The sequence below is a fragment of the Papio anubis genome, chromosome 5 (assembly GCF_008728515.1).
Source record: "Papio anubis isolate 15944 chromosome 5, Panubis1.0, whole genome shotgun sequence".
Lineage (NCBI taxonomy): Eukaryota > Metazoa > Chordata > Mammalia > Primates > Cercopithecidae > Papio > Papio anubis.
Window position 1 is genome coordinate 119,368,341 of NC_044980.1, and position 56,189 is coordinate 119,424,529.

A 56,189-nucleotide genomic window follows, 5' to 3' on the forward strand; every position below is an offset into this window, starting at 1 on the left:
AATGCATGCCATAGGTGGGTAATGTCAAGCAATATTCCCCCACCGAATCCTTTGCTTGGTCAGGAGACACCCTGTATCTACTGCAAAGGCTTCTGTTTTCTCCTCTGTTCTGTATTTTCCCAAATTCCTACCCTGGTATGTACTCTTTTTTCTAATTACAAAATAATCATTAACTTCTAAAAAGCCATGTACAACTAGTTGACATAAAAATCCATCTAACCCATCTTTTAGTAAATATGACTATGTTGTAACAATTTTATTTTGATTTTAAAAAAAGGAGTCTCTTGATTTAATCAGGGCCTTGGGGTCATAGGGGGATTAGTCACTGTCACAGTCATGGTGATGCCTTTATTCAGGGAAAACTTTAATATTCTTTGTCTTCTTCAAAAACAGCTGCCGGAAAACTTCAAATTAAGGAATGTTCATCTAAAACACCTTTACTGAAACTTGATTCCTTGGGCCAGAGGAAGGTCTTTACTGTAGTTGATAGTACTAGTGGGAAAAAATGAACAGAATTAATGATAGTACATACATAACAGAAGATTTTCATGCCCACTTTTAAAATGTAGCAGATCTGTATATTTTAAAAAGGTAAGATCTCCAAGTTATAACTTTTTAAGACAAACCTTTAAGATAAAAGACAATGTTAGTATTGGTCTCATTTTATTTAAAAGAAAAAAGAGAGAAACATAAAAATCTGGACAGACAAATATCATACATGGTTTTTTGTTGGTTGGTTTTTTGGTTTGTTTGGTTTTGTTTTGTTTTGAGACAGGGTCTCACTCTGTCGCCCAGACTGGAGTGCAATGACATGATCTCGGCTCACTGCAACCTCTGCCTCCCAGGCTCAAGCCATTCTCCTGCCTCAGCTTCCTGATTAGCTGGGATTATAAGCACCCGCCATCACGCCCAGCTAATTTTTGTATTTTTAGTAAAGACGGGGTTTCACCATGTTGGCCAGGCTGGTCTTGAACTCCTGACCTCAAATGATCCACATGCCTGGGCCTCCCGAACTGCTTGGATTACAGGCATGAGCCACTGCAGGTATGGATCACCTGAGGTCAGGAGTTCAAGACCAGCCTGGCCAACATGGTGAAACCTGGTCTCTACTAAAAATGCAAAAATTAGCTAGGCGTGGTGGTGCATGCCTGCAATCACAGCTAGTTGGGAGGCTGAGGCAGGAGAATCGCTGGAATCTGGGAGGCAGAGCTGAGGCTGCAGTGAGCTGAGATCAGGCCACTGCACTCCAGCCTGGGTGACAGAGCAAGTCTCCATCTCAAAAAAAAAAAAAAAGTGTGCCATCAAAAGTGCAAGAAACAGCCCAGCATGGTGGCTCACGCCTGTAATCCCAGCACTTTGAGAGGCCAAGGCAGGCAGATCACCTGAGGTCAGGAGTTCGACAACAGCCTGGCCAACATGGTGAAACCCCATCTCTACTAAAAATACAAAAATTAGCCGGGTGCTGTGGCTCACGCCTGTAATCTCAGCACACTGGGAGGCCGAGGCGGGTGGATCACCTGAGGTCGGGAGTTCGAGACCAGCCTGGCCAACACAGAGAAATCCCATCTCTACTAAAAATACAGAAACCACGCACGAGACCATTTCATTGTTGGGTGCTGGGCACTAACTGAAGCTAGATAAGAAAGCTAGAAAAATAGTACCAAATAGATACTCGGAGGAGACAGCTGTGGCATGCTGGAAAAATCAAATCAAATGGCACTGCACAAAGACAGCACAGACAGTAGAAGAGTGTAAAAGCACATTCCCAAAGGCTTTAAGCCCAAACCTATCTTCCCAAAGCCATTTCTTACCAAGTAGACCTTCTCATGTAGTGTTTCCAGGCATCACTGCCAGACTCCCTGCCACCACCAGTGTGCTTTTCTCCTCCTAGAGAAATAAAAAATATCATTTGAGCAGTTTCTGTGTGGGCTCATAGTTGGTATCATTGAAAAGAAGATACCCAAAGGACACCAGAACAACCTGATTATTCACTTTACATTTAGCCCACCATATCTCCCCTGCAAACAAATAAATCAAAGACAGACACCAAGAGACCAAAACAAACAGAAAAAAAGGAATTAAGAGGGAAAATAAAATATAAGGAATTAAGAGGAAATGGAAATATATCAGAAACAAACCGTAAACAACAACAAAAAAATCCCATTTGCCAGGCATGGTGGCGCATGCCTGTAACCCCATTGCGCCTGGCCCACACATGTTATTCATGGTTTTTCTTTTGAGCAGCGCGCAAGAATATGGGAGCTGTAACTGTCTTCTTTATCTCACTCAATAACTTGTATTAAATTATCAGGAAAAACACAGATATTCCCGTTTGATCGAAATACATTAAGAAAATATAATAATTTTGAAATAAAAGCTTCTCTATTAACTAGCCACCTGGTCTTTCTCATGAAAGGAAAAGAATCTCCATTAAATGGGTTCCAGAAAAATCACAGCTGAATGTTTGCCCTTCTAGTTCTCAAATGCACAAGCAAAGTAAAAAGAGACATAACTGACTTCAAAGAATGGGAAGCTGGTAAAAAGCCTGCACACGTTTGAAATAAAACAAGCCACAGCTAACAGCGCCTCTGAAATTCCTGGCAGGAACAGAGTCACAGAGGCTGTAAGGAACCAAGGCTGAGCACCTGCCTGAGGTTCCAGAGCTAGTGACAGCAGTAAATGGGACTGGGATGGTATCTCTTTGTTCCTCACCCAGTGCTCTTTCTATAAGATAACACCCCATGGGTCTTCCCCAACGAACTCTTTTATTGCACTTGAATAAAAGCTATTTCTACCCAAGGTGGGCAGGGAGGGAGTAGGGGGAGAACAAATAAAAGTAGAAGAATCAGGAGGCTGAGGCAGGAGAATGGCGTGAACCCAGGAGGTGGAGCATGCAGTGAGCCGAGATCGCACCACTGCACTCCAGCCCTGGGGGACAGAGCAAGACTCCGTCTCAAAAAAAAAAAAAGTAGAAGAAATAAGTCCTAGTCAAAATCTCCCAAAAGACTCCCTATCCAGCTACGCACATGCTGGGTGAATGAACTAATCCACTTTCAAGGACCATGCTCACTGTTCTGAGAGCTGGTACCCCACTACCCTCTGCTTGCTAGCCAGGCCTGCAGGGCCCTCCCTGCCTCTGTTTTCTACTGCTTCTTCAGTCTGCAAGAGTCCTGAGTGCATCCAAGAAGAAAATGAAAAGAACAGCTTCTTCTTCTTTCTCCTACTAGTTGACTCCCACCTACTCCTGGACAGAAACCTCTATCATAATAGAGGGTCAATACATAATGTCTGAAGTTGTCAGGAGGTAGCAGTGAAAGCATACTATTTAGAAAAGCTGACATCAATTCAAAGGTAAATTTGCTTTTTTCTTTTAGTAAAAAGAATCTCAGCCAGGTACAGTGGCTCACAGCTGTATTCTCAGCACTTTGGGAGGCCAAGGCAGGTGGATCACAAGGTCAGGAGTTCAAGACCAGCCTGGCCAACATGGTGAAACCCCATCTCTACTTAAAAAAAAAACAAAAATTAGCCAGGCATGGTGGCGTGCACCTGTAATCCCAGCTACTCAGGAGGCTGAGGTGGGAGAATTGCTTGAACTGGGGAGGTGGAGGTTGTAGCAAGCAAGATTGCACCACTGCACTCCAGCATGGGCAACAGAGCAAGACTCCATCTCAAAAAAAAAAAAAAAAAGAGAATCTCAATGTAGCCTCTGGGAAAGGAGGAGAAGAAAAGTGTGGGCAAAACTCCTTTTTCCATTATAATACTTCTTCAAAACTTTTATTTATTTAGAGACAGGGTCAAACTCACTCTGTCACCCAAGTTGAAGTGCAGTGGTGGGATCATGGTTTATTGCAGCCTCAAACTCTTGGGCTTAAGTGAGCCTTGAACCTCAGACTCACGAGAAGCTGGGAATACAGGTGTGTGCCACCATACCTGGCTAGTTTTTTTTATTTTTTGTAGAGACAGGGTCCTACTATGTTGCCCAGGTTCATCTCAAACTCTTGGGCTTAAACAATTACAGGCATGAGCTACCACGCCCAGCCTAAAACTTTTTTTTTTTCTTTTTTTGGGAAGACAGGGTCTCACTCTGTCATCCAGGCATGAGTGCAATGGCACCATCTTGGCTCACTGCAAGCTCCACCTCCCAGACTCAAGAGATCCTCCCACCTCAGCCTCCCAAGTAGCTGGGACTACAGGCACATACCACTATGCCTAATTTTTGTATTTTTTGTAGAGACGAGTTTTTGCCATGTTGCGCAGGTTGGTCTTGAACTTCTAAGCTCAAGCGATCTGCCCGCCTCTGCCTCCCAAAGTGCGGGGATTCCAGGCATAAGCCAGTGTGAGTGGCCACCAGAACTTTAAAAATTAACTATAAAAGCTTAACTGAAGAATACTCAATTGACTGGGTACGGTGGCTCATGCCTGTAATCCCAACACTTTGGGAAGCCAAGGCAGGTGAATGGCTTGAGCCCAGGAGTTTGAGACCAGCCTGGGTAACAATAGTGAGGGCCTATTTCTAAAAAAAAAAAAAATTTTAATTAGCTGGGTGTGGAGGCACATGCCTGTAATCTCAGCTATTCATGAGGCTGAGGCAAGAGGATTGCTTGAGCCTGGGAGGTGGAGGCTGCAGTGAGCTGTGATTGTGCCACTGCACTCTAGCCTGGGCAACAGAACAAGCCCCCAACTCAAAAAAAAAAAAGGAATAGTCAGTTTGAGAGAGCAGGCATGGGTTGGAAACAGGGAAAAGATAGACACTCATGCATTCAGGCAACCGCACAGTGCAGCGCAGGCATAAGGGGTGAACTGAAAACAGCAGTCTTTTGTCAGAGTCCGTGCATCAAATAGTAATTGTAGTATTTGGTCTAAAAATACAAAAGAATGCTACTAATGATATAAACTTTTACAAGTATTAATGAATGTTTGTTTTGCTTCTATATTTTTTTTAAAAAAGCAATTTATTTTACTTTGGATCATATTTAATAAATAATACTGAATATACAAGGGTTAGGGAGAGGTTTTTAGGAAAAACTACTACCCAGTTTCATCATTAATAATGCATGACTTATTAAGAGGAAACAGGAGCAGAGCCCAGTGAAAAGAAACAACTTAGTATTCTATCTAGTGAAAAAGAGTATGTTTAACATTTATATGCCTACTTTGCAAATAAAAACCAGACTATTTCATGTAAAATAGGGATTCTTAAGCTTTTTTGGGTCTGCAAACTTCTCCCCAGAAAACAAATGCCACCATTTCAGGGGTTCACACATTTCAGGTTAAGGGCCTCTCCTCTAACCTGATGCTGCCTCTGAGGAGATGACGCAGGACTCTATGCGATAACTTTGAATACAGAATGTAAGCTTTTTCAGGCCGGTTAGATCGTATTAGGTTATTTCAGAATATAAGGAGTGTTTCAGTCTCGTGGTCAACCTTTTCTAAAAGCTACTACTGGCTTTTCTTTGCTGCCCAACATGGAAAAGAAGAAATGATTCTCTACATACCAAAGGCACCTCCAATCTCAGCCCCACTTGTTGGAATGTTGACATTTACAATGCCACAGTCTGATCCTTTAGGTCTGTGTAAAAAGGGAGGCATGGTGAGAGCAATGAACAGGAAATTAAAAACAAACAAAAATAAATAAAAAATCTAAACCAAAGCTCAAAGGCTTTCAATACTGAAAAATTGATTTTCAACTACAATGGCTTAAGTCCACTCACCACATCAATCAGACTTATATAAATTTTCAAAATAGAGAAAGTTTTACCCAAGCCAGCGGAAGATTCTGCCCAGATCTTTGGTAAAGATGCTACTTGAAAGTCCCTGTTTTACTTCATTATTCCATGCAAAGACCTCTTCTTCATTCTAAAAGGAGAGACATTGGAAGCTGTTAGATGTTACAGTGTTCAGGTCAAACACTGACAAAACTCATTTCCTGAGATGCACCCGTATAATTTTAGTATACAAAAAAAAGGAAACCAAAGAGTCACGTTTACTAACTGTTTCTCTTATAATTCAGATCATTGATAATAAGTAAAACTTTTTGGGATTTTTTTCCCCTAATTATAATTTGAGAAACAAATATTAACACATTCTTCCTTTCATTCAAGCTACTACATATAATAGTTAATATCTATTGAGCTCTTATGTGTGTAACACACTGATCTAAGCACTTAACATGCATTTAGTTATTTAATCCTCATCCTATAACATAGGTTTCCTACTACCTCCCAATTTACAGATTGGGCAACTGAGGCCAAGAGAGGCTAATTTGCTCAAGAGTTCACACAGCCTCATAATGTACACAAACACATTACAAAACACAAAATTATATTCTCTAGTCCCCATATGTGAAACGATAGGCAATTTAAAGCAAGAAATAAAGAAATGCAATCATGTAATTGCAACAAGATGCAATTCTCACTATTCTTTAACTGTTAATAATGGTACATTCAAATCTTGATTCAATCTCTCTGCAGTCTCAAAATTACTCCTAAATATTTACTGGCAAGGCTAGGGCCTGTCTCAAGCTAGGGAATGAGATCTTCTAATTTATTCACCTGTGTTGGTTTTTTGGGGTTTTGTTTATTTGTTTTAGAGACAGGATCTCTTCCCACCTCAGCCTCCCGAGTAGCTAGGATTACAGGTACATACCACACCTGGCTAATTTTTTAATTTTTTGTAGAGACAAGGTCTCCCTGTGTTGCGTAGGCTGGTCTTGAGCACCTGGCCTCACGTGATCCTCCTAAAGCACTGAGATTACAAGCATGAGCCATTGTGCCCAGCTTCCTCACCTATTAAAACCTCTATAGTTTGAGATCAAGATATGAGAGCAGGGAAAACAAAACAAAACTCCGCAGCCTATCCTCTGATGGAGTTTATAACTATAGGTCTTTTGTTTGTTTTTTTTTTAAGACGGAGTCTCGCTCTGTTGCCCAGGCTGGAGTGCAATGGTGTGATCTTGGCTCACTGCAATCTCAGCCTCCCGGGTTTAAGTGATTCTCCTGCCTCAGCCTCTCAGGTAGCTGGCATTACAGATGACAGGCGCCCATCACTATGCCTGTTTTTTTTATTTTTTAGTAGAGATGGGGTTTCACCACATTGGCCAGGCTGGTCTCGAACTCCTGACCTCAGGTGATCCGCCTGCCTCACCCTCCCAAAGTGCTGGGATTACAGGCATGAGCCACCGTGCCCGGCCAACTTTAGATTACCTCCACATCTCATTTTGTCTGCTGACATGTTCATAGCACTCAGTCTGTCAAACCATCCAGTACCATGGTTCAGGAGAAGGTGACTCTATGGCCTACACAGCCCAGAATTAAGATGACACAAGAAATGATGACTACATACTCCATAAACTCCAACACTAGTGCATTACCCAATCTGGTTTCCCTGGCAGCTAGCTTGGCATGCTATAGAGTTTTAAAGTGTTTAATCTCATATTTTATCCTGAACCTTCATATATCTACTATTCAGATTACTTTCTAAAAACCTCTTAAAGGCTCATCAAGTGAAATTTAATCCACCATAATTTTCCTCTTATCATTTATTTCAACATTAGACTAGCGAACAGAAGGCATTTTTACCTTGAATTTAAAGACATAGAGAATCGGGGCAAAAGTCTCTGTGTGTGCAATGGACGCATCGTGGGCAAGACCTGTCACAATTGTCGGTTCTACATAATTTCCAGGGCGATCCATAACCTAATGCAAAGAAATGAAATAAAAAGAATGAAAGCATTTTGTTGTCTAGGATTTGGGGTCAGAGGATGCAATCTTTGCCCACACTTATAAAGAAAAAAATTAGCATCATTTATAGGTGAATTATTTCTCCAAAATAAATTCCAATCATGAAAGAAAATTCTCTCTTCCTGACAATGGTTCTAACTTAGTTGGTCAGAGAAAAATGGAAATAGAGAGTCAGGAAGGGATGGAGAGCCATGCCATGTGACACAACCAAGTTATGTTGAACAAACACTGTTGGAAGCAGTTATTTTCACTCAGCCTGGAGTGCAATGGCTTGATCTTGGCTCACTGCAACCTCTGTCTCCCCGGTTCAACCTATCTTCCCACCTCAGCCTCCCAAGTAACTGGGACTACAGGCACGCACCAGCATGCCCAGCTAAATTTTTTTTGTATTTTTAGTAGAGACCAGGTTTCACCATTTTGGCCAGGCTGCTCTTGAACTCCTGACCTCAAGTGATCTACCTGCCTCAGTCTCCCAGAGTGCTGGGATTACAGGAATGAGTCAACATGCCCGGCCACAAACAAATCTTTTTATTTAGGGGGGGCTTTGTTTTTGATTTTTTTTTTTTTAAGTTTGTTTTTTTGTTTTTGATTTGGTCTTGCTTTGTTGCCCAGGCTGCAGTGCAGTGATGTCATCACGACTCACTGCAGCCTCAAACTTGTGGGCTCAAGCAATCCTCTCACCTCAGCCTCCCAAGTAGCTAGCACTACACGTGCATGCCACCATACTCAGCTAATTTTTTTTTTAGAGACAGGGTCTCACTATATTGTCCAGGTGGGTCTTGAACTCCTGGCCTCAAGCAGTCCTCCCACCACAGCCTCCCAAAGTGCTGAGATTGCAGGTATGAGCCACTGCAATCTGTGTTAATTTCTTTTTTAATGCTTATGATATGCATTTTTTTATTCTGTGCCTTAACTGACTTTTAAAAATAACGAATAAATAGATTGTAACTGCTCTGAATACAAAGACTCCTACTGTACTATGAAAAGGAATTCTGCTTTCCATACAAATATTTAGGGACCCAATTCAAAAGCAACCATGACTCAGTTTCTTATACGTCCTTCCAGAAATGTCCCATGCATTTTCTGTTGTCTTTTTTTTTAAATATGGAATGTTTCACAAATTTGCATATCATCCTTGTGCATAGGCCATGCTAATCTTCTCTGTATCATTCCAATTTTAGTATATGTACTGCCAGAGCAAGCACTATTGTCATTCTTTAAAACATGTATTTCTGGCCGGGCACAGTGACTCGTGCCTGTAATCCCAGCACTTTGGGAGGCCAAGGCAGGTGGATCACAAACTCAGGAGTTCTAGACCAGCCTGGCCAACATGGTGAAACCCCTTCTCTACTAAAAATACAAAAATTAGCTAGGCATGGTAACGGGTGCCTGTGATCCCAGCTACTCGGGAGGCTGAGACAGGAGAATCACTTGAACCTGGGAGGTGGAGGTTGCAGTGAGCTAAGATCACGCCACTGCACCCCAGTCTGGGCAACAGAGCAAGACTCAGGAGCCTGAGGTGGGATGATTGCTTTAGCCCAGGAAGCAGAGGTTGCAGTGAGCTGAGATGGTGCACCACTGCACTCCAGCCTAGTCAGCAGAGCAAGACCCTGTCACAAAAACAAACAGAGCCAAGTGTAGTGGCTCATGCCTGTAATCCCAGCACCTTGGGAGGCCAAGATGGGTGGATCACTTGAGGCCAGTATCGTGCCACTGCACTCCATCCTGGGCAACAGAGTGAGACTCTGTCTCAAAAGCAGACAAACAAAAACATGTATATCCGTGTTTTATAATAATATATGAACAAAGACGGTAGAAGAGGATATCAAATGGGGTCACTTTCCCAATATGCCCAGAGCCCTGCTTGTGTCTCAAGGAAAAGGTTAAAAAGCTGTCACAACTGATCTCAGAGCATCCCTTACCTTGCCCCCATAGACCACTGTGCCACCTTCTTTCTTTGCTTCTTCCACTGCTCCAAGAAACATGCTCACTGCCTGCTTGGTGTGGAGTGGCCCATAGAGAACATTAGCTGGAGAGAGAAGAGGAAGGCTGGCTCACCATTTTGCCCTTTATGGCATCATTTTATTATTAGAACAGCTTTCTCAATGAACAGACTGATCCCTTCCTGTATGCTCTCAATTGAGAACATAAGTCAGCATCCTTTTTCCATAAAGAACCAGATGGTAAATATTTTATGCTTTGGAGGACATACGTGATCTCCATCCCAATACTCAACTCCATGATTGTAGTGCAAAAGCAGCCACAAATGACATGCAAATGAAAGGGTATGTCTATGTGCCAAGAAACTTTTTTTTTACAGAAACAGGCAGGGCCAAGTCTGTTTGCCAACCTCTAGCTTAAAGAATGGCTATCGGCCGGGCGCGGTGGCTCAAGCCTGTAATCCCAGCACTTTGGGAGGCCGAGACGGGTGGATCACGAGGTCAGGAGATCGAGACCATCCTGGCGAACACGGTGAAACCCCGTCTCTACTAAAAAATACAAAAAACTAGCCGGGCGAGATGGCGGGCGCCTGTAATCCCAGTTACTTGGGAGGCTGAGGCAGGAGAATGGCGTAAACCCCGGAGGCGGAGCTTGCAGTGAGCTGAGATCCGGCCACTGCACTCCAGCCCGGGCGACAGAGCGAGACTCCGTCTCAAAAAAAAAAAAAAAAAAAAAAAAAAGAATGGCTATCAATTCCTCAAAGTACTGCACTCAAAATATAGGGTCAGTTTACTCATTACGGTGTGACCATTCTCTAAGGAAACATCACAGTCTCAGTAGTTGGTGTGTAATTCAAGGGGGAAGAGAATGATGCCGTCCTATGTTATGGCTGCTGGAGACTAGAGCACTGACAGTGACCCAGCGACAGAGGAAGAAGGAAGATGTACGTAGTCCTCTATGAGGAGGAGGCATGTTAGCGGAGCCATCCCCACTCTGGGTGAAGAATGTTTCCAGCAGACAGCACAGCAGGACAGAGCCTGGCATGCCTGGAACACTGAAAGGATGTTGGAGAAGGTGGAGCTCTGGGAGCAAGAGGGAATGGACACAGAAAGGTTGGTGAGAAGGCAAGCAGGGCAGGAGGCAGAGAGCAGACCAGGAAGGATCGGGAGCCTGAAAAAAGAAGAAATCAAGAGGACTCTAGGTTTTAATCTAAAAGCAGGCCTGGTGCAATGGCTCACACCTGTAATCCTAGCACTTTGGGAGGCCGAGGCAGGCAGATTGCTTGAGGTCAGGAGTTTGAGACCAGCCTGGCCAACATGGCAAAACCCTGTCTCTACTAAAAATTACGAAAATCAGTCAGGCGTGGTGGAATGCACCTGTAATCCCAGCTATTCGGGAGGCTGAGGCAGGAGAATTGCTTGAACCCAGAAGGCGGAGGTTGCAGTGAGCCAAGATCAAGCCACTGCACTCCAGCCTGGGTAACAGAGTGAAACTGTGTCTCAAAAAAAAAAAAAAGAAAGAAAATCTAAAAGCAATGAGAAGTTACTGAGGAGTATTTTAAGCAGGAGAGTTAATTATCTGATTGCATTTTAAAAATCACTCTGTAGCAATGGATGCAGAAAGGTCAGTTAGGGGATTCTTGCAGCCTTCCACAAGAGGGTTGGTGTTGGCTTGGACAAGGGTAATAGTAATGAGAGAGAAGTGCACTAAATCTCATTCCACCTAAACAACCTCTCCCAGTCTCACCCACTAGCCCACACCAAGCACCCAGGGTCGACACCTAGGAGCAGACACAATACCCCAAATCCTAATAACCTGCTTCACGTGCCTTCAGGCCTCTCAGGAAACGGAAAGAAACTCCAAACCTCAGACCAGAAACACTTGTTAACAACAGCTCTCAAAAAAGGATCGCTTTGAAAACAGAAGGACATACTCACAGTCCCATGGGTTCCCAACTCGGATCTGTGCATAGGCCTTTTTAAGTCTGTTTACAACCTCATCATGGATACTTTCATGTACAAACTAAGCGAAAAAAGAGATATTCAAGGGCATAGTATGATAAATGTACACATTTTTAAACAATGAATAATTTTCTTGATAGTTACTGAAATACTGTAATCTCTAAAAATATAAGCAAGTCAAAGCATGTTTATTTTTTTAATTATATAATTTTTCATTTTAATATTAACTATATGAAGTTAAAAATTTCCTTTTAGGTAGATATTAGAATAAAAAAATCATAAGCCCTTTTTTTTTTTTTGAGACAGAGTCTCACTCTGTCACCCAGGCTGGAGGACAGTGGCGTGATCTCGGCTCACTGCAACCTCCACCTCCCGGGTTCAAGTGATTCTTATACCTCAACCTCCCAAGTTGCTGGAATTACAGGCACCCACCACCACACCTATCTAATTTTTTGTATTTTTAGTAGAGATGGGTTTTTGCCATGTTGGCCAGGCTGGTCTTGAACTCATGACCTCAGGTGATCCACCCACCTCGGTCTCCCAAAGTGCTGGGATAACAGGTGTGAGTCACTGCACCCAGTCCATAAGCCATGTCTTCATCAAGTTTCCAAGGATGTATTTGGCTAAGCTTCACAAATACATTAAAGAAGGCCTCAAGTACATCTGTCCCATACTATAACCCTAAGTCCCAGTGAATACAGAGCACAGTCATAACTGACCTCTGCTGGGTAACTACAAACACTTAGCCCCGGGCCTGAATTAGGTGAGGACAACCCTTGCGTTCTCTGGGTAGTTGTGAGGTCCATGCTATGCTGCAAGTGGCACAGCTGAACTTGCCAAACTATCTATGCTCTGGGTTAGTCTCCATGTGATGAATGAATTGACATTATGAGAACTAGTCTTGAAGCAGTCCATAGTATTGGAATTTTTATGTGTATATACTGCTAACTCTAAGGAAATCTATTTGGACAATGACTAATATTATCTATTAATATTTAAAACTAATATAAAGGACATCAATAAATATTTGCTCCAAAACACACGAAAAAAAAATTGGCTGAATAGAGGAATATTTGGCTTTCGTGTTATTTCATATTTTAACATGTAATGAAGGGTATAATCATTTGGAGTACATGGTTTTTTCTTAGCTTTAATATAATCTTTAATGCAATTTAATGTTTATGGTGAACACATTTAATAAACTTTAATGTTACAAATATAGTATCAGATTATTTGAGAATGTCAGGGGCCGGGCGCGGTGGCTCAAGCCTGTAATCCCAGCACTTTGGGAGGCCGAGACGGGCGGATCACAAGGTCAGGAGATCGAGACCATCCTGGCTAACACGGTGAAACCCCGTCTCTACTAAAAATACATAAAAAACTAGCCGGGCGCGGTGGCGGGCACCTGTAGTCCCAGCTGCTCGGGAGGCTGAGGCAGGAGAATGGCGTGAACCCAGGAGGCGGAGCTTGTAGTGAGCTGAGATCCGGCCACTGCACTCCATCCAGCGTGGGCCACAGAGCGAGACTCCGTCTCAAAAAAAAAAAAAAAAAAAAAAAGAGAATGTCAGCTATGTAAAAATAAAGATTTATTTTCATTTGTGCAAAACACCTAAAAAAACAAATATGAAAAGTGTGAGCGGCCGGGCGTGGTGGCTCACACCTGTAATCCCAGCACTTTGGGAGGCGAAGGCAGGCAAATCACCCAAGGTCAGGAGTTTGAGACCAGCCTGGCCAACATGGCAAAACCCCATCTCTGCTAAAAATACAAAAATTAGCCAGGCACGGTGGTGGGTGCCTATAGTCCCAGCTACTCGGTAGGCTGAGGTGGGAGAATCACTCGAACCTGGGAGGTGGAGGTTGAGGTGAGCTGAGATCACACCATTGCACTCCAGCCTGGCCAACACAGAGAGACTCCATCTCAAAAAAAAAGAAAAAAAAGAAAAAACAAGAAAAGTATAAGGTAAAGATAATTTTCATATCTTTCAGCTTATTCTAATTAATTTAGATTATGTCAGTCTTATAATTTGTTCACACTCATCATAAATGAGAACAAAAACCCAAAGCCAATTCCTTAATAATTCAACTGAATTATTCCTTTTTCATTACAAAAGGAAAACTCAACAATAATAAAAAAGGCTCAAGTCCAACAGAGCTTAAAAAGAATTTTTTTTAAATGGCAAATGCAGCCAAATTTTGTACCTAACTAAAATTTCCTCAGGGCCGGGCATGGTGGCTCCCACCTGTAATCCCAGCACTTTGGGAGGCCGAGGTGGGTGGATCACCTGAGGTCAGGAGTTCAAGAGCAGCCTGGCCAACATGGTGAAACCTCGTCTCTACTAAAAATACAAAAATTAGCCAGGCAGGGTGGCACATGCCTGTAGTCCCAGCTACTCAGGAGGCTGAGGCAGGAGAATCGCTTGAACCCAGCAGGTGGAGGTTGCAGTGAGCAAGATGACGCCACTACACTCTAACCTGAGCAACAGAGCAAGACTCCAACTCAAAAAATAAAAATAAATAAATAAAAATAAATTTTAAAAAGCAAAAAACTTGCTTATAGTATAGTCTTTTAGTACCATAAAGTCATGAAAATCAAAGTTGTAACACATACTAAACTGAAGTCCAGCTCAATCTAAGTATAGAGATTAAACTTCCTAAATCCCACACTGAAGCTAAACCACATCTCCTTATATACACTTCATATTAATCTGTCCTCTCTCTATATATACGTATGCAGGCTATATATGTATATAGAGAGATCACACATATACAGAGCCATTTGCTTTTCAATGAATCATATCATTTCAAGTCAAATCTAATTCTAGACTTGAGGCTAAAAATTAAAATGTTTATTGATTGATTGGTAGAGACAGAGTCTTGTCCTGTCGCCCAGGCTGGAGTACAGTGGTGCAAATCATGGCTCATTGCAGCCTCATTGAGCCCTTTCCTGGGCTCAATCAATCCTCTTGCCTCAGCCTCCCAAGTAGCTGGGACTACAAGCATGAGCCATCATGCCTTGCTAAATTTTTTTTAACTTTTTGTAGAGACAGGGAATCACTATGTTGCCCAGGCTGGTCTCGAACTACTGGGTTCAAGCAATACTGCTGCCTCAGCCTCTCAAAGAGTTAGAATTATATGTTTGAGATACTGCCCAGCCTAAAATGTTTAACACGGTTTACTACTTAAAATGTTTTTATAAAAGAGCAAGACTCTATTTTTAGCTATAGTTTAATAATTTTTTTTATTTTTATCCTGTTTTATTCTCTAAGTGACATTGAACTTCGTCCATATTGTTCTAGGAGTAGGACTGAAAATAGGTCTCATCTCCTAGTCCAACTCCAATCAATTGGTAGTAGAACCCCTACTAGCTTGGGGTGGGAAAAAGGCAAAGTCCCTGATTGATTAACAACATCTGCCATGAGCACAGAAAGAGAACTGCACCACATATTTGCCAGCCACATCTAGAGAGCACATCGTTCTAGCAGTATTGCTGACACCTCCCTAACAGCAGAACTCATTAAAAAGTAGTGTTTTAAAAGCAAGACAATCTCACGGGCCTATGCAGATATACTCACCAGTCGCCTCGCAGTGGTACACCTCTGGCCAGCAGTTCCCACCGCAGCGAAGAGAGCTGATGGAACAACTAAGCTGAGGTCTGCATCTTCAAAGGCTTAGGAAAGCACAAACACTTCCATCAGTGAACCAAAACAGGTAGACAAGGTATTTGTTAGCTAGTGTAAAACAATGTTGTTTTCTGGTTTTGGTTTTGTTTTTTTTGTTTGTTTGTTGGTTGGTTTGTTTTTTTTTTTTGAGACAGAGTTTTGCTCTTGTTGCCCAGGCTGGAGTGGCAACAAGATGGCGCAATCTTGGCTCACTGCAACCTTCGCCTCCCGGGTTCAAGAGATTCTGCCTCAGCCTCCCAAGTAGTTGGGATTACAAGGATGTACCACCACGCTTAGCTAATTTTTGTATTTTTAGTAGCAATGGAGTTTCACCATGTTGGTCAGGCCAGTCTCGAACTCCTCACCTCAAGTGATGCACCCACCTTGGCCTCCCAAAGTGCTGGGATTACAGGCATGAGCCACCATGCCCGGCAAAAGCTTTTATAAAGCGCAGTAAAAGAACATCAAAACTATTGTTGTAAAGTAAGCATATTAATGTCACAAAGACATATATACACATAACGGGGAAAGGCACACTCTTCTTCCAAGGAAGATTATGAGCTCTATGATCTTTGCCCAGATCATAGAAGGGTAAATTGAGGCTCTCGCCCGTCTGGCCTCTTCATCTTTTATTTCTCAGGGGTTTGTTTGTTCTTTTTTTATTTGAGATGGGGTCTCACTCTGTCACCCAGGCTGGAGTGTGGTGGCACTATAGCCTTGACCTCCTGGGCTCAAGCAATCCTCCCACCTCAGCCTCTCAGTGGCTAGGACTATAGGTGTGCACCACCACGCCCACGTAATTTTTGTATTTTTTGTACAGGTGGGGTTTCACCATGTTGCCCAGGCTGCTCTCAAATTCCTGGATCAAGTAATCTACCCACGTTGGCCTTCCAAAGTGCTGGGATTACAGATGTGAGTCACCACGCTCAGCCTATTTTAACTTTTCAAGCCTCAGTTTCCTCATCTGTAAAATGGGGCAATAATGCCTGGGGTAATAATGGATGGTAGTAAGTAGATAAGGAAGAGCTGTGCTCTGAGGTCTGGCTACCAGGATACAAATACTAGCATTTGTCATTTGCTATCCTGTCACTTCAGGTATATAATCATTGTAAGTCTCAGAATATAACCTTCAAATTAGATTAATAGCAATATTTACTTCATAGGATTGTTGTAGGGATTAAATGAAATAATGCATATAAAATAGCTGAACACAGTACCTGGCAGACACTAGTGCTCACTAAATGTGAACTATATTTTTTACTGAAGTCTCTCTTTAAAAGTTCATCTAGAGGCCAGGTACGATGGCTTATGCCTGTAATCCCACCACTTTGGGAGGCCAAGGCAGGTGGATCACCTGAGGTCAGGAGTTCAAGACCATCCTGGCCAACATGGTGAAACCCCATCTCTACTAAAAATACAAAAATTAGCTGGGCATGGTGGCATGCACCTGTAATTCCAGCTACTCAGAAGGCTGAGGCAGGAGAATAGCTTGAACCTGGGAGGTGGAGGTTGTAGATTGCACCATTGCACTCCAGCCTGGGTGACAGAGTGAGACTCCATCTCGAAAACAACAGAAAAAGTTCAACCAGAACAAACACTTCACCATATACTTCTTATATCTTACACATACTCCTTATGTGTGTCAACTACAAATATCTAAGCATTTTTGTGACAAACTCAAACAGTTAAAAAAGAGTATTAAGTAATCTCTAAGCCTATAGGTAAGTGATTTTTTTGTAATGCCTTAGGGACATGTTCTTTACCAATATAAAAGCACTCAATATTCCACTAAAGATAAAATAATATTTTTGAAATCTAAAGAAATGATCAAGTTACATAAGAGTTACTTAAGTTATTCTAGAGAAATGTGGCCAGTTTTCAGCAAACAGAAGAAGAAAAAACAATAAATAATGCCACACTACAATGGCAATGGAAGTCTCACTCACAGGTTCTAGATCATCCCAGGTAACATGTTCTAAACATGAATACCTTTCCTTTTTAGTTACCTCTGCCTTCAAACCAAGCTTGTGTCCTGTCTCCCAAGTAAAATTCCTAAACACAGGAACTAGGTCTCAGGCATATGCAACATGGAAGAAATGAGATCCAAAACAAGTTTCATATATTCAGGATGGCGATTGTGGAAACTGAACAGAAAACAAACAAAAACAAAGGGGCAGCCTTACCAATAATGGCATTGTTTCCTCCAAGTTCCAACAAACTTCTCCCTTTAAAAAAAATTATATATAAAAATCAATGCCTAGTTCCATGTTTACTGCACACTGCTATATAGCCTAATCCCAATTATTAAATTATATAGCCTGTCCAATTATTTTTTATATAGCCTATCCCAATCATATAGCCTATCTCGATTACACCCTATCCCAATTATTTTTCAACTTAAGATTTTCTAATTTATAAAGTAGCATTACTATTGTATCAATATCAAATGTACTGATTTTAGTAACTACTGTGGTTATACAAGACAATGTCAACATTCTTAGGAAATACACCAAAATATTTAGTAATAAAGGGGACACATCTTTGACTTAATCCAAACAGTTCAACAATAATATGCACCCACAGAGAGTGTGTTGTGTGTGTGTGTGTATGTGTGTGTGTGCGCCCACGCACGCACTCATAGATGTTGCTGGAGAGAGAGAAAATGATAAATCAAATGGGGCAAAATGTAAGCAATTAGTGACTCTGATTAAAGGGTTTACAGGAATTCCTTATGTTGGTTGTATAATTTTAGGTCTGAAATTATACATGAAAGTCTACAGCCAAACCAAACCACCCTGAGCGTGCCCGGTCTTGTCTGAAATTATTCAAGAAAAATAAAGTAAAATGGGACAGCCACTATAGAAAACAGTACGGCAACTGCTCCAAAAAATTAAACAACAGAGCCTGGGCAACATGGCAAGACCCTGTCTCTACAAAAATTAAAACAAATTAGCTGGGCATGGTAGTATCTGCCTATAGTCCCAGCTACTCGTGAAGCCCAGGAATTTGAGACAACAGTGAGCCGTGATCGCACCACTGCACTCCAGCCTGGGCCAACAGAATGAGACTGTCTCAACTAAGTAAGTAAATGAATGAATGAATTAATTAATTAATTACCATATGATCGAGTAATTCCACTTCTGAGTATATAACCAAAGGTAGTAAAAGCAGGGACTCTGTAGATATTTGTACACCAATATTCATAGTAGCATAATTCACAATAGCCAAAATGTGGCAGCAACCCAAATGTGCATCATCTGATGAATTAGTAAAGTAAATGTGGTATATAAATACAATGAAATATGCAGCCTTTTTACATTTTTATTTTATTAATTTTTTTTTTTTTTTGAGACAGGGTCTGATTCTGTTGCTCAGGCTGGGCTATACTGGCACGATCGTGGCTTACTGCAGCCTCAACTTCCTGGGCTCAGGCAATTCCCCCACCTCAGCCTCCTAAGTAGCTGGGACAACAGGCATGCACCACCATGCCCAGCTCATTTTTGTACTTTTTTTTTTTGGCAGAGACAGGATCTTGGCATGTTGCCCAGGCTGGTCTCGAACTCCTGGGCTCAAGAGATCCTCCCACCTTGGCCTCCCAAAGTGCTAGCGTTACAGGCATGAGCCACGACACCCAGCTTATCATAGAGCCTTAAAAAGGAAATCCTACTACATGCTACAAGATGGTTGTACGTTGGGCTGGGCGCGGTGGCTGTAATCCCAGCACTTTGGGATTTTAGTCTCTACTAAAAATACAAAAATTAGCTGGGCGTGGTGGCGGATGTCTGTAATCCCAGCTACTCGGGAGGCTGAGGCAGAAGAATTGCTCAAACCCAGGAGGCAGAGGTTGCAGTGAGCTGAGATCACACCACTGCATTCCAGCCTGGCAACAGAGTGAGACTCCATGGTTGTACCTTGTAGACATTATGTTAAGTGAAATAAGGTAGTCACCAAAGGACAAATACTTACAACCCCACTCAAATGTAAATAGTCCATATCAATGAAACAGAAAGAAGTAGAAGGGTGGCTACCAAGGGCTGGGTGTAGGGGGAAGGAGGGATTAGTTTATAGGCTATGGAGTTTCAGTTTTACAAGATGAAAAAGTTCTAAAGATAGGCTGTATGATCATGTGAATGTACTTGACACTACTGAACTGTGTACCATGTTAACCATTTTTAAGTAAATTTTATGTTGTGTGGACTTTCCCCCACAATCAAAAAGAAAGAAAGAAAGAAACCTATGGCCCATAAGGCCACCACAAAAATCTCTCCTTACAATTTGATAGTGTCTTCCAATCTTTTCTCTGTGAATTTATATTTAGTTGAGATTATTTCATTTTACTTTATTTTCTGATGTCTTACACCTTTCCCCTAAGTCATTAAGAGTCATGAAAAGAAAAATCACGCCACAGCATTCCATCATGAAGACATACCAAATTTTATTTAGCTGTTTCTCCAGTGTTTAATATATTTGTTGATTATCTACTTAGGTTAGGACTCTTGATAGACACTGCCAACCTATATTCTAGAAAAGTTATATAGCAGGCCATGAGTGCCATTCTTTTCTTTCAGTCGGAGTCTTGCTCTGTGGCCCAGGTTGGAGTACAGTGGCGTGATCTCAGCTCACTGCAAACCTCCGCCTCCTGAGTTCAAGTGATTCTCCTGTCTCAGCTTCCCAAGTAGCTGGGACAACAGGCATGCACCATCACGCCCAGCTCATTTTTGTATTTTTATTAGAGACAGGGTTTTGCCATGTTGGCCAGGCTGGTCTTGAACTCCTGACCCCAGGTGATCCGCCCGCCTCGGCCTCCCAAAGTGCTAGGATTACAGGCTTGAGCCACCGCAACCAGCCCACCATTTTTTTTTCTTTCTTTTTTTAAGAGTCACCCAGGCTGGAATACAATGGTGCTATCATAGCTCACTGCAGCCTCAATTTCTGGGTTCAAGCAAACCTCCATCCTCAGCCTCCCAAGTAGCTCAGACAACAGGCATGTGTCACAACACCTGGCTTGTTTTGTTTTGTTTTGTTTTGTTTTAAGAGATGGGTTTTCACAATGTTGCCCAGGCTCTGGTCTCAAACTCCTGGCTTCCAGTGATCCACCCACCTTGGCCTCCCAAAGTGCTGGGATTACAGATATGAGCCACTACACCTGGCCTATAAATGCCATTCTTACCTTACTCCTCCCAGCATAAAGATCTGAGAGATTTGTTTGCCTCAATTTTAGACATATGTTTATTTATTTATTTTTGAGACAGACTCTCACTCTGTTGCCCAGGCTGGAGTGCAGTAGTGCAATCTCAGCTCACTGCAACCTCTGCCTCTGAGTTCAAGCAATTCTCTTGCCTCAGCCTCCCGAGTAGCTGGGCATGCTGCCACACCCAGCTAATTTTTTTGTATTTTAGTAGGGATGGGAGTTTCACAGTCTAGCCCAGGCTGGTCTTGAACTCTTGCCCGGCCTTAGACATACATTTATAAATGATCTTTTGACCATAAATTTCCTTAAGTGCACTTTAAAATCAGCTTCCATGTGAATAACTTTTATTCATTTGTGGTATCAGGAGCATATGTGACAACAGGAGAGTATCTTCTCATTTTCATTGCTCTGAAACAGGTAAGCATCAAGTGAATATTAATTATGAAGACGTGGCTGTTATTACCAAAAGCCACCAAATGCTACACCATCTCTAGTCTCTGCTGCAATCATTGAATTAATGACAGTTTGCTGGCTATAGCATAGCACTATGCTAGGTGTTAAGAAGAGAAGGAAGGAAACAGAAGCTTTTACACCTGCCATTAGCTTCTCCTGCCTGGCTGCAAGTGATGTTTGGCAGAAGAGGAGGGATCTATACTTTCTACATCCTTCCAGTTCTCTATCAGGCACTCTCTGACTATACTCCTAACCACCAACTCCTCCAAGAAAAGCACCTATAACTTAAGAGAGGCAGATACATTTTAAAAATTATAATTCTATTACTACTATACTACTACTACTTAGCCAAGAACAACAAACTACTGCCTTGAGTAAGGAAAAGGGGAGAAAGCTGAGAAGATGAAATCTGCTAGTGGAACTAATGATGTTGAGAATCTTTTCATGTGCTAATTGGCCATTTAAGATGTCTATTCTAGGCCTGGTGCGGTGGCTCATTGCTTGTAATCCCAGCACTTTGGGAGGCCAAGGTGGGCGGATCACGAGGTCAGGAGTTCGAGACCAGCCTGGCCAATATGGTGAAAACCTGTCTCTACTAAAAATACAAAAATTAGGCATGGTGGCACATGCCTGTAGTCCCAGCTACTTGGGAGGCTGAGGCAGAAGAATCGCTTGAACTCAGGAGGCGGAGGTTGCAGTGAGCCGGGATCTCCCCTACTGCACTCCAGCTTGGGTAACAGAGCGTGAGAGTCCATCTCAAGAAAAAAAAAAAAAAGATGTCTATTCAAATCCAATGCCCATTTTTAATTGGGTTGTCTTTCATATTCTTAAATTTGAAGAGTTCTTTAGATATTCCACATACAAGTTCCTTATCAAATGACTTCCAAACATTTTCTGCCATTCTGTAGGTTGTTCTTTTCACTTTTTTCTGATGTCCTTTGAATCACAAAGTGCTTTAATTTTGATAAAAACTAATTTGTCTTTTAATTGTTGTTGCTTGTGCTTTAGTTGTCATTTCTAAGAAACTATCGCCTAATCCAAGGTCACGAAAACTTATTCCTATGTTTTCTTCTAAGAGTTTTAAAGGTCTTTGATACATTTTGAGTTTGTCTTTGCATAGGAGATGTAGTGGGGGTCTGACTTCACACTCATGTGTATAGACAGCTGGTTGTGTCAGTACCATTTGTTAAAAAGACCATCCTTTCCCCATTGAAATGTCTTGTCACCCTTGACACAACTGACCATAATTGCAAGAGTTTATTTATTGACTTCCAATTCTATTCCATTGATTTTTATGTCTATCCGTATGCTGGTGCCACATAGTCTTGATTATCATAGTTTTGCCATAAATTTTCTGACTAAGAAGTGACAGTCCTTCAATTTTCTTCTTTTTCAAGATTGCTTTGGCTTTTTAGGGTCCTTTGCATTGTCATATTAATTTTAGGACTAACTTGTCAATTGTTATAAGACAGAAAACTGGGATTTTTACAGGAATTGCATTGAATCTGTAGATCATGTGGACCACATTGATACCTTTACAACATTAAATCTTCCAAAAACTGAAAAGGGGATATCTACTCATTTATTTAGGTCATCTGTAATTTATTTTGATGATGATTTTAGTGCTCCATGCAACAGACTTACACTTCTTCTGTTAAATGTATTCCTAAGTATTTTATTCTTTTTGATGCTACTACTAATTAAATTGTTTTCTGGATTTCATTTTTGGATTATTCATTGTTAACGCATAAAAATATAATTGATTTTTGTATCTCAATCTTGAGTTCTGCAACCTTGCTGACCTTTTTTATTAGCTGTTTTTTAATAAATTGCTTTGCCTAATAAAAAGCAACGCCTACATAGTTAAACAGTTGACAGATTAGTCAAATTTTGTCTTATGCTGGGGTTAAAGTCTAAAATTCAGCCTAACAGCCAAAAATCGATAGCCAGTGTTATCCTCAAAAACCTTAGAAATCATTCATAAAGCACAGTACAGTATACAAAGCTATGTCTATACAACTCTTTTCAATCATGTATCCATGATCCATATCCATGATCCATATGCATATGGATACATATCCATGATCCATATATATGATTCATATACATGAAAGAGCAGATTTAAGCCTTCTATTCCAACTCACTGTAAGTTCTGTACTCAGTGCTCCTGTTTAAATGATGACATTTTTCTCACCACTATATTAATGAGAAATGACATTTTTCTTATTTAATTTGCCAAACAGGACTAGTACAATTTGATAAGTGTAAAAAGTAAGTAGAGGTTCCTCTTCAAAGACTTTCCTCCCCATCTAATTAAAACTAAATAACTTCTCTTAAAAGCAAAATTTATTCAAAGACCTGTGCTCCTAAATATTTGCCCTGGCATGCTTATACTGGTCCAAGTACACATTAGGTTATAGCCTGTTCCTCTTCCTTATTTAAAAGTGTTTTTACTTTTCTCAGCATTCCTCAAGTTACTTTCTCCTTCCTTTGTTCTCCTCTACCTTTGCCTCTTTTAAAAAGTTCTAAGTTGCTAGCCAATCGGGACCAATACAAAATGTGAGGTTCCATTCCAGCCAATGGAAACCGGACATAGCAGTAGAGTGGACGCGTCAGGTTATAAATGACCCTGTCTCCTTTGTCCAGTGTACTCTCGTGCCAAAACTACTGGCGAGTGTACCCTTTCTACAGGAAGTAAAAATGGCCTTACTAAATAAATATATGTTCAAGTACTATTTCTTTACAGTATGAAAAAACAAACATTTCAAACATAAATATTCTACGTGATTCAATTATACCCATTTAGAGAGAAAATGACTTCCTTTCATGAATTTTTTTTTAGATGGAGTCTCGCTCTGTCACCCAGGCTAGAGTGCAGTGACGCGATCTTGGCTCACTGCAAGCTACACCTCCCAGGTTCAAGTCATTCTCCTGCCTCAGCCTCTCGAGTAGCTGGGACTACAGGCGCCCGCCACCACGCCCGGCTAATTTTTTGTATTTTTAGTAGAGACGGGGTTTCACTGTGTTAGCCAGGATGGTCTCGATCTCCTGACCTTGTGATCCGCCTGCCTCGGCCTCCCAAAGTGCTCATATTTTCATAAATTTTGGTATTTAAATTTAAGACTTCCCTAATATTCAACTGCTAATAACTGTACCCTTTTCTTTTACTTAGACATTTCTTTTTTTTTTTTTTTTTTTTTTTTTTGAGACGGAGTCTCACTGTGTCTCCCAGGCTGGAGTGCAGTGGCGCGATCTCGGCTCATGACCACTGCCTCCATGGAAAAGGTTGAGGGGAAAACAAAAACTCAACTTTTAGATTTCACCTCCATATTTGAGAGAATTACAATCCTCATTAGAAAGCCAACACTTACCAAACCTCTCCTGCACCATCAGGGCCACCTGTTTTCCCACCTGAGTGCTCCCAGTGAAGGACAGCAGGTTCACTCGTTCATCTTTGGCCATTGCTGTGCTGCAAGCGAACAGACATGGTCAGTCACCCAAGCAGAGAAACCCAGCAATGACAACTTCTAATGGTACCCAGCACTGAAGTGCCCTTGGAAAAGCAGTCCCTCGAAGCTACAAGAAAGTCTGTCCCAGGGGAGCAAGGGAACGTCTTCAGGAGAAGGAAAAAAGTTTTTCACAAGTAGAACCATATGGCAGAAGAGGCTAACCTGCTGTGAATATAAATCACCTAGAGGAAGTTGTTAGGGAAGAAAGTCTTTCCTATACTGAGTGAGTGACTGGACAATATGATCTTAGCATTTCCTTGCTGAGCATTCCAGTTTTACAGACTTTTAACTGCTGTGTAATTCCTTTAAGGATTAAAACTTGGGCAGGACTAGCCTAGGCAACACGATGACACCCCGTCTCTACACAAAATACTAAAATTGGCCAGGTGTGCAGGCATGCGCCTGTAGTCCCAGCTACTTGGGAGGCTGAGGTGGGAGGATCACTTGAACCTGGGAGGCGGAGGTTGCAGTGAGCTGAGATCGAGCCACTGCACTCCAGCCTAGGTGACAGAGTGAGACCCTGTCTCAAAAAAATAAAAATAAAAGAATTAAAACTTAAAAGCCTGTAGGGAAATATCCTAAAGCAGGGGTCCCCAAGCCCCAGGATGCCGACCACTACCAGTCTGTGGCCTATTAGGAACCAGCAGGAGGTAGGCAACAGGCGACCCAGCGAGCATTACTGCCTGAGCGCCACCTCCTGTCAGATCAGCGGCAGCATTAGATTTTCATAGGAGTGTGAACCCTATTGTGAACTGTGCATGCAAGGGATCTAGATTGCATGCTCCTTATAAGAATCTAACTAATGCCTTATGATTTGAGATGGAACAATTTCATCCTAAAACCATCCCCCTGCCGTGGTCCACGGAAAAACTGTCTTCCACTAAACCAGCCCCAGTCCCTGGTGCCAGAAAGGTTGGGGACCACTATCCTAAAGTATTCCTCACGGAAGTTGACTTACAAAGGCTATGCTAGGATTTCCAGTTGCTTCTAAGGAATGCAAATCAGACATTACTGATTTGAACCTCTCTGTTCCTAGTTCAGTGCCACAAAAGGTCCAGTGTTAGCCAAGCGGGGCAGCCATAGCATCAGTCTAATGTAGGGCTGTACGGCTTGGCTCAGTTACCTAGGTCAGTCTTCCGAGGTTCAACCTAGCAAGCATGAGCACTAATACTCAAAGTGGCTGCTGCTTAACATGCTCCTGCATATACCACCATAATTATCTGAGCTATTGCAAGGCCAACACAAGCACTAGATACCCAGAATGCAAGAAGTCAAAGGACGACTCATGTTTTAAATGACACTTAGATAATATTTCACTCTGCATTGTACATGTGGGAGTTGTATTTTGTAAAATTTTCTCATTAATATGAAAAACAGAGTAACTTATTGCTCCTTTTTGAGATTGCCCAGTAAGTACAATGGTATATTAAAAGTGTGGGAAGGCGAGGAAACTAACACTTTAGCCACACCAGTATGGGTTGTAAGACTTGACTCCTGGAAAACTCACCTAATCAAAGTCTAAGCTGATAAGAACCTCAGCTTTTATCCCAGTTCAGCACGATTATAGTCCACGTCATCTTAGTATCATGCCAAGTAAAAGCAGCAAGACACAAAAGGCCACATATTATATAACTACATTTATACAAAATGTCTCAAATAGGCAAATCCATAGAGACAGAAAATTCTTTAGTGGCTGTCAGGGCATGAGAGCAGGGGGAATGGGAAGAGACTGCCAATGGGTATGGGATTACTTTCTGGGCTCATCAAAATGTTCTGGAAAAAGATAGTGATGATAGTTGTACAATAGCCTGAATATTTTTAAAACCACTATATTGTACACTTTAAAAGAGAGGATTTTATGGTATACAAATTGTGAATTATATGGCAATTTAAAAAGAAAAAAACAATTTTACTAAAAAGAGGCTGTGTTCCCAGGGTTTCCTTTTTCGGTCAGCTGAGAAACTCAGACAATAGACTAGGTTCTCGGCAGGCAGTGAGACCCCAGACTACAATTTCATAGCTTTCTTTGTAAGTAAACACCTTGACAAACCAAGTGTCAGGAAGTCACAGGCTGCCCCCCATTACAGCAGTTTGTTATTTCAGGATATAAACACCTTAGAAACAGTACCTCTGGGCAATTAAAAAGACGATTCTTATTCATCCTCCAATAGCGGTTAGGCATTAATACAATAAGAACCCAACAAACTCCATAATAATAATGATTTCAAAAACCATTCTCAACTCCTTAGTTAAAAGTGAGTTCATTATTCTAGTAACGATGATTCTAGTTGGTGAACCTGGGGTCCTTCAACAGAGGATGCTCTCAGCCTAATAACCTACCCAATATCTGCTCCACCACAAGTCAAGGAACAAATCGCACCAGGCAGCTTGTTGTCCTCCAGAACCTTGGCTATTATCCTAGAAAGGAAAAAGCAATTATTGAGGCAATAATTTAATTTCTGAAGTCATTTTTTTAAAAACAAGGAATAAATTGCAACCACTTGACTCTCCTTTTTTCAACTTTCTCTCCCATCCCTCAAATATACTACTCTCTTGCTTTTTCAGCCCACTTTTCAATTTCTAAGTCACTGTTCCTAAATGGCCTTCTAACATTAAGAACACTCTTATACCAGACTCTGCCCTCAAACATTCAGACCTGGATTTCTCCTCACATATTGAAAATGCCATTTTCAAAAAACTATTAGCAGAATTTTTTTTTTTTTTTTTGTCCTAAAAGAATCTTGAGGCCAGGTGTGGTGGCTCATGCCTGTAATCCCAGCACTTTGGGAGGCCGAGGCTGGTGGATCACTTGAGGTCAGGAGTTCAAGACCAGCCTGGCCAACATGGTGAAACCCCATCTCCACTAAAAATATAAAAATTAGCCAGGAGTGATGGTGGGAGCCTGTAATCCCACCAACTCAGGAGGCTGAGGCAGGAGAATCGCTTGAACCTGAAAGGCAGAGGTTGCAGTGAGCTAAGATTGTGCCACTACACTCCAGCCTGGGAGACAGAGCAAGACTCTATCTCAAAAAAAAAAAAAAAAGAAGAATCTTGAGAAGAAGAAAAGAACATAGAACATAAATAGAAGACACAAAGCATTGTTTAAGTAGCTCAAATTGTCATTGTTTTCAAGTATTTTCTACCAAACTGTGAGGACACATCTGGTTCAAGACAGCAGACTGATCACTGGGCCATTTATTTATTTATTTAATTTATTTATTTTGGTCTTACACAAATCTATTAAAATGTGATTAAAAAGGAAAATAAAAAGGAATAAGACCTAGAACGATGAAGGAAATTAGAGGTGGTCCCCACCAGCAAATAAGAGATTTAAACACATCTCTGCAAAGCAGAGTTAGAGAAGTTGTAAAGCACAAATTGGGGAAGAGGACGGGATCCTCAAAACCTAAAGTAAATGCCACAGACACAAAAGAAGGAGCTGGGGCCACCCTGCAGAACCCTGAAAGAGCTTGGGGCTAGTTCCCACCAAACCATGTCGGTCAGAAAATATCAGCGCCCTGCAGGCTACAGAATTGTGGACAAGCAGAGGTTTTTCTCTTGTTAAAATGAGAAATACATTTAAATGCTACTTAAATCTGATTTTGAGTTATTAAAAAAAAATGGCTAAAATAATTCTGGTTTCTCTGAAAAAGGATTCCATTCATTTTGCGTTTCCAGAGGACCAATAGAGCAAAGGTTATTTTCATCAATCATCTCAACTTACTGGCTACTTTCCAATTTGTTTAAACTTCAAAAAGACCCAAATCCCATACTCACTTTCATAGAAAAGGTACCATTATCACACCTAAGTTCCCCTAAAATACCCTTTATAGCTGTTTTCTTTCTTCCTTCCAATCCAGGATCCACTCAAGGATCATGAACTCCAGCTCTCATGTCCAAGACCAGGTTTCAGGATGTACAATTCTTTCTAGGGATTTTGGGTGTCTATATTGTCTGCACAAGTAGACTGTACTCTCTTTAAGGGCAAGGCTTTTGTTTTGTGCCTATGCGTAAAGGTTAACAAACCCCTACCCCTCAGATGAGACTCTAACTTTAAGTTGAACTCTAGCTCTGTTCTCCGTGTTACCTGGAAAGTGTCAGAGTGTCGTCAGTGTTTCTTAGACAACCCGGCTTACGGTAAAAATGACCCCTGCCTGGTCACTTCCATCTGAACTGGGATAACTATCTATGAGCTATTAATGGGAATGCCATGCTTTTTGGCCTTTCCTGAGTGCAGTGACACTTGTAACTGCATGTCCCTGTGGCCCCTGAAAGCTACAATTGTTACAAGAGATTTTTGTTTCTGTGGGGCATTAGGCTTTAAGCCAGGGTAAACCCCACACCTCTCCAATGTGGCTCTCACTTCCTTGTACCTACGTGACTATGACAAGAACACTGATTGAAGAGGAATACCTGATGCCACCCTCCTGACAAGCCATGCTCCCGTACTATATCCTTCTGAATACACAGAAGAACCATATGTGGCCTGTGGTCATCTAAGGAATCTGAAAATTTAGTTGAACTTAAGAAGACCTCCTTGTGGCACTGCATCACCCTTAGTTAATTCCAGCAAAATGTAGCATCATTTTACTTACTATCTTCCATTACAAAAGCAAAGAACATTTTCAATGCTTTGAAAACTATCAACCCGCACATAAACTCTCACACGAACATTTCAAATTCTTCAACTCTTTAAAACAAAAAAAAGCTTAAAGCAAAACCGGTATCAAAATGGACAAAATTTTAACCAACTACTTCGTAACAATTGTTAGTTCACTACTTCCACATTAATTATTCTGCTGTTTTTTTGTTTGTTTGTTTTATTTTTAGGCCACGGGCAGGGGTTCATGCCTGTAATCCCAGCACTTTGGGAGGCCGAGGCAGGCAGATGACTTGAGGCCAGGAGTTCAAGACCAGCCTGGACAACATGGTGAAACCCCATGTATACTAAAAATATGAAAATTAGCTAGCCAGGCACGGTGGCTCACGCCTGTAATCCCAGCACTTTGGGAGGCTGAGGCAGGCAGATCACGAGGTCAGGAGATTGAGACCATCCTGGTCAACATGGTAAAACCCCATCTCTACTAAAATACAAAAAATTAGCCAGGCGTGGTAGCGCATGCCTGTAGCCCCAACCACTCAGGAGGCTGAGGCAGTGGAATCGCTTGAACCCGGGAAGCGGAGGTTTCAGTGGGCCGAGAGATCACGCCACTGCACTCCAGCCTGGCGACAGAGCAAGACTCCGTCTCAAAAAAAAAAAAAAAAGAAAAAATGAGCCAATCATGGTGGCATGCACCTGTAATCCCAGCTACCTGGGAGGTTGAGGCAGGAGAATCGCTTGAACCTCGGAGGCAGAGGTTGGAGTCAGCTAAGATTGTGCCACTGCACTCCAGCCTGGGCGACAGAGCGAGACTCTCTCTTAAAAAAAAAAATTAGCCTGGCGTGGTGACCCACACCTGTAATCCCAGCTACTCGGGAGGCTGAAGCATGAGAATCTCTTGAACTCAGGAAGCAGAAACTACAGTGAGCTGAGATGGCCCCACTGCACTCCAGCCCGGGCAACAAAGACTCTGTCTCAAAAAAAAATAAAAAATAAAAATTAAAACAATTACCCTTGCTCTTTTCCAGCCCACCACTTTCCAATTCCTAAGCCACTATTCTAAATAATTGTCTAGGCTGGGCGCAGTGGCTCATGCCTGTAATCCCAGCACTTTGGGAAGCTGAGGCAGGTGGATCACGAGGTCAGGAGATCGAGACCATCCTGGTCAACATGGTGAAACCCCATCTCTACTAAAAATATAAAAATTAGCTGGGTGTGGTGGCAAATGCCTGTAATCCCAGCTACTTGGGAGGCTGAGGCAGAAGAATCACTTGAACCAGGGAGTAGGAGGTTGCCGTGAGCTGAGATTGTGCCAGTGTGCTCCAGCCTGGGTGACAAAGCGAGACTCCATCTCAAAAATAATAATAATAATAATAATAATCTTCTAATATGAAGAACCCTCTTGCCCACAGACTCCACCCCAATTTCTCTACTAATAATTCTGAAATCAGAATGCAGACCAGGCAAGCAATGGAACATCAAAGGTACATCCTAATCCGACATGGGAAGGCACCCTAACTCTATACATCCTCCAAATTCCAGAATGATACATCAGTCACATTGCTTTTATGACTTAATCAGAGCTCCCAAGTTCTCAAATACAAGTAAAACACTAATAATTGTTTAACCAAAAGATGCAATACATTTCAGTGTTAGATGAATCAGCAGATTAGTATAATAATCAATTTTGTTAACACTCTATTAAGCAAAAGCAATGTAAGTATTAACTGTATAGAAATCTATTCTCAAAACCATTAACTTGTTGAATAGTGAGAAAATATAGCTCCTAAATTGCAAAAATTTCCTTTCCACTGAAGATGCTTTTATTTTCCAAGTGACAAAATAATGTCTGCAAGTGTTCAATCAATATGTCAATATCTGGCATGTTTCCAAAGAGTTAAATTAAATGACATGGCACTGAAAGCACTCTGTATATAAAAATAATATTACAAGCAAAGGAGAAAGAGGTTATCCAAATTCCATGCTATGTGACTCTTTGACATCAGATTAAAAAGTCATGGCTATTAATCACCCTTTCGATATCATTCCATACCCAGGAAAAAGAAAGCCACACGTACTTACTTTGTGACAGCCACACTAATGAGGGAAGTGGTTGGAGCTCCTTTCCTTAAGAAGGTTAAAACAAAAAAAGAAAAAGAAAAACTTATTGACAGAAACCATAAATACCTTTTATTATCAAACAGACGCAAAAGTGTGAGAAAACGCTCTGTCCAATCAGACAACTGACAAATGAGTCTAGTAACTGAAATACAAATCTGTCCTTTAGCTGGGTGTCTTTGAGACCAAAGGAACAACAAAACTTTCATGAACACAAAAATGGCACCAAGCAATTCTGAATCAGCTTGCTGCACTAATCGCAGGAATCATTACATTAACCTCAGCCAATTATGGGAAATGAGTGAAGCAGAAATCTACCAACGTGCTGCATTAACTAAACTTTCCTTGGAAAACTCAGAGAGCCGAGGAAAACTACACAATGAGCCTTTTTTGGATTAAAATGTAGGAAAACATGAGTTTGCTTCATCACATGGTGCAAATTATTAGTCCTCCCAAATATGTCCTATTTTATAGTTTTTGAATAGATTCAACTGAGTACCACACATTTAAACTAAATTAATAACTAGTAGAACAGACGTAAGCAAAATGAGCCAAAAACAATTGTCCTGATTTTTCTCATTGAATTTCTTCCACTGAACACAAAAGCAAAAAACAAGTAACTGTTTGCCATCTATAATATACAGACATTTTTACTATCAAATATTTTGTAAGTTGAAAAATTTAAGACCTAAATGAGAACACTGACCAAGTGCCTCAGAATTACTTGGGAGTTTACTATCAAAGTTTTACTAGCCAGGTGCAATGGCTCACACCTGTAATCCCAACACTTTGGGAGGCTGAGGCAGGTGGGTCACCTAAGGTCAGGAGTTCAAAACTAGCCTGGCCAACATGGTGAAACCCCATCTCTACTAAAAATACAAAAAATTAGCTGGGCGTGGTGGCACATGCCTGTAATCCCAGCTACTTGGAAGGCTGAGGCAGGAGAATTGCTTGAACCTGGGAGGCGGAGGTTGCAGTGAGCTGAGTTCACACCATTGCGCTCTAGCCTGGGCAACAAGAGTGAAACTCCATCTCAAAAAAAGATAAAATAAAGTGTTATTGAAGAAGCCAGGTGTAGCGACACACACTTATAATCCCAGTTACTCAAGAGGCTGAGGCAGTAGTATCTAGAAATGCTATTTTTATCACTCACTACTAGAGAGGAAAGTGAGCAGGTCTTACCAGAGGCAGACATTTCCACAGATCATGGCAATGGCATTGTTCCAGCCATACACTGCCACAGGGAAATTGAATGCTGTGATGATTCCAACCAGGCCTACAGGATTCCACTGCTCAATCAGCGCATGGCCAGGTCCTGAGAACAGGAAAAGGATGCAACATGCTGAAGCAAGTTAATTTAATGTCCACCAAGTTAATAAGAACAAATGTATAGCAGACCGGAGAAGATTTCAGGTGCCTTATAGTGGGATATAGCTATACAGCCGTGGGATATCAGTACATTAACTAATGTACAACGAAAGTGGTTATTACTATACTACCTTGTAAATCATAATGATATTCATTATGCCGCTGATCTTCATAGGACTCTGCATAGATCAGAGCAGTATCAGTGCACCTGGGAGACAAGGACACTTTCTAGAGATGATGGGTGCCCTAGGTGGTATGAACACAAAGGGCAGAACATGACCAGGGCACAGGGACTTAGGCCCATGTTCTTTGTTTTGTTTGGTTTTGAGTCAGTCTCACTCTGTCACTCAGGCTGGAGTGGAGCGGCGCAATCTCAGCTCACTGCAACCTGCACCTCCCAAGTTCCAGAAATTCTCGAGCCCCAGCCTCCTGAGTAGCTGGGATTACAGGCACACACCACCATGCCCAGCTAATTGTTGTATTTTTAGTAGAGAAGGAGTTTCACCATGTTGCCCAGGCTGGTCTCAAACTCCTGACCTCAAGTGATCTGTCCATCTTGGCCTCCCAAAGTGCTGGGATTACAGGAGTGAGCCACCACACCTGGCCTCCCATATTCTTTATGTTACCTGATGAATCCCTGGGCCAACATCTCTGAATTCGAGACAAGATGGCTCATTTATTGGTGGAAGATGGGACGGGGGAGTTCTAATAATTATATATATGTTGAATAAATGAATTATGCAGGCCAGGCGCGGTGGCTCACGCCTGTAATCCCAGCACTTGGGGAGGCAGAGGCGGGCGGATCATGAGGTCAGGAGTTTGAGACCAGCCTGACCAACATGGTAAAACCCCGTCTCTACTAAAAATACAAAAATTAGCCGGGTGTGGTGGCACGTGCCTGTAATCCCAGCTACTCCGGAGGCTGAGGCGGGAGAATCGCTTGAACCCGGGAGGCAGAGGTTGCAGTGAGCTGAGATCCTGCCATTGCACTCCAGCCTAGACAACAGAGGGAGACTCCATCTCAATAAATAAATAAATAAATAAATAAAATGAATTATGCATATCTTTACATTCACTATAAGAAAACTAAAAATACAAATAAGCTTAACAGTGGCTCATGCCTGTAATCTCCAGCACTTTGGGATGCTGGGACAGGAGAATCACTTGAGCTCAGTTTGAAACTTGGATGAACATGGCAAGACCCCTGTCTCCACAAAAAAAAATTAAAAATTAGTTAGGTGTGATTGGTATATGCCTGTAGTCCCAGCTACTTGGGAGGCTGAGGTGGGAGAACTGCTTAAGCCCAGGAGGTTGAGGCTGAAGTGACCTGTGATTGCACCACTGCACTCCAGCTTGGACAACAGAGTAAGACCCTGTCTCCAAAAAAAAAAAAAAGAAAGAAAAGAAAAAGAAAATACAAACAAAAATATTGTGTTTTAAATACAAACTTTAAAGTCACCCATTATCCCTCAAGGTGTTTATTTTAATTAAAGGCAGCTGGAACAGTATAGAACCATACCACAGGAATACAATGGTTCACAACTCCTGGTTAAAACCACAGATCAACTGGAAAGGCAGCTGTCCCAGCCATCAGTCTTTCTGGCCACACTCATACTGCTAGCTAGGATGGGGGACCATACCAGATGCAGCACCTCACTCCTGGGCCCTCCTTAATCTAGGCACCTTAATCCCTAGAGATGAAGTGCTGGCACAGCCTCTGCCTGGTAGGGCTCTCCTCCTCTCCTGCCCTCCCATCTCTGCCCTGATGTCACCCCCTTGCTTATAACCCTCTGGAGTTTGGATACTTACTGTAGCTATTCTCAGAATAAAGTCCAATCTCCTTGTCAGAAAAAGTCCCTTCCCAAGGTTCTCTTTCCAGTCCACCTGCCCTACCACTGTACCCTGCAGCTGTGCTGAAGCAATGCAATCCCCCCAAATAAGCCAGACTCGTCCAGCTTTCACACAGGCATCTTCCTTCTTTAAAACAACTTCCAGCACTCCACTCCTTCTCCTCTTTGTCCCATTTGGGACCTTACCTTGGCTGACCGTCTCTTGGAGGCCTTCCCCGACTGCACTCATGAGGCTGGGTTAGGGGCTCCCAGCTACATGCCCACCATCCTACCGTCTACTCCCTCATATTACTTACCATGATGGAGTATGCTGGATATAATTACCTGTTTATTTATCTCCCACTGTAAGGTAAAATTTATAAGCTTATAAATCCCTTGAGGACAGGGACTATGCCTTATAGATTGAGTATCACCTAGTAGATTACCCGGCACCTGATAGATGCTCCGTAAGTATTTATTGAATTAATAAAGCCAAAGTTGCCCCAAAGCTTCTACATAGATGAGTAAACTACTTTTAAAAAAAAAAAAAAAACAAAACAAAAAAAACTGTAAGCTAGGTGTAGTGGCTCATGCCTATAATCCCAACACTTTGAGTGGCCAAGGCAGGAGGATTATTCGAGCCAAGGAGTTCTAGACCAGCCTAGGCAACATAGTGTGACCTCGCCTCAACAAGAAAAATTTAAAAATTAGCTGGGCTTGGTGGCGTGTGCCTGTAATCCCAGCTACTCAGAAGGCTGAGGTGGAAAGATTGCTTGAGTCCAGGAGGTCCAGGCTGCAAGAGGTCATAATCACACCACTGCACTCCAGCCTGGGTGACAGAGATCCTATCTCAAATAAACAAACAAAAATGTACAAGCAACTGAGAAATGTTTTAATTGTGAGGCAGGCATCATAGTAGGTATAAATCAAAGGAGTTACCTGCTTGCACATGTACATGTCCCCAAATTGGAGGTTTATTAACCTTTTTTTGAAACGGAGTTTTCCTCCTGTTGCCCAGGTTGGAGAGCAATGGCGTGATTTTGGCTCACTGCAACCTCCACCTCCCAGGTTCAAGCGATTCTCCTGCCTCAGTCTCCCAAGTAGCTGGGATTACAGGTATGTGCCACCACACCCAGCTAATCTGTATTTTTATTAGAAATGGGGTTTCTCCATGTTGGTCAGGCTGGTCTTGAACTCCTGACCTCAAGAGATCCACCCACTTCTGCCTCCCAAAGTGCTGGGATTACAGGCGTGAGTCACCGCATTGTTATTAACTTTTTTTAGCTGGAAAAAAACTCCTGAAAGTGTTCAATGACATAAAATTAATATTGGATAATGGGAATCATTGCTAGATATCTAATTAAGGACATTAACTGTATATTAAAAAGACTCCCCCAACTCTTTCTACAAGAAGGGAATTTACTTAATATTCGGAGAAAAAGAGAAAAATATGATTTTTTTAAAATATTTATTTCCTGATTATAAATGTAACCTAATAACCATCATGGAAATTTAGAAAATATAGAAAAATAGAAGAAAATCCACTACTAATAATTCTGCCACAGAGATAACCACTGCTACCACTTTAGCATACATTTCTATCCCAGCATTGCCAATACAGACACACAGTCACCTGTTTTCTCCATCCACATTGCAAACATCAAAAATCGCACACACTCTTAACTGCGTTTTTTTGGGGGGTTTTTTTGGTTTTTTTTGAGATGGAGTTTCGCTCTTGTTGCCCAGGCTGGAGTGCAATGGCACGATCTTGGCTCATGGTAACCTCCACCTCCCGGGTTCAAGTGATTCTCCTGCCTCAGCCTCCATAGTAGCCAGGATTACAGGCATGCGCCACCATGCCTGGCTAATTTTGTATTTTTAGTAGAGACGGGGTTTCTCCGTGTTGGCCTGGATGGTCTCTAACTCCTGACCTCAGGTGATCTGCCCACCTCGGCCTCCCAAAGTACTGGGATTACAGGTGTGAGCCACCATGTCCAGTTTTTTTTTTCTTACTCTTGCTGTCATCTTATTATCTTCATCGTTAAAACCTCAGAGTATAAGATTGGTTCTTACAGAACAGCTTATAATAGCAAAACACTGAAAACAACCCTACATATACATCATTTGGGAGCTGACTAAATAAATTATGGTCTCTTTATATCAAAATAGACAGCAGCAGACACAGATGAAGGAAGCCCCTTAATAGACTAACATGAAAACAATTTCCAGCCTGACAGAGTGGCTCACACCTACAATCCTAACACTTTGGGAGGCTGAGACAGGCAGATCACCTGAGACCTGGAGTTCGAGACCAGCCTGGGCAACATTGCCAAATCTCACCTCTACAAAAAAATAAAAAAAAGTAGCCAGGTATGGTGGCATGCACCTACAGTCCCAGCCACTCAGGAGGCTGAGGTGGGAGGACTGCCTGATCCCGGGGTTGTTGAGGCTGCAGTGAACTGTGATCGTGCCACTACATTCTGGCCTGGGCAAGACAGTAAAATCTTGTCTCAAAAAAAGAAAACAAAAAAACAATTTCCAAGATATATTATTGAATATAAAAGTATAAAACAGAATGTATAGTTTGCAGCCGGGCACAGTGGCTCATGTCTGTAATCCCAGCACTTTGGGAGGCCGAGTCGGGTGGATCATGAGGTGAGGAGTTCAAGACCAGTCTGGTCAAGATGGTGAAACCCCACCTCTACCAAAAATACAAAAATTAGCTGGGTGTGGTGGTGCACGCCTGTAATCCCAGCTACTCGGGAGGCTGAGGCAGAAAATCGCTTGAACCCGGGAAGCGGAGGTTGCAGTGAGCCGAGATCACGCCACTGCACTCCAGCCTGGGCGACAGAGCGAGAGTCAGTCTCAAAAAAAAAAAAACAAGAATGTATAGCTTTCTACATATTTGGCTGTACATGCTCTAAAAAAGATACACAAGGGCCTAGCAGGGTGGCTTACGCCTATAATCCCAACTACTGGAGAGGCTGAAGGGGAGGATCACTTGAGGCCAAAAGTTTGAGACCAGCCTGAACAACACAGCAAGATTCTACAAGTATAAAAAGGACACACAAGAAATTGAAAGCATTCACTACTTCCATGGGGTACTATGGCTTAGCCACAGGGGTAGGAGGGAAACTTTTCATCCTTTACCCTTCTATTGCTTTCTAATTTTCTGATATGAATCTTCACCTCTTCAAAAAAAATTAACATTAGTATAATTTAAAAACAAGTAAATAAAACCTTCCTGTAAATGTGTGGGTTAGGGGAAGACAACCTTCACATACATTATTTTTAGTACATGCTAATAGTCTACTAAAATTGGCTTAGATTTTTTCCCCTTATGATTCTACATTTAGGTCATTTCTAATGTTTTTAATTGATGCCACAATGAACTTCTTTACATATAACTTCTGTCTCATTTCAGATTATTTACTTAGATTCTTAAAACTGGGCTCTTTAAAGTTACAGCTCTTTGGGTATATTTCCAAATCATTTTACAGATGAGTTAAAAGTGTCTAACCATGCACTTGCCAACATTAGGTTTTATCTTTAAAACAAAAAGGTTCTTGATCTAACATTTTCATGTTTTAATTTGCATTTCTTTGAAAGATTGAGGATATTTTCACCTATTTATGTCACTTTAAATTTCTCTTATGGCCGGGCACGGTGGCTCACACCTGTAATCCCAGTATTTTGGGAGGCTGAGGCGGGCGTATCATGAGGTCAGGATATCGAGACCATCCTGGCTAACATGGTGAAACCCTGTCTCTACTAAAAATACAAAAACATTAGCCGGGCGTGGTGGCGGGCGCCTGTGGTCCCAGCTACTTGGGAGGCTCAGGCAGGAGGCTCAGGCAGGAGAATGGAGTGGACCCAGGAGGCGGAGCTTGCAGTGAGCTGAGATGGCGCCACTGCACTCCAGCCTGGGCGACAGAGCAAGACTCCATCTCAAAAAAAAAAAAAAGAAATTTCTCTTGTGCACAGTCCATAGCCAGAGTACTTTTTTTTTTTTTTTTTTTGGAGCTCTGTATATCAGAGTACAAAACTCAGCTTAACTAATTTCATTGCTTACTTTCAGAAGGCAAGATAGGTCCTCCAATCATCCGCGATAAACCAACAGCATAGTCACAGATATCCACATATTCCTGAACTTCACCCACACCTTCCACTAAGATTTTCCCCATCTCCAAAGACACCTAGAAATATAAAACAACAAGCAGAATTTTTCCAACAGAATTCACATTATAAACATTAAATTAAAGAAAGGAGGAAGCAAAACATATTTTGTAAATGTAATAAACTGAAGAAAGTCTGTTTTATTTTCCAAAGAATTTTCAAACACAAGAATTGCCTTCACTTTTTCCTGTCTACCTTGTTAATCTTTCCTCTAAGGAAAGAATTTTTAAAATACATAAAGTACAACCAGGCGCAGTGGCTCATGCCTGTAATCCCAGCACTTTGAGGGGCAAGGCGGGCGGATCACCTGAGGTCCAGAGTTCAAGACCAGCCTGGCCAACATGGTGAAACCGCGTCTCTACTAAAAACACAAAAATTAGCCATACGTGGCGGCGCACACCTGTAATCCCAGCTACTCGGGAGGCTGAGGCAGGAGAATCGCTTGAACCCGAGATAGGGAGGTTGCAGTGAGCCAAGATCCTGCCACTGCACTCTAGCCTGGGTGACTCCATCTGGAAAGAGCAAGACTCCATCTCGAAAATAAATAAATTATTAAATAATAAATAAATAAAATATAATATAAACTACTTTTCTTAAAAACTCATCTACCCAAGTGTGGTGGCCCATGCCTATAATCCCAGCACTTCGAGAGTCTGAGGCAGGTGGGATCACCTGAGGTTAAGAGTTCAAGACCAGCCTGGCCAACATGGTGAAACTCCATCTCTACTTAAAAAACACAAAAAATTGCTGGGCGAGGTGGCTCACGCCTGTAACCCCAGCACTTTGGGAGGCCGAGGCAGGCAAATCACGAGGTCAGGAGATCGAGACCATCATGGCTAACATGGTGAAACCCCGTCTCTACTAAAAATACAAAAAAATTAGCCAGGCGTGGTGGTGGGCACCTGTAGTCCCAGCTACTCAGGAGGCTGAGGCAGGAGAATGGTGTGAACCTGGGAGGCAAAGCTTGCAGTGAGCCGAGATCGCGCCACTGCACTCCAGCCTGGGCGACAGAGGGAGACTCCATCTCAAAAAAAAAAAAAAAAAAAAATACAAAAACGTAGCCAGCCGTGGTATAACAAGCCTGTAATCCCCGCTACTCAGGAGGCTCAGGCAGGGAAATTGCTAGAACACGGGAGGCGGAGGCTGCAGTGAGCCAAGACTGTACCACTGCTCTCCAGCCTGGGTGACAGCGAGACTCCATCTCAAAAAAAAGTTTAAAAAACCTCACAATCGGCGGGGCGCGGTGGCTCACGCCTGTAATCCCAGCACTTTGGGAGGCTGAGGCGGGCGGATCACAAGGTCAGGAGATCGAGACCACGGTGAAACCCCGTCTCTACTAAAAATACAAAAAATTAGCCAGGCGCGGTGGCGGGCGCCTGTAGTCCCAGCTACTTGGGAGGCTGAGGCAGGAGAATGGCGTGAACCCGGGAGGCGGAGCTTGCAGTGAGCCGAGATCGCCCACTGCATTCCAGCCAGGGGGACAGAGCAAGACTCCGTCTCAAAAAAAAAAAAAAAACACCTCACAATCTTATACATAGAAAAGCATGACAGCCTTATTCTCCACTCAAAGAATGGTGTATATACTACAAAAATACTTTACCAAGCTTCCTAGTACTTGGATCTTCTCCCGCAAGGCATCGCCAATCTGTCTTACAATTTCTCCTCGTTTTGGAGCAGGAATCTAAGAAAAGAATGCAATTTTTGTTTCTGATTCAAAGCATAAATTCATGTCTATAACACAGTATTGGATGTGTGCTGTAAAAGAACAAAGTACAATCATATCAAAGACTTTTGATCATATCAAGACTGTGATATGGCCAGACACTAAAGCTAAAATAAGAAGCAAGGCATTCCTGGAGCAAATACCTACTGGAAGGCACAGAGGAGAAGAAAAGGCAACAAATAACTACAAATTGCCATCAGGGTTATAAAGACAAAGGAAATAAAAAGGAAGCTGAGGAAGAGAAAAACAGCAAGATTGGAGGGGAAATGGGTAAGTTACTTTACCTAAAAGGTTGGCAGGAGGCCGGGTGCAGTGGCTCACACCTGTAATCCCAACACTTTGGAAGGCTTGGGGGGGGGGGGCAGATCATGAGGTCAGGAGTTCGAGACCAGCCTGGCCAACATGGTGAAACCCCGTCTCTACTACAAACACAAAAATTATCTGGGCATGGTAGTGTGCGCCTGTCATCCCAGCTACTCGGGAGGCCGAGATGGGAGAATTGTTTGAACCTTGGAGGCGGAGGTTGCAGTGAGCCGAGATCGTGCCACTGCCCTCCAGCCTTGGCAATAGAGTGAGATTCCATCTCCAAAAAAAAAAAAAAAAAAAAAGGTTGGCAGGAAAAATCTCAAAGGAGGTAATATTGAAGCTGAAACCTGAAGACTGGGAAAAGTAAGTCATAGGAATATTCTTCCCAGGGATAAGAAAAAAACATGTAAGAGGGATCCATGGAAAATAAAAGGGGCTGATTGGGAAAGCCAGTATGTCTAAAGCCGGAAGCTTGTAAGGTGTTAGAATCTTACTCCAGGTGCAATGTGAAGTCTTGAATGGCTTTTAAGGTGCAGAATAAGAGGATTTGCTTTAATTTTTAATATGCTATCAGACAAGTAGAGGATATGTTGAAGGGGAAAAGAGTAGAAGCAGGGAGATCAGTTAAGACTGTATTATAGGCCAGGCGTGGTGGCACACGCCTGTAATCCCAGCTTCGGGAGGCCAAGGTGGGTGGATCATCTGAGGTCAGTAGATCAAGACCAGCCTGACCAACATGGTGAAACCTCGTCTCACTAAAAATACAAAAAATTAGCCAGATGTGGTGGTGGGCACCTGTAATCCCAGCTACTTGGGAGGCTGAGGCAGGAGAATCATTGGAACCCAGGAGGCGGAGGCTGCAGTGAACCAATATCATGATCATGCCACTGCACTCCAGCCTGGGCAACAAGAGCAAGACCCTGTCTCAAAAAAAAAAAAAAAAAAAGATTACAGAGACTTAGTCTTAAGATTGCAGCGGTAGCTGGGCACGGTGGCTCATGCCTATAAACCCAGCACTTCGGGAGGCCAAGGCAGGCGGATCACAAGGTCAGGAGATGGAAACCATTCTGGCTAACACAGTGAAACCCCATCTCTACTAAAAATGCAAAAAATTAGCTGGGCATGGTGGCGGGCACAAAAAATTAGCTGGGCATGGTGGCAGGCACCTGTAGTCCCAGCTACTCGGGAGGCTGAGGCAGGAGAATGGTGTGAACCTGGGAGGCGGAGCTTGCAGTGAGCTGAGATCACACCACTGCACTCCAGCCTGGGCGACAGAGCGAGACTCCATTTCAAAAAAAAAAAAAAAGGATTGCAGTGGTAACAAGGGGAACAAGTGGATTCAGGGTCTATTTTGGGAGTAGAATTGAAAGGACACACAGATGCAGGAAATGAAGAGCATAAAAGAACTCAGGATGACTTCCAGGTTTCTAGCTTCAATAGCTAGGTAGATGGAAGCATAATTACTGGGATGAAGAAGACTTGAAGGGAAACATCAGGTTTGGGGGGTAAAGAGCACAGCTTATGTCATAAAGTTCGAGATGTGATTCATGAATGAGACACAATTTTTCCAACTGTGACCATTACTCCCTCTCTCCCATTAAGTTCTTCCCAATTCTGCCTCTCCTTCAAAGTACAGCTAAGGCTGGACGTGGTGGCTCACATCTGTAATCCCAGCACTTTGAGAGGCCAAGGCAGGTGGATCACTTGGGGTCAGGAGTTCAAGATGAGCCTGGCCAACATGGTGAAACCCCATCTTTACTAAAAATGCAAAAATTAGCCGGGTATGGTGGCAGGTGCCTGTAATCCCAGCTACTCGGGAGGCTGAAACAGGAGAATCACTTGAACCCAGGAGGGGGAGGTTGCAGGGAGCTGAGATCCCACCATTGCACTCCAGCCTGGATGACAAGAGCGAAATTCCATCTCAAAAATAAAAATAAAAAAATAAAGTACAGGTAAAACAAACACTCCCCTCCATGAAACCTTCCCCCAGGCAGAGGCCAATCACACCCTCCCCCTAACTCCCACTGCGCCTAATCACAGTACTGCTCACACTTGCCTCACAGAGCTTGACTGTGAGCTCAAGGCTTTTCCTTGCTCTCTCTTCTCCCCAAGTGTATTATCATGTCTTAGCACAGCTTTTCTGGATGGTCACTTTGCAATCTATTAACATTTAAAACATTCCTATCCTTTGTTTTATTTATTTATTTTTTTTTTTTTTTGAGACGGGGTCTCACTCTGTTGCACCCAGGCTTGAGCGCAGTGGCACAATCTCAGCTCACTGCAACCTCCGCCTCTTGGGTTCAAGTGATTCTCCTGCCTCAGCCTCCCAAGTAGCTGGGATTACAGGCGCCTGCCACCACGCCCAGCTAATTTTTTGTATTTTTAGCAGAGACGGGGTTTCACCATTGTTGGTCAAGCTGGTCTCGAACTCCTGATCTCAGGTAATCCACCCGCCTCGGTCTCCCAAAGTGCTGGGATTACAGGCATGACATTCCTACCCTTTCACTAAGCAGTTCAGCTTACAGAAACTGAGCTTATACATGAGTATGCAAAAGCATAGGCACAATGATATTCATTGCAGTGCTGTTTCTAGTAAAGAAAAAAATTAAACCATCCAACTGTCCATCAGCACATGATTGGTTAATTATGGAACAGTGATAAAATAAGGTCGATTTTTATGGGAAAACATTGAAAAGCTATGATAGGATAATAGAAAACAAGAAAACACTTATGGTAACTAAACTTTTGCTTAAATTTGGAGGAACATATACCAAGCTGTTCACAATGGTTTTTTCTGGTGAGTGAAATTATAACAGATTTTCATCCACAATTTATATGTTTGCAATGTCTGTCATTTTCACAATATATGCACACTTTTGGAAACAGGAAACAAAACCTGTAGCATTAAATCAATCAGCATGCAACCTATACATTTCCTAGCACATGGTATGGACTTAATGATGTTTCAATTGAATTTAGTAAGCACATTTATACATTTAGTTAAGTTGGTTAATTTCAACTCAGAATGGCCAGTATACATGGCCTTTTACCTCCCATTCTGGACACATTTTATTCAGTCAGTCTTTCAACAAATAATCATTGCACATGTTCTATGTGCCAGATACTGTGCTAATCCCTGGATACTCTACTGCAAATGAGGCAGTTACAATTCTTGCTCTCTATAGAGTTGACAGTCCATGGGGATGATAAAGGCAAGAAACAGGCAAGTACAATCTAATGTGGCAAATGCCACGAAAGGGGAGCTAGATTTCACAACTGGAGCAATCTGAAGTAGGCTTTTTACAAGTTTAGAGTTTAGGGCTAAGACCTAAAACATGCCAGATGTTGTGAAGAGGTAGGCAAAGTAGAGGAAAAGCATGGGGATAGAGGGGTACAGAGCATACGCAAAGGCTAAAAAGCAAGAGAAAGTGGTTTTGGAAAATTATGGCTGGGGATGGTGGTTCACACCTCTATTCCCAGCACTTTGGGAGGCCGAGGCAGGTGGATCATTTGAGATCAGGAGTTCAAGACCAGCTTGGCCAACATGGTGAGCCCCTGTAAACACAAAAATTAGCCACATATGGTGCCCGTAATCCCAGGTTCTCAGGAGGCTGAGGCAGGAGAATCACTTGAACCCAGAAGGCAGAGGTTGCAGTGTGCTGAGATCACACCACTGCACTCCAGCCTGGGTGACAAGAGTAAGACTCCACTCTTTCTCACCAGAGATGAGAGGGAAAATGAGGACACATGGGGATGCAGAGGGCAGAAATGGGCCCCATTCTGTGCTGAAACTGGCTCATGGAAGAAAGCAGCAAGTATATTCCTTAGAAAGAAATCAATTTCTATAAACTACCTTTCCATATGTTTCACTTTGTTTCCATTTCCCTTAAAGAAAAATGTTCCCTTTGAAAACTTCTAGAATTGGCCAGATGCAGTGGCTCATGCCTGTAATCCTAGCACTTTGGGAGTCCGAGGCGGGTGGATCACTTGAGGTCAGGAGTTCGAAACCAGCCTGGCCGACATGGTGAAACCCCATCTCTACTAAAAATATTTTAAAAATTGGTGGCGGGCGCCTGTAATCCCAGCTACTTGGGAGGCTGAGGTAGGAGAATCGCTTGAACGGGGGAGGCGGGGGTTGCAGTGAGCCAAGATGGCGCCATTGCACTCCAGCCTGGGCAACAAGAGCAAAACTCTGTCTGAAAAAAAAAAAAAAGAAAAGAAAAGAAAAAGAAAAATTCTAGAATTAACTCAAATGAACTACATGAAACAGTGGTTTGTCCTAACACAGTCAAGGCCAGCCAAACGGACGAGGGCCAAGCAGAGAAGCCTCACGTGAGGGAGGATCGAGACAGGAAAGCTTCTGTGACGAGAAGGGGGTCAAGCTTTGGTCTGTTCTTACTGAGCCTCTCTAAGTCCCTGACCTATTGGCAGGCGCCCCAGAGCACAGTTAGGAAAAACTCTGCCTCTTTGCTAAACCTTGAACTCAATTGCTTAACTCAAAATCAAACAAGTAGGATCCCCAACAGACTCTACTATTACCCAGTAAAGCAACCTGTTCCCACTTAGCACCCCCATTCTATTTATTGGGAGGTCTAAAAAGCACCAGAAGTATGAGAAAGGATATTAGGTGCAGAGGCTGGCATGGTGAGCAAGAATTGACTGCCAGATAAGATCCTGAATGTGAAAATAGCAACCAAAAAAAGTACAGCCCGATATTTAAGAAAGATCATAATGTCAGCTGGCACTCCCTAGGGCAAAGATAGATTTAAAAACCAGTTCATTCCAGGTGCGGTGGCTCATGTCTGCAATCCCAGCACTTTGCGAGGCAGAGGCGGGCAGATCACTTGAGGTCAGGAGTTCAAGACCATCCTGGCCAACATGGTGAAACCCTGTTCTCTACTAAAAAACACACAAAAAAAATTTTTTTGCAATGGCTCATGCCTGTAGTTCCGGCTACTCAGGAAGATGAAGCAGGAGAATTGCTTGAGTCTAAGAGGTGGAGGTTGCAGTGAGCCAAGATCATGCCACTGCACTCCAGCCTGGGCAACAGAGCAAGACTCAGTCTCAAAAAAAAAAAAAAGAAAAAGAAAAAAACAGTTCAGGAAAAGACAAGATCCTGAATTCATATAAACTCTTTTTTTCTTTTTCAAATGTGTTTGTATTTACCCTGGATAAATAGACACATATAATAGATGCTTCTAGTCAGAAGACAACATGTTAAGTTGCACTAGCATTCAAAACAGTATATGCAAAGAGTGAACCCTCATGTAAATTGTGTACTTTAGTTAATAATAACACATCAACAATCGCTCATCAGTTGTAACAAAATATGACATACTAATGCAAAACTTTAATAATAGGGGAAATGGCCAGGCCTGGTGGCTCATGCCTGTAATCCCAGCACTTTGGGAGGTTGAGGTGGGCAAACTGCTTGAGCCCAGGAGTTTGAGACCAGCCTAGGCAACAGAGCAAAACCTCATCTCTACAAAAAATACAAAAATTAGCCAGGTGTGGAGGAACATGCCTGTAATCCTAGTTACTAAGGAGGCTGAGGTAGGAGGATTGCTTGAGCCCAGGTCGAAGCTGCAGTGAGCCGCAAGCTGTGAACATGCCACTGTACACTAGCCTGGGTGACAGAGTGAGACTCTGTCTTAAAAAAAAAAAAAAGGAAACTTGGGAAGAGGAATGAGGGAGTAATGGAAATTCTGTACTTTCTACTTGTTTTTCTGTAAACTTAAAACGGCTCTAAAAAATAAAAGTCTATTAATTTTTTTTTTCTTTGAGAGGGAGTTTTGCTCTTGTTGCCCAGGCTGGAGTGCAATGGCTCGATCTCAGCTCACGGTAACCTCCACCTCCCAGGTTCAAGTGATTCTCCTGCCTCAGCCTCCCGAGTAGCTGGGATTACAGGCGCACACCACCACGCCTGGCTAATTTTGTATTTTTTAGTGTAGACAGGGTTTCTCCATGTTGGTCAGGCTGGTCTCGAACTCCCAACCTCAGGTGATCCACCCACCTTGGCCTTCCAAAGTGTTGGGATTACAAGCGTGAGCTACCGTGCCTGGTCTATTTTTTTTTTTTTTTAAGTATAAATGTATAGGAAGGCCGGGTGCAGTGGCTCATGCCTGTAATCCAAACACTTTGGAAGGCCAAGGCAGGTGGATCACGAGGTCAGGAGTTCGAGACCAACCTGGCCAGCATGGTGAAACCGTCTCTACTAAAAATACAAAAATTAGCCAGGCCTGCCACCCACTCTGGAAAGTGAGGAGCGCCTCTGCCCAGCCGCCGCCCCATCTGGGATGTGAGGAGCGCCACTGCCGGGCCATCCCAGGGTCTGGAAAGTGAGGAGCACCTCTGCCCAGCTGCCCAACTGTCTGGGAAGTGAGGTGCCCCTCTGCCCGGCTGCCCACCATCTGGCAAGTGAGGAGCACCTCTGCCCGGCCGCCACCCCATCTGGGAAGTGAGGAGCGCCTCTGCCAGGCTTCCCACCGTCTGGCCAAGTGAGGAGCACCTCTGCCCCGCCGCCCCACCATCTGGGAAGTGAGGAGCGCCTCTGCCCGGCTTACCACCGTCTGGCCAAGTGAGGAGCACCTCTGCCCCGCCGCCCCACCATCTGGGAAGTGTGGAGCGCCTCTGCCCCACTGCCCACCCTCTGGCAAGTGAGGAGCGCCTCTGCCCGGCCACCCCATCTGGGAAGTAAGGAGCACCTCTGTCTGGCTTCTGCCCTGTCTGGGAAGTGAGGAGCGCCTCTGTCCAGCGGCTGTGCAACCTTCCAAGTGTGAAGTGACAGCCTTGTGTGTGATCTTTTCTGTCTTCCCCAAGTTTGCATTTTCGACATTAAAGCTTACTTTTTAATTAAAAGTTTTAAGTTGGAGAACATATTTAAGAAAAAAATTAGCCAGGCCTGGTGGTGCACACCTGTAGTCTCAGCTACTTGGGAGACTGAGGCAGGAAATTACTTGAACCTGGAAGGCAGAGGTTGCAGTGAGCGGAGATCACACCACTGCACTCCAGCCTGAGTGACAGAGCAAGACTCCATCTCAAAACAAAAAAGTATATACGTATAGGAAAACAACAATTTTAAAAAAAATTACGCAGCTGGGCATGGTGGTTCACATCTGTAATCCCAGCACTTTGGGAGGCCAAAGAGGGCAGATCATTTGAACTTAGGAGTTCAAGACCGCCCTAGGCAATATGGTGAAACCCCATCTCTACAAAAAATGCAAAAAAATTAGCCAGGCATGGTGGTGTGTGCGTGTAATCACAGCTACTTGGGAGGCTGAGATGGGAGGATCCCCTGAGCCCAGAAGGCAGAGGTCACAGTGAGCTGAGATTGACTCACTGCACTCCAGCCTAGGTGACAGAGCCAGATCCTGTCTTTAAAAAAAAAAAAAAAAAAAAAGCAGTAACTCTAGGATGGTATGCAATACAATCATCACAGGTCACAGGTCACAAAATTTTATACACGCCATGTATATATGAACATACAATAATCACAGCTATGAAATAAATACATAAAAGACTGAAAGGAAATGCACCAAAACCTAAACCTAATAATCATTTTGCATTGCAGAGGTTGGGGTAAGGGGACTAAATTTGTTTATCTTATTTACAGCATCAATCTTTTCTTAAAAAAAAAAAAAAGAAAAAGAATATTTATTACTTTTATGATCAGAAATAAATAAAAGTAAGTTTTTGAAACAATGAAGGATACTGTTTTGGACACTATTCTCTATCCAGGTAGGGTGAACTTTACCTAGCACACTGTTTACTTGTGGAAGTGGTATTTTTCTGCCCAAAGACACTTTTGATTGTGTATAATGGTACCCGAGGCCATACTTCTATCCATAATTAAAGTAGAGGAAAGATGTGCTTCATGCTTTACACAAAGACGTCTCTTGGCTGATTTAAAAAAAAAAAAAAGAGGCCGGGCGCGGTGGCTCAAGCCTGTAATCCCAGCACTTTGGGAGGCCGAGGCGGCGGGATCACAAGGTCAGGAGATCGAGACTATCCTGGCTAACAACATGGTGGAAACCCTGTCTCTACTAAAAATACAAAAAACTAGTCGGCGCCGTAGCTGTTCTGTAGTCCCAGCTACTTGGGAGGCTGAGGCAGGAGAATGGCGAAACCCGGGAGGCGGAGCTTGCAGTGAGCTGAGATCCCGCCATCAGCCTCCAGCCTGGGGAGACACAGAGCCAGACTCCATCTCAAAAAAAAAGAAAAAAAAAAAGCTTCATCCAACCCAGGGCTCTTCTGGACAGGTTGCCACTCTGCAACCCACCCCAACCCCACCCAACCCCCCTTGCAATCATTGATTCAGAGAAAACACTGCAGCTCAGCAGTCCCTCACCCAGCAGCACAGGGTTTAACTCAAATGGATGGAGGCTTTTCCTGTGCCAGGCTCTCCAGTAAACACTTTAAATGATTAACTCATTTAACCCTCCCAGAAGGCAGGCACCCTCAGTCTTTTCTTTTTACAAGACAAAGCACACTGAGGATGGGGGTAGTGGGAAGGTTGGGAAATCAGGCTATCCCGGTTCGGTTTGCCTTTACTCTCCCCTTCTCAGGAGCCTAGCCCCCACCTAGTGATGAGTCAGTGTGGCCAGCCCAGCACCAGTCACAGTTCCTAAATTTGCTCTCCACCAATGGTGGAGACTCAGAGACCAAGGAGGCTGACTCTGCCTCACAGCCTCATTAGACAGTCAAGGAATATGAGCTTCTGGCCCTGAGAAAGGGATGCTGCCACTGCTCTTTTTTTTCCTTTTTTTTTTGAGACGGAGTCTCACTGTGTCGCCCAGGCTGGATGGAGTGTAGTGGTGCTATCTTGGTTCACTGCAGCCTCCGCCTCCCAAGCTCAAGCAATTCTACTGCCTCAGCCTCCCGAGTAGACTGGATTACACGTGCCACCATGTTCGGCTAATTTTTACTACAGACAGGGTTTCACCACGTTGGCCAGGCTGGTCTCAAACTCCTGACCTCAGATGATCCACCTGCCTCAGCCTCCTAAAGTGCTGGGATTACAGGTGTGAGCCACCAGGTCCAGTCTGCTGCTGTTCTTTAAACCAGGAATGCTGACCTATTGCTGAGATACTCCCAGACAAATCTGGCAGGGGGTAAGAGGAGGAGCAAATGAATATATCTAGCATAGGTCTTCTATTCATTTTCTATTTAATTATAAATTCAAGTAATTTCAGTGAAGAATAGTGTTCACAGCTCAAGTTTATACTATACCAGCACAAAGTTTTAATTCATTTAAATTTATCCATTCAATGAATGGCAAGTACAGAAAAGGCACTACCCTAGAAATATGGCAGAGGTGTTACCAAGACAGCAGGAGCCCTAGTACAGTATCACAGCCCCCAAGGAGCTCACATTTTAACAAGGCAGCACTGACCTGCTTATCAGATGTTTATGTATCTCATTGCTTACAATAGGCAAAGTGACCTCTTCTGAATTCTAGAAACAAAGGTCATACTTACATCTGCCCAGATTTTCCATGCTTCTTTTGCTTTCTTTACAGTTTCTTCATAGTCTGCCACACTGGCCTAAATTAAGAAGTAGGGGGACAGAGAGGGGGAAATAAAGAAAAGTGATGACAATCTTCTAGAACACACAAATATTTTCAGAAGAGAATTGGAAAATCTCTAGGGTTCTCTAACATTTATGGCTGAGAATGATTCCCACAGTCTACACTCCCCAAAACTAGCTAGAACCCGGTAAAACAGGTTGGAATCCAGCTATGCCTTAAAACCTTGCTTTTCAAAGCAAATCTGTCAGCTTCATCTGAGAACAACATGTGAGGCATATTAGAAATGCAGAACCTTGAGCTCCAACCCAAACTTCAGAAATCAAAAGCTTCATTCTAACAAAATCCTCAGGTACTTCAGAAGCACTGTCTTAAATGGCCCTCTGCCTAGTCTTTCTATGCTTCGCCTTTTCTATGGTTCTTTCCTTTTCACGCCCCCACCCAAGGGAGGACAGTCTCCCCCAGACAGTCCTAAATGTCAAATGAAAAATAAACACATTATTCTCTGCATTTGTGATTTTGTATTATTCTTCACCTGCCTAACTGGCTTCTGCCTCTAAAGAAAGCCTGCACAAACTCCTTGTGTGTAATTTGAATTAAACACACACACACACTTACCTGTCGGACTCTTGCTATTGGCTCATTGTTAGCAGGGCAATAGGTCGTAATAACCTTAAAACAAAAGGATGATGATCATGTATAGAAAACGTAATCCCTTCTGAAGTAAGGGAATAGACCAAACTTCAGGGGAAAGAAAAAGAAGAGAGGAAAAAATGATATAATATCCAAACTCAAAAACCTTAGGTTAACTTCTGTTACATATAAACCACTCTACAGAGGTTGTCTTTCATTTCTGACTTAAATATTAGAAACTACCTTTACTGCAAAACTCTCCCCTGACATCTCAATATTAGGTGTATAAACAAAAGCTTTAATGTAATCAGTTATTTTGCCTCTTTTTCCATTAATAACAGCCCAAACTGACTAGTTTTAGTTATTCCTTCTCTCCCTTACTAGTGACAAGTCATCTCTGCTCAGAGATGAAATGGCCAAGGTGGGAAAACCATGGGAAAGGCCTGTGTCCACACCAGTTGGAGAGGTCTCAGGTCAACAATGAAAGGGAAAATCAAGGCACAGCTAAAAAGGCCTAATGATCAGATATCACATGGAAATCAAGATTAAACACTGAGGTTTGAGGAGCAATTAAAATTATCTGTATCTCCTACAGCCACTAATAACCAAAAGGAAGAAGTGTTCCCTTTACCAAGGCAGGTTCATTATATAATATACAACGTCCAACAAAGTTTAACTGTTATATAACATCTTCTTATAAAAAATTTTCTTTTTAAAAAAATCTGGGCGATAATAACCTTACCTTTCCTTTGTATTCTATAAAACGTTGTATTGAGCAGTAACGGGCATCAGGCGCGGTGTTAAGCCCTGGGCAACGGAGAAATGCTGAAAACCCAGTCCTCAAAGGAGTTCACAACCCAACGTAAAACATGGCAGGATTTCAGCAAGTCCGAGCTTGCAAACTCCCAAGAAATTCAGGAAGAAAGATAACTTTAAACTACACTGAAGAACGTTACTTGCGGTGCATGTCACAGGTGAAGAGCCAAAGTGAAGCTCTAAATTAAGATCAGTTGCACCCCTCAATGTGCCACATTTCTCACTACAGATCCAAGACCACAAGGTTTTAAATATGAGCGGGAAGTTTAGGCCCCTACAGCTCCAAAATGACTTCGGTTCTGCATAGGGCACAAGGACCTAAAATCTAAGTTTTCATTTTAAAGGCACCCTACACGAGAAAACTTGTACTGTGGAGCTTCAAAATCTCCCACTCTGTACTACCTCCTCCAGCGCCAGCGGGGACTCGGTAGGTCAGTGCCCGCCCGGCCTCCTCGAGCGAACCCCGGCGGCTGCAGAGATTTCTTAAGCGCCCGCATACCTCTCCCCGGCCTCCCCAGCTTCCATTATACACGCCCTCGTTTTCCTCGCGGAGCCCCAGCTCTTTCAGCCACGCATACTGGGGTTGATTGATGAGGAGAGTGGACATGAAGGCGGCAGGCCTGCTCCAAGGTCCGGGGAGCTTGCTGGTCTTTGCAGCGTGCACACACAGCGCGCGGGGTAGGCGCCACATACTGAGCTCAGAATTCGGAAGAAGCCTAAGGCCGGTCGAGTTGCTGAAATAGAGCCCCGCCCCCCGCCCGAGAGAACCCATTGGGCAGACCCGATCCCTCCCACAGGGTACGACCCCGCCACCGCCCCCTCGGCCCCTAGTCTTCCGGAGATGCCTGCGGCTGAATCCTCACTGGAACAACGGGAGTGCCATAGGGAGGAGTGGGCTGCTGCCATCTGGTGAAAGACTCCGGGAGCCACGGCTCCAGCTAGGAATTCTTTTCAGCAAAATATTGGCGCTGAAGTATAGCAGGCTATAGCAGGGGTTCTGAAACTGTAAAATGCATGAAGTTACCTGGTGGTCGTGGTGAATGCTCATTCTGATTCAGTAAGTCTGGGCTAGGGTCGGAGAGCCGACATTCCTAACCAGCTCCTTAGCAATGGCGATGCCTCTGGTCCCTGGAGTAGTCAAGGGAGGGTTTGTATTGAGGGGCGGGGGAAGGGTTGTTTGTTTTCACTGTTTTGGTAAATTACAAATGAAAGATTTGTAATTAATGATAAATATTAGATTGTTGCATTTCCTCTATAAATACCCTGCCTAGGTATATTCTTACTTTATTTTTTATTTATTTATTTATTTTGTTTTTTTGGAGACGGAGTTTCGATCTTGTTGCCCGAACTAGAGTGCAATGGTGCGATCTCGGCTCACTGCAACCTCCGCCTCCCGAGTTCAAGCGGATTCTCCTGCCTCAGCCTCCCGAGTAGCTGCGATTACAGGTGTGTGCCACCACACCCAGCTAATTTTTTTGTATTTTTAGTAGAAACGGGGTTTCACCAGACTGGTCTGGAACTCCTGACCTCTGATCTGCCCACCTCAGTCTCTCAAAGTCCTGGGATTACAGGTGTGAGCCACTGCATCCGTCCTATTCTTGCTTTTTTTTTTTCTTTTTTTTAGAGGGAGTCTTGCACTGTCGCTGGGGCTGGAGTCCAATGGCTCAATCTCAGCTCACTGCCACCTCCACCTTCTGGGTTCAGGCGATTCTCCTGCCTCAGCCTCCTGCATAGCTGGGATTTCAGGCGCCCACTACCACACTTGGCCAATTTTTTGTATTTTGAATATTGAGGGGGTTTCACTATGTTGGCTAGACTGGTCTCGAACTCCTGACCTTGTGATCTACCCACCTCAGCCTCCCAAAGTGCTGGGATTACAGGTATGAGCCACGGCACCCGGCTCTTTTAAAGAATAAAGACAGTTTTGATCAATTTCTTTCATTCTCCATTTCTTCTGTCTTCCTACACTATCCTTTCACTCATGCATGCCCCATCTCATTTCACAATAACTGGGCCAACCCTATAAGATGGAAATACTAATATCTCAATTGGCATTATTTGAACATGAGTTTAAAATATGCTTGCCCATGGTAGAGTGCCGTGGCAAGATCATGGCTTACTGAAGCCTCAACCTCCAGGGCTCTAGTGATCCTCCTACCTCAACCTCCTGAGTCGCTGGGACTACAGGCATGCTACCATACCCAGCTAATTTTTGTGGGTTTTTTGTAAAGACGGGTTTCCCCCATGTTGCCCAGGCTGGTCTGCACCTCTTGGCTCAAGGGATCTGCCCACCTCGGCCTCCCAAACTGCTGGGATTACAGGCTTGAGCCACCGGCCTCCCAAACTGCTGGGATTACAGGCTTGAGCCACCACTCCTGGCCCCTTTCATCTCTGCATTCAAGCATGAGCTTTATCTCTTCCACCCTTATAATAAAAATGATTTGAACAAACACTCTGCATGTATCAAGCAGCTACCAGAAACTACAGTTAGTACTAGGCATACATGCAAGATGCTTCCTTTTGTAAATGCTACGGTTTTTTCCTATTAGGGCAAGGACCATCTCTGACTCGTCCTTGCATTGCTCCACAGTTCCTAGCATTGTTCCAAGTTTATGCTCACTTATATGAGTGTATGAACAAATGAACCAATGAATAACACCTTCGAAGGAGTAGCAGTGCCCTATCTGACATCGGTAATCTCTATCAACAACCCTGCTGCTGTCTTCCATCTACACGTAGGACCACAGTGCTAATTTTTCTAATTTTAATTCTCAGACTTCTTTTGTGTGTGTTTTGTTTTGTTTTGTTTTGTTTTGTTTTGTTTTTTGAGGCAGAGTCTCACTCTGTCCCCAGGTTGGAGTACAGTGGCGCAATCTCAGCTCACCACAACCTCCACCTCCCAAGTTCAAGTGATTCTCCTGCCTCAGCCTCCTGAGTAGCTGGGACTACAGGTACGCACCATCACACCCAGCTAATTTTTGTATTTTTAGTAGAGACAGGGTTTCACCACGTTGGCCAGGATGGTCTCAATTTCCTGACCTTGTGATCCACCCACCTCAGCCTCCCAAAGTGCTGGGATTACAGGCATTAGCCACCGCACCCAGCTAATTCTCAGACATTTTAACTGACTCTCATCACTTTCTATCAGCCAACAAGATTCTTTGTCTGCATATCCCAAAACCACATTATTTATTCTTTTCTCTTCCATTCACTTCCACGAAATTAAAACACATAGACAGATGCACTGAGGATTAGGAGCAATACATAGTGTCCTCAAGGAGTGTTGGCTTCCCTCTCTTCAAGTCAAGAAGAGAAGTGTGGCCATCCTTCTAAACCAATTCTGGCTGGCTGGGCACAGTGGCTCATACCTGTGATCCCAGAACTTTGGGAGGCCAAGGTGGAAGGATCACTTAGTGATCAAGAGTTCGAGACCAGCCTGGCCAACACGGTGAAACCCCATCTCTACTAAAAATACAAAAATTTGCCAGATGTGGTGGTGCACATCTGAAGGCCCAGCTACTTGGGAGGCCAAGCCTGGAGAATCGCTTAAACCCAGGAGGTGGAGGTTGCAGAGCACCAAGATCGTGCCATTCCATTCCAGCCTGGGAGACAGAGCAAGACCCTGTCTCAAAAAATAACTAAATAAGCCAATTCTGGGAAAATAGGCACCAGCAACTGCTCACACTGAAAATAGGGATTGCATCCTTTTTCTACCTTGTTTTTTCAAAACTCCTGTTAGCCCTGCTTAACAGGAGTTCAGGAAAAATCAGAAATGATGAATTGTAATGAGGCTGAGCAGGAAGAGACAGAATTAAATGAATCATATATGAAAGCACTTTGAAAACTGCAAAGCCCTATAGAAATGAAAATGTAGTGGCTAAACTCAGGACACCTTAAAACAGTTCTGTATTAAAAGTGGCAGAGGAACCAGGTACTGTGGCTCACGCCTGTAGTCCCAGCACTTTGGGAGACCAAGGAGGGCAAATCAAGAGTCAGGGCGATCAGGAGTTCGAGACCAGCCTGACCAACATGGTCAAGTGCCATCTCTGCTAAAAATACAAAAATTAGCCGAGCCTGGTGGTGTATGCCTGTATTCCCAGCTATTTGGGAGACTGAGGGATGAGAATCACTGGAACCCGGGAGGCAGAGGCTGCAGTGAGCCGAGATTTTGCCACTGCACTCCAGCCTGGGAGACAGAGCAAACTTGTCTCAAAAAGAAGAAAGAAAGAATTTAATAGACAGGAGGCCACCCACGCCGTGTGGGAGACAGAGTTATTACTCAAATCAATCTCTTGGAGAATTCAGGGACTAGTGTTTTCCAAAGATAGTTTGGGGAAGGGATGGAATGGCTAAGCAATGGGTTCTTGCTGCTTACTGGCTGGGGATGCAGTCATTGGGGTGTGGGAAATTGTCCTCAAGCAGGTCAATAGCTTCTGTGTGGGACCACAGAAGCGGTTACAGCTTCAGGTGGAACCATTGGTAGTCAGACATGCAAAATACCTGAAAAGATATCTCAAAATGCCAATCTTAGGGTCTACAATAGTGATGTTATCTGGAAGAGTAATTGGAAAAGTTGCGTACCTTGTGACCTCTGGGAGAATGACTGGTAACGGTTTATGTCTACACCTTAGCAGAATTCAGCCT

At 43.1% G+C, this 56,189-nt stretch overlaps 1 protein-coding gene and 1 non-coding gene across 2 annotated transcripts; both read right to left on the reverse strand.

Annotated features, from left to right (window-relative positions):
- Positions 1 to 225: 225 nt before the first annotated feature.
- Positions 226 to 52,768, reverse strand: ALDH7A1 (aldehyde dehydrogenase 7 family member A1). The gene is made up of 18 exons (XM_003900049.5): positions 52,045 to 52,768; positions 50,715 to 50,768; positions 50,050 to 50,115; positions 40,145 to 40,225; positions 38,441 to 38,564; positions 32,354 to 32,486; positions 31,136 to 31,180; positions 26,794 to 26,871; positions 24,316 to 24,413; positions 17,484 to 17,525; positions 15,214 to 15,308; positions 11,618 to 11,702; positions 9,662 to 9,768; positions 7,578 to 7,694; positions 5,759 to 5,856; positions 5,496 to 5,569; positions 1,812 to 1,887; positions 226 to 492 (listed from the first exon to the last, which is right to left on the reverse strand). The coding sequence occupies exons 1-18, from the start codon at positions 52,315 to 52,317 to the stop codon at positions 438 to 440; spliced, it is 1,701 nt and encodes a 566-aa protein (XP_003900098.4). The 5' UTR covers positions 52,318 to 52,768; the 3' UTR covers positions 226 to 437.
- On the reverse strand, positions 8,838 to 8,944 carry LOC116275048. The gene has a single exon (XR_004184022.1). It is a non-coding gene; the product is annotated as a U6 spliceosomal RNA (small nuclear RNA).
- Positions 52,769 to 56,189: the final 3,421 nt, after the last annotated feature.

Coding starts and splice junctions, on each gene's coding strand:
- ALDH7A1 (XM_003900049.5), bottom strand. CDS start 52,317: ATGGGTTCTCTCGGGCGGGGGGCGGGGCTCTATTTCAGCAACTCGACC. Junction 24,414..26,793: donor TGTGGTGGAGCAGATATTGG/GTAGGTTATTAG, acceptor GTTCGCTTGCAG/CACAGCAATGGCCAAAGATG. Junction 9,769..11,617: donor AGTTGGGAACCCATGGGACT/GTGAGTATGTCC, acceptor TTCTCTCTCCAG/CTAATGTTCTCTATGGGCCA.